The sequence below is a fragment of the Mustelus asterias genome, unplaced genomic scaffold, assembly GCF_964213995.1.
Source record: "Mustelus asterias unplaced genomic scaffold, sMusAst1.hap1.1 HAP1_SCAFFOLD_1958, whole genome shotgun sequence".
In the NCBI taxonomy this organism is placed as follows: domain Eukaryota; kingdom Metazoa; phylum Chordata; class Chondrichthyes; order Carcharhiniformes; family Triakidae; genus Mustelus; species Mustelus asterias.
In genome coordinates this window covers 1-69,718 of record NW_027591903.1, presented here as the reverse complement: position 1 = coordinate 69,718, position 69,718 = coordinate 1, and the positions used below count along the sequence as shown (strand labels likewise).

Below are 69,718 nucleotides of genomic sequence, written 5' to 3'. Positions count from 1 at the left end.
CCCTCTTTTCTCCCCTCACTCACTCTCCCCTCACTCACTCTCCCCTCACTCCCTCTCCCCTCACTCACTCTCTCCTTCTCTCCCTCACTCATTCCCTCTCCCCTCACTCAATCCCCCCTCACTCACTCTCCTCTCACTCACTCTCTCCTCACTCACTCTCCCCTCACTCACTCTCCCCTCACTCTCTCTTCCCTCACTCACTCTTCCCTCACTCACTCTCCCCTCACTCACACTCCACTCACTCACTATCCCCTCACTCACTCTCCCCTCACTCACTCTCCCCTCACTCACACTCCACTCACTCACTATCCCCTCACTCACTCTCCCCTCACTCACTCTCCCCTCACTCACCCTCACCTCACTCACTCTCCCCTCACTCACTCTCCCCTCACTCACACTCCACTCACTCACTATCCCCCTCACTCACTATCCCCTCACTCACTCTCCCCTCACTCACTCTCCCCTCACTCACACTCCACTCACTCACTATCCCCTCACTCACTATCCCCTCACTCAATCTCCCCTCACGCACTCTCCCCTCACTCACTCTTCCCTCACTCACTCACCCCTCACTCACACTCCACTCACTCACTATCCCCTCACTCACTCTCCCCTCACTCACTCTCCCCTCACTCACTCTCCCCTCACTCACTTTCCCCTCATTCACACTCCCCTCACTCACTCTCCCCTCACTCGCCCCCCCCTCACTCACTCTCCCCTCACTCACTCTTCCCTCACTCACTCTCCCCTCACTCTCCCCTCACTCACTCTCCCCCTCACTCACTCTCCCCTCACTCACTCTTCCCTCACTCACTCTCCCCTCACTCACCCTCCCCTCACTCACTCTCCCCTCACTCACTCTTCCCTCACTCACTCTCCTCACTCAGCCTCCCCTCACTCACTCTCCCCTCACTCACTCTCCCCTCACTCACTCTCCCTCACTCACTCTCCCCTCACTCACTCACCCCTCACTCACTCTCCCCCACTCACTCTCCTCTCACTCACTCTCCCCTCACTCACTCTTCCCTCACTCACTCTCCTCTCACTCACTCTCCCCTCACTCTCTCTCCCCTCACTCACCTCCCCCTCACTCTCCCCTCACTCACACTCCCCTCACTCACTCTCCCTCACTCCTTCTCCCCTCACTCCCTCTCCCCTCACTCACTCTCCCCTCACTCACTCTCCCCTCACTCACTCTCCCCCTCACTCTCCCCTCACTCACTCTCCACTCACTCTCCCCTCACTCACTCTCCCCTCACACTCTCCCCTCACTCTCTCTTCCCTCACTCACTCTCCCCTCACTCTCCCCTCACTCACTCTCCCCTCACTCACTCTCCCCTCACTCACTCTCCACTCACTCTCCCCTCACTCACTCTCCCCTCACTCACTCTCCCCTCACTCTCCCCTCACTCACTCTGCCCTCGCTCACTCTCCGCTCACTCACCCTCCACTCACTCTCCCCTCACTCACTCTCCCCTCACTCACTCTCCCCTCACTCACTCTCCCCTCACTCTCCCCTCACTCACTCTCCCCTCACTCACTCTCCCCTCACTCACTCTTCACTCACTCTCCCCTCACTCACTCTCCCCTCACACTCGCCCCTCACTCACTCTCCCCTCACTCACTCTCCCTTCCCTCATTTGCCTCTCATTCACTCTCCCCTCACTCACACTCCCCTCACTCACTCTCTCCTCACTCACTCTCCCCTCACTCACACTCCCCTCGCTCACTCTCCCCTCACTCCCTCTCCCCTCACTCACTCTCTCCTCACTCACTCTTCCCTCACTCACTCTCCCCCTCACTCTCCCCTCACTCACTCCCCTCACTCACTCTCCTCTCACTCACTCTCCCCTCACTCTCTCTCCCCTCACTCTCCCCTCACTCACTCTCCCCTCACTCACACTCCCATCACTCACTTTCCCCTCACTCTCTCTCCCCTCACTCACTCTCCCCTCACTCACTCTCCCCTCACTCACTCTCCCCTCACTCACTCTCCCCCTCACTCTCCCCTCACTCACTCTCCCCTCACTCACTCTCCTCTCACTCACTCTCCCCTCACTCACTCTCCTCTCACTCACTCTCCCCTCACTCGCTCTCCTCTCACTCACTCTCCCCTCACTCTCTCTCCCCTCACTCACTCTCCCCTCACTCACTTTCCCCTCACTCACACTCCCCTCACTCACTCTCCCCTCACTCACTCTCCCCTCACTCACTCTCCCCTCACTCACTCTTCCCTCACTCACTCTCCCCTCACTCCCCTCACTCACTCTCCCCTCACTCACTCTCCCCTCACTCACTCCTCCCTCACTCACTCTCCCCTCACTCACTCTCCCCTCACTCACTTTCCCCTCATTCACACTCCCCTCACTCACTCTCCCCTCACTCGCTCTCCCCTCACTCACTCTCCCCTCACTCACTCTTCCCTCACTGACTCTCCCCTCACTCTCCCCTCACTCACTCTCCCCTCACTCACTCTCCCCTCACTCACTCTTCCCTCACTCACTCTCCCCCACTCACTCGCCCCTCACTCACTCTCCCCTCACTCACTCTTCCCTCACTCACTCTCCTCACTCACTCTCCCCTCACTCACTCTCCCCTCACTCACTCTCCCTCAGTCACTCTCCCCTCACTCACTCACCCCTCACTCACTCTCCCCTCACTCACTCTCCCCTCACGTACTCTCCCCCTCACTCTCCCCTCACTCACTCTCCCCTCACTCTCTCTCCCCTCACTCTCTCTCCCCTCACTCACTCTCCCCTCACTCACTTTCCCCTCACTCACACTCCCCTCACTCACTCTCCCCTCACTCCCTCTCCCCTCACTCCCTCTCCCCTCACTCCCTCTCCCCTCACTCACTCTCCCCTCACTCTCCCCTCACTCACTCTCCCCTCACTCACTCTCCCCTCACTCACACTCCCCTCACTCACACTCCCCTCACTCACACTCCCCTCACTCACTCTCCCCTCACTCTCCCCTCACTCACACTCCCCTCACTCACTCTCCCCTCACTCCCTCTCCCCTCGCTCACTCTCCCCTCACTCACTCTCCCCCTCTCTCCCGCTCACCCTCACGAGGCGCCCCAGCCTCCAGCCCCTCTATCTGAGTCGGCCCCTCGAGGAGCGGGCGGTGAGGAGGGGCTCGAGGCGAGGACGGGGAGGCGGGACGGCTCGATGTGGCAGGAGGGGAGAGATTCCCGGAGACACCGACACTGTCCTGTAAACAATTGACAGAGTCCACACGGCGTCCCCGTGACAGACTGGCATTGAGAGAAAGTAATTATCCATCCCGGCTCCGGCAAAGCGTCCCGTCATTCAGGGCACGAGTCCCTGGAGTAATCATTGTGTATGTTACAAAGAGTTTACCATCTGTATCCTCCCCCTCCCTCCCTGCCCGGCCCTGCCCTCCCGCCTGTCCCCCCCCCCCCCCCCCCCCCCCCCCCCGGGAGTATTCCTGGCTGCTTGTGTACTGTTGTCCCAGCCACGCTGAGCCCCGTGCTGTTATTGATCACTTGCGTCTTCTGCCTTTTCGAGTGTAATAATGTTCCAGCGTCAACTCAATTATGTTCTTGGCCAGAGAGCCGGTGTCTGCAGCCAGTGAGCTCCTGCGCACGCGCGTGATCGCGGGCGGCCGCGTCGCTTCATCAGCAGATCCGGATAGGGGCCGTACATCAAACACTTCATCCGCGTCGCCTCATCGACAGTGTTGGGGTTTGCGGGCCTGCGCTGTAAAGATGGCAGCTTGTTGGCCGAACCTTCACCGTAACCATTCCCCCCCGTCCCGCGACCGGGGTGGCACAGTGGGTTAGCACTGTTGCCTCACAGCGCCAGGGACCCGGGTTCGATTCCCGGCTTGGGCCACTGTCTGTGCGGAGTTTGCACATTCTCCCCGTGTCTGCGTGAGTTTCCTCCGGGTGCTCCGGTTTCCTCCCACAGTCCAAAGCTGTGCAGGTTAGGTGGGTTGGCCACGCTAAATTGCCCCTTGTTGTAAGGAGGGCTAGCTTGGGTAAGTGCATGGGGTTATGGGGATAGGGCCTGGGTTGGATTGTGGTCGATACAGATTCGAAAGAATGAGAGAAAGAATTTTTTCCATGCTGCATCTGTACAAATTGGGTTTAATGTGCTGGGAAAGGGATTAATGTACTGGGAATGGGATTAAAGTGCTGGGAATGGGTTTGATGTACTGGGATTGGGATTAATGTGCTGGGAATGGGGTTAATGTACTGGGAATGGGGTTAATGTGCTGGGAATGGGATTAAAGTGCTGGGACTGGGATTGATGTACTTGGGTTGGGATAAATGTGCTGGGAATGGGGTTAGTGTACTGGGAATGGGCTAATGTGCTGGGAATGGGGTTAATGTACTGCAAATGGGGTTAATGTGCTGGAAATGCGATTAAAGTGCTGGGAAGGGGATTGATGTACTAGGATTGGGGTTATTGTGCTGGGAATGGGGTTAGTGTGTGGTAAATGGGGTTAATGTGCTGGGAATGGGATTAAAGTGCTGGGAATGAGGTTAATGTGCTGGGAATGGGGTTGATGTGATGGGAATGGGATTAATGTGCTGGGAATGGAGTTAATGTACTGGGAATGGGATTAATGTGCTGGGAATGGAGTTAATGTGCTGGGAATGGGATTGATGTGCTGTGAATGGGGTTAATGTGCTGGGAATGGGATTATATGCTGGGAATGGGATTAATGTGGTGGCAATGGGGTTAATGTACTGGGAATGGAGTTAATGTGCTGGGAATGGGGTTGATGTGCTGGGAATGGGGCTAATGTGCTGTGAATGGAGTTAATGTGCTGGGAATGGGGTTAATGTGCTGGGAATGGAGTTAATGTGCTGTAAATGGGGTTAATGTGCTGGGAATGGGATTATATGGTGGGAATGGGATTAATGTGCTGGCGATGGGAATAATGTGCTGGGAATGGGGTTAATGTACTGGGAATGGAGTTAATGTGCTGGGAATGGAGTTAATGTGCTGGGAATGGAGCTGATGTACTGGGAATGGGGTTAATGTGCTGGGAATGGGGTTAATGTGCTGGGAATGGGATTGATGTACTGGGAATTAGGTTAATGTGCTGGGAATGGGGTTAATGTGCTGGAAATGTAATTAATGTGCTGGTAATGGGGTTAGTGTACTGGGAATCAGGTTACTGTACTGGGAATAGGGCTAATGTGCTGGGAATCATGTTAATGTGCTGGGAATGGGGTTAATGTGCTGGGAATGTGGTTAATGTGCTGGAAATGTAATTAATGTGCTGGTAATGGGGTTAATGTACTGGGAATCAGGTTAATGTACTGGGAATGGGGCTAATGTGCTGGGAATCATGTTTATGTGATGGGAATGTGGTTAATGTGCTGGGAATGGGGTTAATCTGCTGGGAATGAGATTAATGTGCTGGGAATGGGGCTAATGTGCTGGGAATGGGGTTAATGTGCTGGGAATGTGGATAATATGCTGGGAATAGGATTAATGTGCTGGGAATGGGGTTAATGTGCTGGGAATGGGGTTAATGTACTGGAAATGGAGTTAATATACTGGAAATGGGGTTAATGTGCTGGGAATGGAGTTAATGTACTGGGAATGGGGTTAATGTGCTGGGAATGGAGTTGATGTACTGGGAATAGGATTAATGTACTGGGAATGAGGTTAATGTGCTGGGAATGGGATTAAAGTCCTGGGAATGGGATTAATGTTCTGGGAATGGGGTTAATGTGCTGGGAATGGGATTAATGTACTGGGAATCAGGTTAATGTACTGGGAATGGAGTTAATGTACTGGGAATGGGGTTAATGTGCTGGGAATGGGGTTATTATGCTGGGAATGGGGTTATTGTGCTGGGAATGGGATTAAAGTACTGGAGAGCAGGTGTTAAATTATTTTAAGCTGATCCCCTCGCCGTCCTACCCACCCTCACCCTCTGAGAATGCGTTCCCTCCTTCTCTGTGGCTGACGGAGCGATCCTGTCGGGGTGAATTGCCTGAAGCGCACGGTCTAGAAATGGCGAAGCGAGGTACATTTCACCATGTCGGATAGCTTTCCTTTTTAATTCTCTTCCAATGGCGCGTTAACCAGTGCCTCTAAATAATTAAGCAGCTTTCGCTCTGATATCTATTTTTCACTTATCGAGCGGGGGGCCCTTTCCACTTGATTCACTGCAACTAATTATAACGAGGGTGTTTCTCCGGCTGTTACTGCAATTAAGCGTCCACTCGCGAGGAAGTGTTTGATATCGACCGAGCTGTGGCTTCACTGCTCCAGCGACCAGCTCCCGACAGGATGAGGCTCGTTCCCATCCCAGCGTCGCTCGGGAATTCCCATTTCCGATGAGGGAAGCAGCAACCCGTTCCGCGCTCCTGGAGTTCGCTCGCCTTCCCCCCGCTGCGCTTCCAGTTCGCTGCAGCATCAGTTGCTCTCGGGTCGAAACCTCCCTGTGATAACGGCCGTGGACCCTCGTTAGCTTCACGGTTCGCCAAGCCCCCCCCGACCGCGGTTCAGTTCCCCCAGCGAGGAAACCTTAAATCACAACGCTGGTTTCCTGAACGATCGTAATAGCTCAATCCGGGGAGGCGGTGTGGCCTAGCGGTATTATCGCCAGACTATTAATCCAGAAACTCAGCTAATGTTCTGGGGGACCCGGGTTCGAATCCCACAGATGGTGGGATTTGAATTCAATAAAACATCTGGAATTAAGAATCTACTGATGACCCATTGTGGGAAAAACCCATCTGGTTCCCTTTAGGGAAGGAAATCTGCTGTCCTTACCCCGGTCTGGCCTACATGTGACTCCAGAGCCACAGCAATGTGGTTGACTCTCAACTGCCCTCCAAAGGCAACTAGGGATGGGCAATAAATGCTGGGCCCAGCCAGTGATCTTGTCCCATGGATGAATTTAAAAAATACACTCAAACTCAGGATAGGTACCGACCCCCGGGTTCACACTGCAAGTTCCACCTGCCCAGGACCCTTGATTTGATTTAATTTCTTATTTTGATTTGATTTGATTCATTATTGTCACATGTACACAGTGAAAAGTATTGTTTCTTGCGCGCTATACAGACAAAGCATAACGTTCATAGAGTACATAAGGGAGAAGGAAAGCAGAGGGTGCAGAATGTAGTGTTACAGTCACAGCTAGGGTGTAGAGAAAGATCAACTTAATGCGAGGTAGGTCCATTCAAAAGTCTGACAGCTGCAGGGAAGAAGCTGTTCTTGAGTCGGTCGGTACGTGACCTCAGACTTTTGTCTCTTTTTCCCCGACGGAAGAAGGTGGAAGAGAGAATGTCCGGGGTGCGTGGGATCCTTGATTATGCTGGCTGCTTTTCCCCGAGGCAGCGGGAAGTGTAGACAGAGTCAATGGATGGGAGGCTGGTTTGCGTGATGGATTGGGCTACATTCACGATCTTTTGTAGTTTCTTGTGGTTCTGGGCAGAGCAGGAGCCATACCAAGCTGTGATACAACCAGAAAGAATGCTTTCTATGGTGCATCTGTAAAAGTTGGTGAGAGTCGTAGCTGACATACCGAATTTTCTTAGCCTCCTGAGAAAGTAGAGGCGTTGGTGGGGCTTTCTTAACTATAGTGTCGGCGTGGGGGGACCAGGACAGGTTGTTGGTGATCTGGACACCAGAAACATGAAGCTCTCGACCCTTTCTACTCCATCCCCGTTGATGTAGACAGGGGCATGTTCTCCTTTACGCTTCCTGAAGTCGATGACTATCTCCTTCGTTTTGTTGCCATTGAGGGAGAGATTATTGTTGCCGCACCAGTTCACCAGATTCTCTATCTCATTCCTGTACTCTGTCCCGTCATTGTTTGAGATCCGAACCACTACGGTGGTGTCATCAGCAAACCTGAAAATCGAGTTGGAGGGGAATTTGGCCGCACTGTCATAGGTGTATAAGGAGTATAGTTGGGAGTTGAGAACACAGCCTTGTGGGGCGCCGGTGTTGAGGATGATCGTGGAGGAGGTGTTGTTGCCGATCCTTACTGATTGTGGCCTGTGGGTTAGGAAGTTCTGGATTCAGTCGCAGAGGGAGGAGCTGAGGCCCAGGCCACGGAGTTTGGAGATGAGCTTCGTGGGAATAATGGCATTGAAGGCTGAGCTGTCGTCAATAAGTAGGAGTCTGACCTAGGTGTCCTTGTTATCTCGGTGTTCCAGGGTTGAGTGCAGGGCCAGGGAGATGGCATCTGCTCTGGACCTGTTGCGGCAGTAGGCAAACTATAGTGGATCCAGGTAGTCCGTGTCACATGTATTGGGACACAGTGAAAAGTATTGGCTCTTGCGCGCTATACAGACAAAGCATACCGTTCATAGAGTACATAGGGGAGAAGGAAAGGAGAGAGTGCAGAATGTAGTGTTACAGTCATAGCCAGGGGGTAGAGAAAGATCAGCTTAATGCGAGGTAGGTCCATTCAAAAGTCTGATCACAGATCATAGAATCACTACAGGAGGCCATTCAGCCCAAAGAGTCTGTACCGACTACAATCTCACCCAGGCCCTATTCCCGTAACCCCACACATTTACCCTGCTAATCCCACGACACTGGGATAAATTTAGCGCGTCCAATCCACCTAACCCGCACATCTTTGGACGGTGGGAGGAAACCCACGCAGACACGGGGAGAACGTGCAGACTCCACACAGACAGTGTCCCAAGGAATTGAACCTCGGGACCTGGTGCTGTGAGGTAGCAGTGCTAAACACTGTGCCAACGTGCCATCCATAATGATGGCAGCAGGGAAGAAGCTGTTCTTGAGTCAGTTGGTACGGGATCTCAGACTTTTGTATTATAATCCTAACCGACGTAGTATCTCCTCATAATACAGACCTCCCATCCCAGGAATCAGCCTGGTAAACCTTCGCTGCGCTCCCTCTATAACAAGGACATCCTTCCTCAGATAAGGACAGCAAAACTGCACACAACACTCCAGGTGTGGCCTCACCAACAATTGCAGCAAAACATCCCTCTCCCTATACTCAATCCTCTCGCTATGAAGGCCAACATACCATTTGCCTTCTTTACTGCCTGCTGTACCTGTGCGCTTACTTTCAGCGACTGGTGCACGAGGAATCCAAGGCCTTGTTGAGAACTTCGCTCGATGCGCTGCGGGCATGAAGGCCTCTGCTCAGAGAAAGATACTCGCTAATATTTCCCCAGCTCGTCCCGCCAAGCCAACGTAGCAAATCTATCAATTGTACAAGGCGGTCAGTGGAGACTCGATGGGCCAAATGGCCTCCTTCTGCACTGTAGGATTTCAATGATTCTATTAAAAATCTTCTGAGATGACCAGGTCAGCTGTTTTTTAATTCTTCATTCCTGGGACATGGGCGTCGCTAGCTGGGCCCAGCATTTATTGCCCATCCCTAGTTGTCTTTGGAGGGCAGTTGAGAGTCAACCACATTGAACAAAGAACAGTGCAGCACAGGAAACAGGCCCTTCGGCCCTCCAAGCCTGTGCCGCTCCTTGGTCCAACTAGACCAATTGTTTGTATCCCTCCATTCTCAGACTGCTCATGTGACTATCCAGGTAAGTCTTAAACGATGCCAGCGTGCCTGCCTCCACCACCCTACTTGGCAGCGCATTCCAGGCCCCCACCACCCTCTGTGTAAAAAACGTCCCTCTAATATCTGAGTTATACTTCGCCCCTCTCACCTTGAGCCCATGACCCCTCGTGATCGTCACTTCTGATCTGGGAAAAAGCTTCCCACAGTTCACTCTATCTATACCCTTCATAATCTTGTACACCTCTATTAGGTCTCCCCTCATTCTCCGTCTTTCCAGGGAGAACAAGCCCAGTTTACCCAATCTCTCCTCATAGCTAAGACCCTCCATACCAGGCAACATCCTGGTAAACCTTCTCTGCACTCTCTCTAACGCCTCCACGTCCTTCTGGTACTGCGGCGACCAGAACTGGACGCAGTACTCCAAATGTGGCCTAACCAGCGTTCTATACAGCTGCATCATCAGACTCCAGCTTTTATACTCTATACCCCGTCCTATAAAGGCAAGCATACCATATGCCTTCTTCACCACCTTCTCCACCTGTGCTGCCACCTTTAGGGATTTGTGGACTTGCACACCTAGGTCCCTCTGTGTTTCTATACTCTTGATGGCTCTGCTATTTATTGTATAACTCCTCCCTACATTATTTCTTCCAAAATGCATCACTTCGCATTTATCCGGATTAAATTCCATCTGCCATTTCTCCGCCCAATTTTCCAGCCGATCTATATCCTGCTGTATTGCCCGACAATGCTCTTCGCTATCCGCAAGTCCAGCCATCTTCGTGTCATCCGCAAACTTGCTGATTACACCAGTTACACCTTCTTCCAAATCATTTATATATATCACAAACAGCAGAGGTCCCAGTACAGAGCCCTGCGGAGCACCACTGGTCACAGACCTCCAGCCGGAAAAAGACCCTTCGACCGCTACCCTCTGTCTCCTGTGGCCAAGCCAGTTCTCCACCCATCTAGTCACCTCCTTGTATCCCATGAGCCTTAACCTTCTTAACCAACCTGCCATGTGGGACTTTGTCAAATGCAAAAATTGCTGTGTCTCTGGAGTCATATGTTGGCCAGACCGGGTAAAGATGGCAGATTTCCTTCCCTAACGGAACCCTTGGGTTTTTCTGACAATCGACAACGGGTCATCAGTAGATTCTTAATTCCAGATTTTTAAAAATTGAATTGAAATTTCACCATCTGCCGTAGCGGGGATTCGAACCCGGGTCCCCCCAGAACATTAGCCGAGTGATAATACCACTAGGCCATTGCCTCACCAAGGTCAGCCTTTGTCTACCTTCCGCAGTGAAGTTCCTCATCGCTGGGACCATTCAGTCACAGACTCATAGAATCCCTGCCGTGCAGAATGAGGCCACTCGGCCCATCGAGTCTGCTCCGCCATTCAACCGTGGCTGATATTTTTCTCGTCCCCATCCTCTTGCCTTTTCCCCATAGCTGCTGGGAACCCGGGGCCCTCGAACATTTCCCTGGGTCTCTGGATGAATATTCCAGCGACAGGACCAGTCCGTTGCCGCTGCCGGGTGCCACGCTGTCAAAATTCACCCCACCCATGCCACGGGGCAGCTGGTACAGCCACAGGCGCGTGAGTCGCTGCGGAAGATGGCATCTTCTCCAGCCACTGTAAGCACCCTTATCCTCAGTAATATCAAACCCCGGGAGACATCGTTCGTGCCAAAGCTGCGAAGCACGACGGTTCCCTCCAAATTATTTAAATAGCCCGAGTGAGCAGAAATTAATACGGGTTTCCAAGGACTCTTGTTCCAGACAATTGTCCATTACCGTCGAACAGGCCTCATAAATTAGATGATACTTATTTACCTCGACATCATCAAACTGTCGCATGTGAAGAGCTCCCCTCACGGTTTGTAGAATCATAGAAACCAGAAGCAGGAGGAGGCCATTCAGCCCCTCCAGCCTGTTCCACCATTCATTACGGTCATGGCTGATCATCAAATTCAATATCCTGATCCCCCCCACCCTTCCCCTCCCATATCCCGCGATCCTGTTAGCCCCAAGAGCTATCACTAATTACTTCACAGACTCACAGAATCCCGACAGTGCGGAAGGAGGTTATTCGGCCCATCGAGTCTGCACCGACCACAATCCCACACCCAGGTCCTTGACCCTGCTAATCCCCCTGATAACAAGGGACAATTTAGCAAGGCCAATCCACCGAACCTGCACATCTTTGGACACTAAGGGGCAATTTAGCATGGCCAATCCACCTAACCTGCACATCTTTGGACACTGAGGGTGAATTTAGCATGGCCAATCCACCTAACCTGCACAGCTTTGGACACTAAGGGGCAATTTAGCATGGCCAATCCACCTAACCTGCACATCTTTGGACACTAAGGGGCAATTTAGCATGGCCAATCCCCCTAACCTGCACATCTTTGGACACTAAGGGGCAATTTAGCATGGCCAATCCACCGAACCTGCACATCTTTGGACACTGAGGTTGAATTTAGCATGGCCAATCCACCTAACCTGCACATCTTTGGACACTAAGGGGCAATTTAGCATGGCCAATCCACCGAACCTGCACATCTTTGGACACTGAGGGTGAATTTAGCATGGCCAATCCACCTAACCTGCACATCTTTGGACACTAAGGGGCAATTTAGCATGGCCAATCCACCGAACCTGCACATCTTTGGACACTGAGGGTGAATTTAGCATGGCCAATCCACCTAACCTGCACATCTTTGGACACTGAAGGACAATTTATCATGGCCAATCCACCTAGCCCCGTCTGGAGGTGGCCAGAGGGCGCTATGGAATGCTCCCCAGGCATCCCGGATCTGTCCTGGTCGTTTGAGGTGGTACGGGAGGCCCAGTAGTCGTTCCCTTGGTGGGGGGAGGACGGGTGGTGGTTGTGGGGGGGTGTGGGTACTGCCGAACCAGGGGGTCACAGTCTGAGGATTCGGGGTGGACCATTTAGGACGGAGGTGAGGAGACATTTCTTCACCCGGTGAGCCTGTGGAATTCATTCCCACAGGAAGTAGTTGATGACAAAACATTGAATGTATTCAAGAGGCGGCTGGATATAGCACTTGGGGCGAACGGGGTCAAAGGTTATGGGGAGAAAGCAGGATGAGGCTGTTGAGTTGGACGATCAGCCATGATGGTGATGACAGGCAGAGCAAGTTCGAGGGGCCGAATGGCCTCCTCCTGCTCCTATCTTCTATGTTTCGATGTTTCTGTTAGTGAACAGTGCCCAGGACGCGATCATTTAAACGGGGACTGACTGGAAACGTTACAGAGGTGGTGCTGAATAATACACAGTGTGATGGCTTTGGACACCAGGCCTGACAGAGTGACTGCACTGATCCCCGAAGCCATAGATCAGACGCATGCAAATACGGGGAGTTCATTATTACCGCATCACATGATCGGAGGGCTGGGGGAGTGTTGCCATGGTTACGGGCTGAATCTAACAAGTATGCGAGGCAGTCAGATCTTCAGCTTGGCTCCTGTGCCGGTTTGCCAAAGGGAAAGGTTTCATTCTTTCTATCCCCTTGTTCCCGTGCCTCTGCACAGTGGTTACCATGGCGGCCTCACAGTGCCAGGGACCCGGGTTCGATTCCCAGCCTCGGGTCACTGTCTGTGTGGAGTTTGCACGTTCTCCCCCCGTGTCTGCGTGGGTTTCCTCCGGGTGCTCCGGTTTCCTCCCGCACTCCAAAGATGTGCAGGTTAGGTGGATTGGCCATGCTAAATTGCCCCTCAGTGTCCAAAGATGTGGCCCTCCGACAGTGCGGCACTCCCTCAGCACCGGCCCTCCGACAGTGCGGCACTCCCTCAGTACTGACCCTCCGACAGTGCGGCACTCCCTCAGCACTGACCCTCCAACAGTGCGGCACTCCCTCAGCACTGACCCTCCGACAGTGCGGCACTCCCTCAGTACTGACCCTCCGACAGTGCGGCACTCCCTCAGCACTGACCCTCTGACAGTGCGGCACTCCCTCAGCACTGACCCTCTGACAGTGCGGCACTCCCTCAGCACTGACCCTCTGACAGTGCGGCACTCCCTCAGTACTGACCCTCCGACAGTGCAGCGCTCCCTCAGCACTGACCCTCCGACAGTGCGGCACTCCCTCAGCACTGACCCTCTGACAGTGCGGCACTCCCTCAGCACTGACCCTCCGACAGTGCGGCACTCCCTCAGCACTGACCCTCCGACAGTGCGGCACTCCCTCAGTACTGACCCTCCGACAGTGCGGCACTCCCTCAGTCCTGACCCTCCGACAGTGCGGCACTCCCTCAGTACTGACCCTCCGACAGTGCGGCACTCCCTCAGCACTGACCCTCCGACAGTGCAGCACTCCCTCAGTACTGACCCCCCGACAGTGCGGCACTCCCTCAGCACTGACCCTCCGACAGTGCGGCACTCCCTCAGACCTGACCCCCCGACAGTGCGGCACTCCCTCAGCACTGACCCTCCGACAGTGCGGCACTCCCTCAGTACTGACCCTCTGACAGTGCAGCACTCCCTCAGTACTGACCCTCTGACAGTGCGGCACTCCCTCAGTACTGACCCTCTGACAGTGCGGCACTCCCTCAGCACTGACCCTCTGACAGTGCGGCACTCCCTCAGCACTGACCCTCTGACAGTGCGGCACTCCCTCAGCACTGACCCTCCGACAGTGCGGCACTCCCTCAGCACTGACCCTCTGACAGTGCGGCACTCCCTCGCGATGCTGGGAATGTCAATGTGTCAAATATGGTCACGTCTCTGACACGGGACACAAGGACAAAACCTTCTCACTCAGAAAGAAAGAGAGAGAGAAAGAGATAGAATCATTGTGCGGGGGGGAGTTTTTCACGCAGAGAGTGGTGGGTGCCTGGAACGCGCTGCCAGAGGAGGTGGTGGAAGCGGGTACATTAGCAACATTTAAGAGGCATCTGGATGGGTCCATGAATAGGGAGGGAATCGAGGGATACGGACCGAGTAAGGACAGAAGGGTTTTTTTAGTTTAGTTAGAGCATGTTGCCGCTTTATAGAACCTCAGTGAGGCCGCACTTGGAATATAGTGTTCAATTCTGGTCGCCACACTATCAGAAGGATGTGGAGGCTTTGGAGAGGGTACAGAAAAGATTTACCAGGATGTTGCCTGGTATGGAGGGCATTAGCAATGAGGAGAGGTTGGAGAAACTTGGTTTGTTCTCACTGGAATGACCGAGGTTGAGGGGAGACCTGATAGAAATTTTTTTTTTGATTCGATTTATTATTGTCACATGTATTGGGATACAGTGAAAAGCATTGTTTCTTGCGCGCTATACAGACAAAGCATACCGTTCATAGAGAAGGAAAGGAGAGGGTGCAGAATGTAGTGTTACAGTCACAGCTAGAGTGTAGAGAAAGATCAACTTAGTGCAAGGTAAGTCCATTCAAAAGTCTGATGGCAGCAGGGAAGAAGCTGTTCTTGAGTTGGTTGGTACGTGACCTCAGACTTTTGTATCTTTTTCCCGACAGAAATTGCCCCTTTGTGCCAGGGGGAACTAGCTAGGGTAAATACATGGGGTTTGGGGATAGGGCCTGGGTGGGATTGTGGTCGGTGCACACTCGATGGGCCGAATGGCCTCCTTCTGCACGGTAGTATTCTGTGATTCTAAGAAGGTGGAAGAGAGAATGTCCAGGATGCATGGGGGTCCTTGATTATGCCGGCTGCTTTTCCCCGAGGCAGCGGGAAGTGTAGACAGAGTCAATGGATGGGAGGTTGGTTTGCGTGATGGAATTGGGCTACATTCACAACCCTTTGTAGTTCCTTGTGGTCTTGGGCAGAGCAGGAGCCCAGACCAAGCTGTGATACATCCGGAAATGATACTTTCTATGGTGCATCTGTAAAAGTTGGTGAGAGTCGTAGCCAAATTTCCTTAGTCTTCTGAGAAAGTAGAGGCGTTGGTGGGGCTTTCTTAACTATAGCGTCGGCGTGGAGGGACCAGGACAGCTTGTTGGGGATCGGTGAAGGGCCTCTTCCTGTGCTGTACTTACCTTTGCTTTTTGTTCATTCCAAGGCGCTTATTTTGTTTAATTTAGCAATAAAGATCTTGCGACGGGGGAGTACTATTTTCCCTTAATTTGATGAATAACCTTTTGTTATGGATGTGCAGTGCTCCGAATCGCGTGGAGTGCACTGTATTTCATTTCTTTGACAGGGGAAACTCCCCAGAGTCACAGAGAACCATTCATTTAATCAAACGGTAGTACTGTCATGCTTCTGCCTGCTCCCTCACTGTCTCCTCAAGCATTAATGAAATGGAACAGATTATTTAATTCCTGGCGGCTGCTAACTTGCCTTTTTACACAGTTCGACATGCCCCTGGCATACCAATTCAAAATGAAAACTGGTTAGCGTTTTTAGTTTGGTTGACATAATTCGCCGGCCGGGAGGTTGTCAAGGGATGCAACGGGATACAGATCAGTCGCAGGTAGGGGCGGAGAAACGGCGGGTGGAGTTTAATCCGGTGTGAGGTGTAGCATTTTGGGAGATCAGGGTGAGTTTCCAGTTAATAAGAACATAAGAACTCGGAGCAGGAGGAGGCCCTCTGGCCCCTCGAGCCTGCCCCGCCATTCAATAAGATCATGGCTGATCTTTTCGTGGACTCAGCTCCACTTACCCGCCCGCTCACCATAACCCTTAATTCCTTTACTGTTCAAAAATCTATCCATCCTTGTCTTAAAAACATTCAATGAGGTAGCCTCAACTGGGCAGGGAATTCCACAGATTCACAACCCTTTGTGTGAAGAAGTTCCTCCTCAACTCTGTCCTAAATCTGCTCCCCCTTATTTTGAGGCCATGCCCCCTAGTTCTAGTTTCACCCGCCAGTGGAAACAACTTCCCTGCTTCTATCTTATCTATTCCCTTCATAATCTTATATGTTTCTCAAAGATCTCCCCTTCATTCTTCTGAATGATGGGGCCCCAGACAGCGTTGATGTACAGAGGGACCTTGGGTTTCAAGTCCATTGGGCGGATTTCACCGTCCCCCCTCCCCGCCATGGGAATTGGGGCGAACCTTGGAAAGGTCTGTTAACCTCGGGTGGGACTTCCCAGTGTCCAGGCAGCATCCTGGTAAACAGTGGCCACAATTTTGCCAGCACGCCCATCCCGATTCCGGGTGCAGGCTTGGCTCGGAGAATGGCCTCGGGCGGGACCGTACAAACCTCTGGCGAACAAAATTCCGCCCAGAGAAACTAGAAGCAGGAGGAGGCCATTCAGCCCCTCCAGCCTGTTCCATCATTCACTTTGATCATGGCTGATCATCAAATTCAATATCCTGATTCCCCCCTTCTCCGCACCCCCCCCATATCCCTCGATCCCTTTAGCCCCAAGAGCGATATCTAATTTCTTCCCGAAATCACACAACGTTTTGGCCTCGACTACTTTCTGTGGGAGTGAATTCCACCGCTCTCTGGGTGAAGAAATTTCTCCTCACCTCAGTCCTAAAAGGTTTACCTCTTATCCTCAAACTGTGACCCCCTAGTTCTGGACTCCCCCCACCACCGGGAACATTCTTTCTGAATCTACCCTGTCTAACCCTGTTAGAATTTTATAAGTTTCTATGAGATCCCCTCTCACTCTTCTAAACTCCAGTGAATATAATCCTAACCCACTTAGTCTCTCCTCATATGACAGACCTCCCATCCCAGGAATCAGCCTGGTAAACCTTCGCTGTACTCCCTCTATAGCAAGGACATCCTTCCTCAGATAAGGAGACCAAAACTGCACACAATACTCCAGGTGTGGCCTCACCAACACCCTGTACAATTGCAGCAAAACATCCCTATCCCTACACTCCAATCCTCTCGCTATGAAGGCCAACATACCATATGCCTTCTTTGCTGCCTCTTCTTGCGGGGTGACACGGTGGCACAGTGGGTTAGCACTGCTGTCTCACAGCGCCAGGGACCCGGGTTCGATCCCCGGCTTGGGTCCCTGTTTGTGTGGAGTCTGCACGTTCTCCCCGTGTCTGCGTGGGTTTCCTCCGGGTGCTCCGGTTTCCTCCCACAGTCCAAAGATGTGCAGGTTCGATGGATTGGCCATGCTAAATTGCCTCTTAGTGTCAGGAGGACTAGCTGGGATAAACACATTGGGTTACGGGGAAAAGGTTTGGGTGGGATTGTGATCGGTGCAGACTCGATGGGCCGAATGGCCTCCTTCTGCACTGTAGGGATTCTATGATTCTTACTCTTCTGCAACCTCTCCATTCTCCCCGCGATCTCAGTGTCCCTGACCAGGCGCCAGAGTGTGGCGACTGGGGAATTTTCACAGTAACTTATGTAAGCCTACTTGTGACACTACTAAATAAACTTTACCCTGGTAAACCTCTCTTGCACCCTCTCCAAAGCCTCCACATCCTTCCTGTTAATGTGGCGACCAGAATTGAACGCAGTATTTTATAAGTGCGGCGAAACCCGCTTTATAAAGCTGCAACATGACATCCTAACTCTTGTCCTCAATGCTCTGAGCAATAAAGGCAATAAAGTACACGTTCTTCACCCCACCCTATCACCGGGGTGACACGGTGCACCTCGGGGTGAGTGAGGCCTGGGAAAATCCCACTCCACAATACTCTGAAAGAGGCCACACAAGTCGATAGTTTTTTTTAAAGTTTATTTATGAGTGTCGCAAGTCAGCTTACATTAACACTGCAATGAAGTTACTGTGAAAATCCCCCTAGTCGCCACACTCCGGCGCCTGTTCGGGTAACACTGAGGGAGAATTTAGCATCTAACCAGCACGTCTTTCAGACTGTGGGAGGAAGCCGGAGCACCCGGAGGAAACCCACGCAGACACGGGGAGAACGTGCAGACTCCACACAGACAGTGACCCAAGCCGGATGGCCTCCTTCCACTATATTTAAAAGTCATTTAATGTAAAGCCAGCCCCGCCCAGAAAAACTGGCCACGCCTCTTAACACTGAGCACAACCGTTTGCGGCCTACCTGGCAGGCTTTTCAACTTAGCCAGCCATTTTAGGCAGGAGGACACGATTTTTTAAAAAATTACATGTCAAAATATATTTAACTGATTAAGAAACTGACCAACCGGCATGAAGTAAACTAAAGTAGGTTCAATGTAATTTTAATTGCGGACACTCACAGGTGGTGGACTATACAATCCTTTTCAAGTTGCTTCACTGCTGTGAGGCCCCGGTGCTGGCGCTGTTAACAAAGCCTCACAAGAATTAGGAGTAGGAGTCGGCCATTCAGCCCCTTGAGCCTGTTCCGCCTCTCATGGTGTTTTAAGCTGGTGTGAGACAGTACTCTTGTACGCAATGCAAACTCCACACAGATAGAAGTTCTTAAAATTATGAGTGTGAATTATAAGGAGAAGAGTTGGAAGCTTTTTCCCAGGACAGAAATGATAATTACAAGGGGGCACAAGTTCAAGGTGAGGGGGGAAAGTTTCAGTGGAGATGTGCGGGGGAAGTATTTTTACACAGAGGGTGGTGGGGGCCCGGAATGCGCTGCCAAGTGAGGTGGTTGAGGCAGACACGTTAGTAACATTTAAGGCTTATCTGGATAGGCACATGAACAGACGGGGAATAGAGGGATACAGGCGGTTGGCCTGGATAGGACAACGTGATCGGCGCAGGCTTGGTGGGCCGAAGGGCCTGTTCCTGTGCTGTTCTTTGACAGTGACCCGAGGCCGGAATTGAACCTGGGTCCCTGGTGCGGTGAGGCAGCAGCGCTAACCACCGTGCCGCCCTAACTCTTGACAAAATGTCCCTGTTTCTAATTCTCCTTCCTTCTCCCTTTTCCTCCCCGCAGGCGATCCCCCGGCAGGTCTCCGCGAGATCCTCCTGCGGGAAGGGCCTGAAGGTTTCGCCAAGGCGGTGCGGAATCACAAGGGCCTCCTCTTGATGGACACCACCTTCCGGGACGCCCACCAGTCACTGCTCGCCACCCGGGTCCGCACGCACGACCTGAAGAACATCTCACCCTTCGTGGCTCACAACTTCAGCCAGCTGTTCAGCCTCGAGAACTGGGGAGGTAAGGCGCGCCCAGCGACCGTGGTAAGGTAGACCGAAAACGTGGGAGGCCTGTGACCAGCGGTGTGCCTCAGGGATCAGTGCTGGGTCCACTATCATTTGTCATTTATATTAATGATTGGGATGAGAATATAGGGGGCATGGTTAGTAAGCTTACAGATGACACCAAGATTGGTGGCATAGTGGACAGTGAGGAAGGTTATCTAGGATTGCAACAGGATCTTGATCAATTGGGCCAGTGGGCTGAAGAATGGCAGATGGGGTTTAATTTAGATAAATGCGAGGTGATGCATTTTGGTAGATTGAACCAGGGCAGGACTTACTCAGTTAATGGTAGGGCGTTGGGGAGAGTTACAGAACAAAGAGATCTAAGGGTACATGTTCATAGCTCCTTGAAAGTGGAGTCACAGGTGGACAGAGTGGTGAAGAAGGCATTCGGCATGCTTGGTTTCATCGGTCAGAACATTGAATACAGGAGTTGGGGCGTCTTGTTGAAGTTGTACAAGACATTGGTAAGGCCACACTTGGAATACTGTGTACAGTTCTGGTCACCCTATTATAGAAAGGATATTATTAAACCAGAAAGAGTGCAGAAAAGATTTACTAGGATGCTACCGGGACTTGATGGATTGAGTTATAAGGAGAGGCTGAATAGACTGGGACTTTTTTCTCTGGAGCGTAGGAGGCTGAGGAGTGATCTTATAGAGGTCTATAAAATAATGAGGGGCACAGACAAGGTAGATAGTCAATATCTTTTCCCAAAGGTAGGGGAGTCTAAAACTAGAGGGCATAGGTTTAAGGTGAGAGGGGAGAGATACAAAAGGGTCCAGAGGGGCAATTTTTTCACACAGAGGGTGGTGAGTGTCTGGAACGAGCTGCCAGAGGCAGTAGTAGAGGCGGGTACAATTTTGTCTTTTAAAAACCATTTAGACAGTTACATGGGTAAGATGGGTATAGAGGGATATGGGCCAAACATGGGCAATTGGGATTAGCTTAGTGGTTAAAAAAAAGGGCGGCATGGACAAGTTGGGCCGAAGGGCCTGTTTCCATGCTGTAAACCTCTATGACACTATAACCCCAGTCCCTATGGGAACCAAGAATTAGCACCAGGTTCTAGGGGAATCAGAGGTCCTCGACCAAGGGTCTGGATTGAATGTGTTTGAGGACTCTGGGTCTGTACTCGATGGAGTTTAGAAGGATGAGGGGGGATCTCATTGAAACTTACAGAATACTGAAAGACCCTGGATAGAGTGGATGTGGGGAAGATGTTTCCACTGTCCCCGCGGGGAACAGTGGGATTGTCCCAGTGGGAGTGGGAGTGCGGGGACAGTGGGATTGTCCGTATCGAGGGAGTGGGGGTGCGGGAACAGTGGGATTGTCCATACGGAGGAAGTGGGACTGCGGGAACAGTGGGGGGCACGGTGGCACAGTGGTTAGCACTGCTGTTTCACAGCTCCAGGGACCTGGGTTCGATTCCCGGCTCGGGTCACTGTCTGTGTGGAGTTTGCACGTTCTCCCCGTGTCTGCGTGGGTTTCCTCCGGGTGCCCCGGTTTCCTCCCACAGTCCAAAGATGTGCAGCTTAGGTGGATTGGCCATGCTAAATTGTCCCTAGTGTCTAAACATCTTCCCCACATCCACTCTATCCAGGGCCTTTCAGTATTCTGTAAGTTTCAATGAGATCCCCCCTCATCCTTCTAAACTCCATCGAGTACAGACCCAGATTGTCCATACGGAGAGAGTGGGAGTGCAAGGACAGTGGGATTGTCCGTACGGAGAGAGTGGGAGTGCGGGGACAGTGGGATTGTCCGTACGGAGGGAGTGGGAGTGCGGGGACAGTGGGATTGTCCGTACGGAGAGAGTGGGAGTGCGGGGACAGTGGGAATGTCCGTACGGAGAGAGTGGGAGTGCGGGGACAGTGGGATTGTCCGTACGGAGAGAGTGGGAGTGCGGGGACAGTGGGATTGTCCGTACGGAGAGAGTGGGAGTGCGGGGACAGTGGGATTGTCCGTACGGAGAGAGTGGGAGTGCGGGGACAGTGGGATTGTCCGTACGGAGAGAGTGGGAATGCGGGGACAGTGGGATTGTCTGTATCGAGGGAGTGGGGGTGCGGGAATAGTGGGATTTTCCGTATGAGGGGATGGGAGTGCTGGAACAGTACAGAGGGAGTGTGGATGTGGGGAACAGCGGGATTGTCCGTACGGAGGGAGTGGGAATGCGGGGACAGTGGGAATGTCCTTACGGAGAGAGTGGGAGTGCGGGGACAGTGGGATTGTCCGTACGGAGGGAGTGGGAGTGCGGGGACAGTGGGATTGTCCGTACGGAGAGAGTGGGAGTGCGGGGACAGTGGGAATGTCCGTACGGAGAGAGTGGGAGTGCGGGGACAGTGGGATTGTCCGTACGGAGAGAGTGGGAGTGCGGGGACAGTGGGATTGTCCGTACGGAGAGAGTGGGAGTGCGGGGACAGTGGGATTGTCCGTACGGAGAGAGTGGGAGTGCGGGGACAGTGGGATTGTCCGTATGGAGAGAGTGGGAATGCGGGGACAGTGGGATTGTCTGTATCGAGGGAGTGGGGGTGCGGGAATAGTGGGATTTTCCGTATGAGGGGATGGGAGTGCTGGAACAGTACAGAGGGAGTGTGGATGTGGGGAACAGCGGGATTGTCCGTACGGAGGGAGTGGGAATGCGGGGACAGTGGGAATGTCCGTACGGAGAGAGTGGGAGTGCGGGGACAGTGGGATTGTCCGTACGGAGAGAGTGGGAGTGCGGGGACAGTGGGATTGTTCGTACGGAGAGAGTGGGAGTGCGGGAACAGTGGGATTGTCCGTACGGAGAGAGTGGGAGTGTGGGGACAGTGGGATTGTCCGTACGGAGGGAGTGGGAATGCGGGGACAGTGGGACTGTCCTTACGGAGGGAGTGGGGGTGCGGGGACAGTGGGATTGTCCTTACGGAGGGAGTGGGAGTGCGGGGACAGTGGGATTGTCCTTACGGAGGGAGTGGGAGTGCGGGGACAGTGGGATTGTCCTTACGGAGGGAGTGGGAATGCGGGGACAGTGGGATTGTCCTTACGGAGGGAGTGGGAGTGCGGGGACAGTGGGATTGTCCTTACGGAGGAAGTGGGAGTGCGAGGACAGTTGGATTGTCCTTACGGAGGGAGTGGGAGTGCGAGGACAGTGGGATTGTCCGTACGGAGAGAGTGGGAGTGTGGGGAACAGTGGGATTGTCCGTACGGAGAGAGTGGGAGTGCGGGGACAGTGGGATTGTCTGTATCGAGGGAGTGGGGGTGCAGGAATAGTGGGATTTTCCGTATGAGGGGATGGGAGTGCTGGAACAGTACAGAGGGAGTGTGGATGTGGGGAACAGCGGGATTGTCCGTACGGAGAGAGTGGGAATGCGGGGACAGTGGGAATGTCCGTACGGAGAGAGTGGGAGTGCGGGGACAGTGGGATTGTCCGTACGGAGAGAGTGGGAGTGCGGGGACAGTGGGATTGTTCGTACGGAGAGAGTGGGAGTGCGGGGACAGTGGGATTGTCCTTACGGAGAGAGTGGGAGTGCGGGGACAGTGGGATTGTTCGTACGGAGGGAGTGGGAGTGCGGGGACAGTGGGATTGTCCGTACGGAGAGAGTGGGAGTGTGGGGACAGTGGGATTGTTCGTACGAGAGAGTGGGAGTGCGGGGACAGTGGGATTGTCCGTACGGAGAGAGTGGGAGTGTGGGGACAGTGGGATTGTTCGTACGGAGAGAGTGGGAGTGCGGGGACAGTGGGATTGTCCGTACGGAGAGAGTGGGAGTGTGGGGACAGTGGGATTGTCCGTACGGAGAGAGTGGGAATGCGGGGACAGTGGGATTGTCTGTATCGAGGGAGTGGGGGTGCGGGAATAGTGGGATTTTCCGTATGAGGGGATGGGAGTGCTGGAACAGTACAGAGGGAGTGTGGATGTGGGGAACAGCGGGATTGTCCGTACGGAGAGAGTGGGAATGCGGGGACAGTGGGATTGTCTGTATCGAGGGAGTGGGGGTGCGGGAACAGTGGGATTTTCCGTATGAGGGGATGGGAGTGCGGGAACAGTACAGAGGGAGTGTGGATGTGGGGAACAGCGGGATTGTCCGTACGGAGAGAGTGGGAATGCGGGGACAGTGGGATTGTCCGTACGGAGAGAGTGGGAGTGCGGGGACAGTGGGATTGTCCGTACGGAGAGAGTGGGAGTGCGGGGACAGTGGGATTGTCCGTACGGAGAGAGTGGGAGTGCGGGGACAGCGGGATTGTCCGTACGGAGGGAGTGGGAGTGCGGGGACAGTGGGATTGTCCTTACGGAGGGAGTGGGAATGCGGGGACAGTGGGATTGTCCGTACGGAGAGAGTGGGAGTGCGGGAACATGGGATTGTCCGTACGGAGAGAGTGGGAGTGCGGGGACAGTGGGATTGTCCTTACGGAGGGAGTGGGAATGCGGGGACAGTGGGATTGTTCTTACGGAGGGAGTGGGAGTGCGGGGACAGTGGGATTGTCCTTACGGAGGGAGTGGGAGTGCGAGGACAGTGGGATTGTCCTTACGGAGAGAGTGGGAATGCGGGTACAGTGGGATTGTCCTTACGGAGGGAGTGGGAATGCGGGGACAGTGGGATTGTCCTTACGGAGGGAGTGGGAGTGCGGGGACAGTGGGATTGTCCTTACGGAGTGCGAGTGCGGGGACAGTGGGATTGTCCGTACGGAGGGAGTGGGAGTGCGGGGACAGTGGGATTGTCCTTACGGAGGGAGTGGGAATGCGGGGACAGTGGGATTGTCCTTACGGAGGGAGTGGGAGTGTGGGGAACAGCGGGATTGTCCGTACGGAGAGAGTGGGAGTGCGGGGACAGTGGGATTGTCCTTACGGAGAGAGTGGGAGTGTGGGGACAGTGGGATTGTCTGTACGGAGAGAGTGGGAGTGCGGGGACAGTGGGATTGTCCGTACGGAGAGAGTGGGAGTGTGGGGACAGTGGGATTGTCTGTACGGAGAGAGTGGGAGTGCGGGGACAGTGGGATTGTTCGTACGGAGAGAGTGGGAGTGTGGGGACAGTGGGATTGTCCGTACGGAGAGAGTGGGAGTGCGAGGTCAGTGGGATTGTCCGTACGGAGAGAGTGGGAGTGCGGGGACAGTGGGATTGTCCGTACGGAGAGAGTGGGAGTGCGGGGACAGTGGGATTGTCCGTACGGAGAGACTGGGAGTGTGGGGAACAGCGGGATTGTCCGTACGGAGGGAGTGGGAGTGCGGGGACAGTGGGATTGTCCTTACGGAGGGAGTGGGAGTGCGGGGACAGTGGGAATGTCCGTACGGAGAGAGTGGGAGTGCGGGAACAGCGGGATTGTTCGTACGGAGAGAGTGGGAGTGCGGGGACAGTGGGATTGTCCGTACGGAGAGAGTGGGAGTGTGGGGACAGTGGGATTGTCCGTACGGAGAGAGTGGGAGTGTGGGGAACAGCGGGATTGTCCGTACGGAGGGAGTGGGAGTGCGGGGACAGTGGGATTGTCTGTATCGAGGGAGTGGGAGTGCGGGGACAGTGGGATTTTCCGTATGAGGGGATGGGAGTGCTGGAACAGTACAGAGGGAGTGTGGATGTGGGGAACAGCGGGATTGTCCGTACGGAGAGAGTGGGAATGCGGGGCAGTGGGATTGTCCTTATGGAGGGAGTGGGAGTGTGGGAACAGTGGGATTCTCCGTACGGAGGGAGTGGGAGTGCGGGAACAGTGGGAATGTCCGCGGGGAGGGAGTGGGAGTGCAGGAAAAGTGGGATTGTCCCGGCGGAGAGAGTGGGAGTGCGGGAACAGAGGGATTGTCCGTAAGGAGGGAGTGGGAGTGCGGGAATAGTGGGATTTTCCATATGGAGGGAGTGCGAGTGCGGGAACATGGGATTGTCCGTACGGAGGGAGTGGGAGTTGCGGCGACAGTGGGATTGTTCGTACGGGAAGAGTGGGAGTGCGGATAGAGCGGGATTGTCCGTACGGAGGGAGTGGGAGTGCGGATAGAGCGGGATTGTCCGTACGGAGAGAGTGGGAGTGCGAGGATAGCGGGATTGTCCTTATGGGGGAGTGGGAGTGCGGGAACAGAGGGATTGTGCATACGGAGAGAGTTGAAATGCGGGAAGAGTGGGATTGTCCGTACGGAGAGAGTGGGAGTCGGTTAGACAGTGGGATTGTCCGTACGGAGAGAGTGGGAGAGCCGGGACAGACGGATTGTCTCTTTCAGGGGGAGTGGAGTGTGGGGACAGAGGGATTGTCCATAGGGAGGCAGCGGGAGTGCGGGAACAGTGGGATTATCCGTACGGAGGGAATGGGAGTGCGGGACAGTGGGATTGTCCGTACGGAGGGAATGGGAGTGCGGGACAGTGGGATTGTCCGTATGGAGGGAATGGGAGTGTAGGAACTGTGGGATTATCCATACGGAGGGAGTGGGAGTGCGGGAACAGTGGGATTGTCCATAGGGAGGCAGCGGGAGTGCGGGAACAGTGGGATTATCCGTACGGAGGGAATGGGAGTGCGGGACAGTGGGATTATCCGTACGGAGGGAATGGGAGTGCGGGAACAGTGGGATTATCCGTACGGAGGGAATGGCAGTGCGGGAACAGTGGGATTGTCCGTACGGAGGGAGTGGGAGTGCGGGACAGTGGGATTATCCGTACGGAGGGAATGGGAGTGCGGGAACAGTGGGATTATCCGTACGGAGGGAATGGGAATGCGGGAACAGTCGGCGATCGGTTCCCAATAGCGGATGTGCTCTTTTGGAGAAACTTCACGTGAATGAGCGGGGAGAGAGCTGTGCACAAGCGGGTAGCGGGGACGTTGCTGAGATTTCCGCTGGTGTTATGGAGACGGGAGGTGTGCTGTTAAATTATTAATTCTGCCTTGAAGTTCCCGGGCTTTAATTTATGCAAATTACTCAACACAACGTCTAAAGGTTAGAGAATGTAAATACAGCTTTGATTATGATGTGTACGCCGTGTGATCATTCCACGATACAGTTGGTGTCGATCACACGAGGTTTGACAAAAGGATTGATCACTTAATGAGAAGAGCTTCAGTTCAGTTCAGTGATGGTGAATACAGCGTGTTTTCTGTAAATTGAGTCACATTAACTGAGTCTCATAAAACCCTGAGCCCAGGGCCATCATTCCTCATTCAAACATCATCAGACCCACCAACTCCGCCTCGCCACGTTCAGCCTGATTCCAGGTAGACCGAGATTGGTGGGTGGATTGGCCGTGCTAAATTGCCCCCTTACTGTCCAAAAATGGGCAATTTAGCATGGCCAATCCACCAAACCTACACATCTCTGGAATCTAAGGGGCAATTTAGCATGGCCAATCCCCCTAACCTGCACATCTTTGGACACTAAGGGGCAATTTAGCATGGCCAATCCACCTAATCTACACATCTTTGGACTGTGGGAGGAACCCGGAGGAAACCCACGCAGACACGAGGGGAGAACGTGCAGACTCCGCACAGACAGTGACCCGAGGCCGGGAATCGAACCTGGGTCCCTGGCGCTGTGAGGCAGCCGTGCTAACCCACCGTGCCACCGTGCCGCCCTTCAATGAATGGGGCAGAGCGGGATCAAAGGGCCGAATGGCCGACTCCTGCTTCTAGTTTCTGTGCCCACTCACTCAGCCTGTCCAAATCACGGTGAGGGGCTGCGGGGTTCAGTTCTGCCAACCGGGGTCTCGAACCCACGACCTTCGGACCCAGAGTGCCACTGACACAGCGCTAACATTGCACTGCCCGGTGTAACTGTCACCCGGGGTCTTGTGTACCCGGTGGAGTGACAGAACCATGTGGGTCACACTGGAAGCTTGCAGCTTACCACATAAATAATATATCTAAGCCTCTTCACGTGAAATAAGACAGATTACCTCCATGAAATCCCTTGCATTTACAGTTTTTCCGACAGAGATAATCCATTAATCCATCAAAATTCAATAAGGTTTCCCACTTTTTCTGCTTGTAATCCGTGGGGCGTTTGTTGAAATTGATACATTGGATTTGCAGGCGTTTGGACTGAGAGCTTTAGCTCCCTTTCTGTCCCCGATAGATTACACCCCACTTCTGTTTTGTGCCAAGTCAGTCTTGGACGGACAGCACCCCTACCTCTGAGCCAGAAGCTACGGATTCCAGTCCATGCGTCCAGAAGATATAGGAACAGGAGTCGGCCATCCAGCCTGCTCCTGTTCCATTGGATCATGGCTGATCCCGACATTCCCCACATCCCCCGTCCTGCCCTTGTCCCGGAACCCTTACTCCTCAAAAGCCTGTCTATCTCAGCGGCACAGCGGATTAGCACTGCTGCCTCACAGCGCCAGGGGTCCGGGTTCGATTTCAGACTTGGGTCACCGTCTGTGTGGAAGTTGTACGTTCTCCCCGTGTCTGCGTGGGTTTCCTCCGGGTGCACCAGTTTCCTCCCACAGTCCGAAAGATGTGCAGGTGAGGGGGATTGGCCATGCTAAATTGCCCCTAAGTATCCAATGATGTGTAGGTTCGGTGGATTGGCCATGCTAAATTGCCCCTTAGTGTCCAAAGATGTGTAGGTTAGGGGGATTGGCCATGCTAAATTGCCCCTTAGTGTCCAAAGATGTGCAGGTTCGGTGGATTGGCCATGCTAAATTGCCCCTAAGTATCCAATGATGTGTAGGTTAGGGGGATTGGCCATGCTAAATTGCCCCTTAGTGTCCAAAGATGTGCAGGTTAGGTGGATTGGCCATGCTAAATTGCCCCTTAGTGTCCAAAGATGTGTAGGTTAGGTGGATTGGCCATGCTGAATTGCCCCTAAGTATCCAATGATGTGTAGTTAGGGGGATTGGCCATGCTAAATTGCCCCTAAGTATCCAATGATGTTTAGGGGGATTGGATATACTAAATTGCCTCTTCGTGTCCGATGATGTGCAGGTTAGGTGGATTGGCCATGCTAAATTGCCCCTTCGTGTCCAGTGATGTGCAGGTTAGGTGGATTGGCCATGCGAAATCTGTGGAATTTGTTGCCACAGAGGAGGCCAGGTCATTGAGTGTATTGAAGAGAGATAGATAGGTTGTTTTTTTTATTCATTTGTGGGACTCGGGTGTCGCTGGCTGGCCAGCATTTATTGCCCATCCCTCGTTGCCCCTTGAGAAGGTGGTGGGGAGCTGCCATCTTGAATCGCTGCAGTCCATGTGCTGTGGGTTCACCCACAATGCCGTTAGGGAGGGAATTGCAGGATTTTGACCCAGCGACTGCAAAGGAACGGCCGATATATTTCCAAGTCAGGATGGTGAGTGGCTTGGAGTGGAACTTGCAGGTGATGGTGTTCCCATTTATCTGCTGGCCGGGCCCAATGTTTATTGCCCCTTCCCTAGTTGCCCCTTCAGAAGGTGGTGGGTGAGCCGCCATCTTGAAACCATTGCAGTCCCCGTGTGGTGTAGGTACACCCACAGTGCTGTTAGAGAGGGAGTTCCAGGATTGTGATTGGACATCAGTCTGTCCCCGTGTGTGGTGTAGGTACACCCACAGTGCTGTTAGGGAGGGAGTTCCAGGATTGCGATTGGACATCAGTCAGTACCCGTGTGGTGTAGGTACACCCACAGTGCTGTTAGGGAGGGAGTTCCAGGATTGTGATTGGACATCAGTCAGTACCCGTGTGGTGTAGGTACACCCACAGTGCTGTTAGGGAGGGAGTTCCGGGATTTTGACCCCAGCCACAGTGAAGGAACGGCCGATATATTTCCAAGTCGGGATGGTGAGTGGTTCGGAGGGGGAACTTGCAGGTGGGGGTGTTCCCCATGTGTCTGCTGCCCACCCCTTGTCCTTCTAGGTGGTAGAGGTGGTGGGTTTAGAAGGTGCTGTTGAAGGAGCCTTGGCGAGTCGCTGCGGTGCATCTTGTAGATGGTACACACTGCTGCCACTGTGCGTCGGTGGTGGAGGGGGTGAGTGTTTGTGGTTAGCGTGTCGATCGAGCGGGGCTGCTTTGTCCTGGATGGTGTTGAGCTTCTCGAGTGTTGTTGGGAGCCGCACTCATCCAGGCAAGTGGAGAGTATTCCATCACACTCCTGACTTGTGTCCTTGTAGATGGTGGACAGGCTTTGGGGGGAGTCAGGAGGTGAGTTACTCTCCGCAGGATTCCCAGCCTCCAATCTGCTCTTGTAGCCACTGTTTATGTGGCTGGGTCCAGTTGAGTTTCAAGTCAATGGTAACCCCCAGGATGTTGACAGTGGGGGGATTCAGTGACGGTTACACCATTGAATGTCAAGGGGCAGTGGTCAAAGTTTTTTTTTATTCATTCGTGGGACACGGGCGTCGCTGGCGGGCCAGCATTTATTGCCCATCCCTAGTTGCCCTTGGGAAAGTGGTGGTGAGCTGCCTTCTTGAACAACTTGAGTAGCTTCCTGGGCCATTTCAGAGGGCAGTTGAGAGTCAACCACATTGCTGTATCCAACCCCGTGCTGTATCTGTCCTGGGAGTGTTTGATGGGGACAGTGTAGAGGGAGCTTTACTCTGTATCTAACCCCATGCTGTACCTGTCCTGGGAGTGTTTGATGGGGACAGTGTGGAGGGAGCTTTACTCTGTATCTAACCCCGTGCTGTACCTGTCCTGGGAGTGTTTGATGGGGACAGTGTAGAGGGAGCTTTACTCTGTATCTAACCCCGTGCTGTACCTGTCCTGGGAGTGTTTGATGGCGGACAGTATAGAGGGAGCTTTACTCTGTATCCAACCCCGTGCTGTACCTGTCCTGGGAGTGTTTGATGGGGGACAGTGAAGAGGGAGCTTTACTCTGTATCTAACCCCGTGCTGTACCTGTCCTGGGAGTGTTTGATGGGGGACAGTGTAGAGGGAGCTTTACTCTGTATCTAACCCCGTGCTGTACCTGTACTGGGAGTGTTTGATGGGGGACAGTGTAGCGGGAGCTTTACTCTGTATCTAACCCCGTGCTGTACCTGTCCTGGGAGTGTTTGATGGGGACAGTGTAGAGGGAGCTTTACTCTGTATCTAACCCCGTGCTGTACCTGTCCTGGGAGTGTTTGATGGGGGACAGTGCAGAGGGAGCTTTATTCTGTATCTAACCCCATGCTGTACCTGTCCTGGGAGTGTTTGATGGGGGACAGTGAAGAGGGAGCTTTACTCTGTACCTAACCCCGTGCTGTACCTGTTCTGGGAGTGTTTGATGGGGGACAGTGTAGAGGGAGCTTTACTCTGTATCTAACCCCGTGCTGTACCTGTCCTGAGAGTGTTTGATGGCGCAGTGTGTCGCGGGAGCTTTACTCTGTATCTAATCCTGTGCTGTACCTGTTCTGGGAGTGTTTGATGGGGACAGTGTAGAGGGAGCTTTACTCTGTATCTAACCCTGTGCTGTACCTGTTCTGGGAGTGTTTGATGGGGACAGTGTAGAGGGAGCTTTACTCTGTACCTAACCCCACGCTGTATCTGTCCTGGGAGAGTTTGATGGGGGACAGTATAGAGGGAGCTTTACTCTGTATCCAACCCCGTGCTGTACCTGTCCTGGGAGTGTTTGATGGGGGACAGTATAGAGGGAGCTTTACTCTGTATCCAACCCCGTGCTGTACCTGTCCTGGGAGTGTTTGATGGGGACAGTGTAGAGGGAGCTTTACTCTGTATCCAACCCCGTGCTGTACCTGTCCTGGGAGTGTTTGATGGGGGACAGTGAAGAGGGAGCTTTACTCTGTATCTAACCCCGTGCTGTACCTGTCCTGGGAGTGTTTGATGGGGGACAGTGTAGAGGGAGCTTTACTCTGTATCTAACCCCTGCTGTACCTGTCCTGGGAGTGTTTGATGGGGGACAGTGTAGAGGGAGCTTTACTCTGTATCTCACCCCGTGCTGTACCTGTACTGGGAGTGTTTGATGGGGGACAGTGTAGCGGGAGCTTTACTCTGTATCTAACCCCGTGCTGTACCTGTCCTGGGAGTGTTTGATGGGGACAGTGTAGAGGGAGCTTTACTCTGTATCTAACCCCGTGCTGTACCTGTCCTGGGAGTGTTTGATGGGGGACAGTGCAGAGGGAGCTTTATTCTGTATCTAACCCCATGCTGTACCTGTCCTGGGAGTGTTTGATGGGGGACAGTGAAGAGGAAGCTTTACTCTGTACCTAACCCCGTGCTGTACCTGTTCTGGGAGTGTTTGATGGGGGACAGTGTAGAGGGAGCTTTACTCTGTATCTAACCCCGTGCTTTACCTGTCCTGAGAGTGTTTGATGGCGCAGTGTGTCGAGGGAGCTTTACTCTGTATCTAATCCTGTGCTGTACCTGTCCTGGGAGTGTTTGATGGGGACAGTGTAGAGGGAGCTTTACTCTGTATCTAACCCTGTGCTGTACCTGTTCTGGGAGTGTTTGATGGGGACAGTGTAGAGGGAGCTTTACTCTGTACCTAACCCCACGCTGTATCTGTCCTGGGAGAGTTTGATGGGGGGCAGTGGAGAGGGGAGCTTTACTCTGTATCTAACCCCGTGCTGTACCTGTCCTGGGAGTGTTCGATGGGGACAGTGTAGATAGAGCGAGCTTTACTCTGTATCTAACCCCGTGCTGTACCTGTCCTGCGAGTGATTGATGTGGGGGCAGTGTAGAGGGGAGCTTTACTCTGTATCTAACCCCGTGCTGTACCTGTCCTGAGAGTGTTTGATGGCGCACTGTGTCGAGGGAGCTTTACTCTGTATCTAATCCTGTGCTGTACCTGTTCTGGGAGTGTTTGATGGGGACAGTGTAGAGGGAGCATTGCTCTGTATCTAACCCTGTGCTGTACCTGTTCTGGGAGTGTTTGATGGGGACAGTGTAGAGGGAGCTTTACTCTGTACCTAACCCCACGCTGTACCTGTCCTGGGAATGTTCGATAGAGACAGTGTAGAGGGAATTATACTCTGTATCTAACCCCGTGCTGTACCTGTCCTGGGAGTGTTTGATGGGCATGATGTGGAGATGCCGGTGTTGGACTGGGATAAGCACAGTAAGAAGTCTCACAACACCAGGTTAAAGTCCAACAGGTTTATTTGGTAGCAAATACCATAAGCTTTCGGAGCAATGCTCCTTCGAAGGAGCATTGCTCCGAAAGCTTATGGTATTTGCTACCAAATAAACCTGTTGGACTTTAACCTGGTGTTGTGAGACTTCTTACAGTGTTTGATGGGGACAGTGTAGAGGGAGCTTTACTCTGTATCTAACCCCGTGCTGTACCGGTCCTGGGAGTGTTTGATGGGGACAGTGTAGAGCGAGCTTTTCTCTGTATCTAACCCCGTGTACCTGTCCTGGGAGTGTTCGATAGAGACAGTGTGGGACTTTATGGAGAGATATTAGAGATTAAATGATGCAGTAAATATGAATCTGTTAAACCACCTGTCAGACAGGAAGTCCAAACTGTAAGGAGGTAACTTCATTACTAATCTGGTATCAACAGTAACGGATCAAGCTCTTTTCATTACGAGTGAAGGGTAGGAGTTTGGTATCAGTTCTTCTTTACATTCATTCCTGGGACACGGGCGTCGCTGGCTGGGCCCAGCATTTATTGCCCATCCCTAGTTGCCCCTTGGAGGGCAGTTGAGAGTCAACCACATTGCTGTGGCTCTGGAGTCTCGTGGGCCAGACCGGGGTAAGGACGGCAGATTTCCTTCCCTAAAGGGAACCAGGTGGGTTTTTCCGACAATCGACAATGGTTTCCCGGTCATCAGTAGATTCTTAATTCCAGTGCCTCTTATTAGTGATGGTCATTGCCTGGCATTTGTGTGGCTCAAATATTACCTTTCTCGATTGGTGAGGGGGTCAAAGGTCACGGGGGGAAAGGCGGGAGAATGGGGTTGAGAAACGTAACAGCCATGGCGGAGCAGGCTCGATGGGCCGAATGGCCTCTTTCCGCTCCGATATCTTATGGTCTTGTGGGCTTCTGAGGTTGGAGACGACTGCTTTAGGGTCCGGTGGAGTCAGTACCGTACGCAGGGCACGCTGAAGAACAAAAAAACGTTATGTTCGGGCATTCAGAAGCAAGAAGCCCCCAATAACAAATGTATGTTTTAGATGGCATCTCGACTGTTTGATATCCGCACTGCAGTTTGAATAATTTATGCGAAGCTCTCAGGATTTCTTTCTCAAATGTTGCATCGGAATTTTTAGTTTCATCAGCTAGCGGTTTGCCAGTTTTTGCGTCACGGTTTAGTTTTCATTAACGGGATGTGGGTAACTGTGCAGGGTGTTGGTGAGGCCACACTTGCAGTTTTGGTGTCCTTATCTGAGGAAGGATGTCCTTGCTATAGAGGGAGCGCAGCGAAGGTTTACCAGGCTGATTCCTGGGATGGCAGGTCTGTCATATGAGGAGAGACTAAGTGGGTGAGGATTATATTCACTGGAGTTTAGAAGAGTGGGAGGGGATCTCATAGAAACTTATAAAATTCTAACAGGGTTAGACAGGGTAGATTCAGAAAGAATGTTCCCGATGGTGGGGGGAGTCCAGAACTAGGGGGTCATAGTTTGAGGATAAGGGGGGAAACCTTTTAGGACTGAGGTGAGGAGAAATTTCTTCACCCAGAGAGTGGTGGAATTTTGATTTGATTTATTATTGTCACATGTATCGGGATGCAGTGAAAAGTATTGTTTCTTGCGAACAAAGCATACCGTTCATAGAGAAGGAAAGGAGAGGGTGCAGAATGTAGTGTTACAGTCACAGCTAGGGTGTAGAGAAAGATCAGCTGGATATAAGGTAACTCCATTCAAAAGTCTGACAGCAGCAGGGAAGAAGCTGTTCTTGAGTCGGTCGGTCCGTGACCTCAGACTTTTGTATCCTTTTCCCAACGGAAGAAGGTGGAAGAGAGAATGTCCGGGGTGTGTGAGTGATTATGCCTTGATTATGCCGGCTGCTTTTCCCCCGAGGGCAGCGGGAAGTGTAGACGGAGTCAATGGATGGGAGGCTGGTTTGCGTGATGGATTGGGCTACATTCACCAGGCTTTGTAGTTTCTTGCGGTCTTGGGCAGAGCAGGAGCCAGACCAAGCTGTGATACATCCAGAAAGGATGCTTTCTATGGTGCATCTGTAAAAGTTGGTGAGAGTCGTAGCTGACATGCCAAATTTTCTTAGCCTCCTGAGAAAGTAGAGGCGTTGGTGGGGCTTTCTTAACTATAGTGTCGGCATGGGGGGGACCAGGACAGGTTGTTGATGATCTGGACACCTAAAAACTTGAAGCTGTCGACCATTTCTACTTCGTCCCCGTTGATGTAGACAGGGGCATGTTCTCCTTTACGCTTCCTGAAGTCGATGACAATCTCCTTCGTTTCGTTGACGTTGAGGGAGAGATTATTGTCGCTGCACCAGTTCACCAGATTCTCTGTCTCATTCCTGTACGACCTTCACTACCACAGAAAGTAGCTGAGGCCAAAACTAAATCACGAGGGGGGTTCGGACGGAGCAGAGAGGGAGAAACTGTTCCCACCGGTAGAAAGACGGAGAGCGAGAGGGACACAGGTTGAAAGTAATTTGCAAAAGGAGCAAACACGATGTCAGAAAAATCTTTCTCACCCAGCGACCGGTTGTGGGACGGGGAAGCGCTGCCTGGAAGTGAGGTGCAGACAGGTTCAACTGAGGCATTCCAGAGGGAATTGGATGATTATTTGAGTAGAAACTGTGTGCAGGAGGTACGGGGGGTGGAAAGTAAACTTTATTTATTAGTCACAGGTAGGCTTACATTCAAACTGCAATGAAGTTACTGTGAAATTCCCCGAGTCGCCACACTCCGGTGCCTGTTCAGGTACACTAAGGGGCAATTTAGCATGGCTAATCCACCTAACCTGCATATCTTTGGACACTAAGGGGCAATTTAGCATGGCTAATCCACCTAACCTGCACATCTTTGGACACTAAGGGGCAATTTAGCATGGCTAATCCACCTAACCTGCACATCTTTGGACACTAAGGGGCAATTTAGCACGGCTAATCCACCTAACCTGCACATCTTTGGACACTAAGGGGCAATTTAGCATGGCTAACCCACCTAACCTGCACATCTTTGGACACTAAGGGGCAATTTAGCATGGCTAATCCACCTAACCTGCACATCTTTGGACACTAAGGGGCAATTTAGCATGGCTAATCCACCTAACCTGCACATCTTTGGACACTAAGGGGCAATTTAGCACGGCTAATCCACCTAACCTGCACATCTTTGGACACTAAGGGGCAATTTAGCATGGCTAATCCACCTAACCTGCACATCTTTGGACACTAAGGGGCAATTTAGCATGGCTAATCCACCTAACCTGCACATCTTTGGACACTAATGGGCAATTTAGCATGGCTAATCCACCTAACCTGCACATCTTTGGACACTAAGGGGCAATTTAGCATGGCTAATCCACCTAACCTGCACATCTTTGGACACTAAGGGGCAATTTAGCACGGCTAATCCACCTAACCTGCACATCTTTGGACACTAATGGGGCAATTTAGCATGGCTAATCCACCTAACCTGCACATCTTTGGACACTAAGGGGCAATTTAGCATGGCCAATCCACCTAACCTGCACATCTTTGGACACTAAGGGGCAACTTAGCATGGCCAATCCACCTAACCTGCACATCTTTGGACACTAAGGGGCAATTTAGCATGGCCAATCCACCTAACCTGCACATCTTTGGACACTAAGGGGCAACTTAGCATGGCCAATCCACCTAACCCGCACATCTTTGGACACTAAGGGGCAATTTAGCATGGCCAATCCACCTAACCTGCACATCTTTGGACACTAAGGGGCAACTTAGCATGGCCAATCCACCTAACCTGCACATCTTTGGACACTAAGGGACAATTTAGCATGGCCAATCCACCTAACCTGCACATCTTTGGACACTAAGGGGCAACTTAGCATGGCCAATCCACCTAACCTGCACATCTTTGGACACTAAGGGGCAATTTAGCATGGCCAATCCACCTAACCCGCACATCTTTGGACACTAAGGGGCAATTTAGCATGGCCAATCCACCTAACCTGCACATCTTTGGACACTAAGGGGCAATTTAGCATGGCCAATCCACCTAACCTGCACATCTTTGGACACTAAGGGGCAATTTAGCATGGCCAGTCCACCTAACCTGCACATCTTTGGACTGTGGGAGGAAACCGGAGCACCCGGAGGAAACCCTCGCAGATACGGGGAGAACGTGCAGACTCTGCACAGACAGTGACCCAAGCCCGGAATTGAACCCGGGTCCCTGGCGCTGTGAGGCAGCAGCGCTAACCCACTGTGCCATCGGGCTGAAAGGCAGGGGAGTAGCGCTTCAGTCATGATGCTCGTTTGGAGAGCCAGCACAGACACAATGGGCCAAATGGCCTCCTTCTGCGGGCCGACCAACCCCGTGATGCTGTACGAATATTTGATCAGCTTTAGCAAGCACAGTAAGAACTCTGATAGTTTCCTCAACCCGTGTCCCGATATTTAATTCCATGTCAGGCAACATTTTGCTGAAGGCTGCTGTTTCTGCTTTCATGAATAACAAATCCACGTCTTCCTGTCTCGTTACGACTAGCTTTCATTGAACATAAACCAGTTTGCGCAGTGCTGACAGGAAACAGACCTTGTTACCATGGCAACAAGGCTGTGCGACAGATTCATATATTCCAAACTTTGGGATTGGTCAGCTTGCTCCTTTAGTATCCCAAAAATGTGTAGGTTAGGTGGATTGGCCATGCTAAATTGCCCCTTAGTGTCCAAAGATGTGTAGGTTAGGGGGATTGGCCATGCTAAATTGCCCTTTAGTGCCCAAAGATGTGTAGGTTAGGGGGATTGGCCATGCTAAATTGCCCCTTAGTGTCCAAAGATGTGTAGGTTAGGGGGATTGGCCATGCTAAATTGCCCCTTAGTATCCAAAGATGTGCAGGTTAGGTAGATTGGCCATGCTAAATTGCCCCTTAGTGTCCAAAGATGTGTAGGTTAGGGGGATTGGCCATGCTAAATTGCCCCTTAGTATCCAAAGATGTGCAGGTTAGGTAGATTGGCCATGCTAAATTGCCCCTTAGTGTTCAAAGATGTGTAGGTTAGGTAGATTGGCCATGCTAAATTGCCCCTTAGTGTCCAAAGATGTGCTGGTTAGGTGGATTGGCCATGTTAAATTGCCCCCTAGTGCCCAAAGATGTGTAGGTTAGGTGGATTGGCCATGCTAAATTGCCCCTTAGTGTTCAAAGATGTGTAGGTTAGAGTGATTAGTAGGGTAAACATGTGGGATTACGGGGAGAGGGCCTGGGTGGGATTGTGGTCGGTGCAGGCTCGATGGGCTGAATGGCCTCCTTCTGCAGTGTAGGGATTCTATGATCATCCCAAAGAGTGGATTGGATGAACGAAATGTATTGCTGCGTGCGTGTTTGTGCATATCTGAATGTACCTGTGTGTGGAGGATGTTGCTCAGAATTGCCTTTGACCATTGTGAGAGAGTGTTCGCCTGCTCATAACGGGAACAAAAGCAGAATAGTGTCAAAAAAACATGCTGTCAAATCATTTACAGATTAAAAGCAGCCATATCTTGCATGAACTCTCCAGACAAAACGGGAAATCAATTTTACAACATGCCATTCCCCTCAGCATGAATTCACACGTCGCTCCCGATCGCAAAACATACACAGAATCATAGAATCCCCACAGTGCAGCAGAGGCCATTCGGCCCGTCAGGTCGACACCCGCTCTCCAATAAAGTATTGTAGCCAGGCCCCCCCCGCTTCCCAATTCCCGCAAACTGGAGACACGTACCGACCGACTCAAGAACAGCTTCTTCCCTGCTGCTGTCAGACTTTTGAATGGACCTACCTCGCGTTAAGTTACTCTTTCTCTACACCCTAGCTGTGACTGTAACACTACATTCTGCACCCTCTGCTTTCCTTCTCCCTTATGTACTCTATGAACGGTATGCTTTGCCTGTATAGTGTACACAAAACAATACTTTTCACTGTTTCCCAATACGTGTGACAATAATAAATCAAATCAAATCAAATTAAACCCGTTGATGGTGGGTCAGTGCTGAGGGAGGGCCGCACTGTCGGAGGGTCAGTACTGAGGGAGTGCTGCACTGCCGGAGGGTCAGTACTGAGGGAGTGCCGCACTATCAGAGGGTCAGTACGGAGGGAGTGCTGCACTGTCGGAGGGTCAGTACTGAGGGAGTGCCGCACTGTCAGAGGGTCAGTGCTGAGGGAGTGCCGCACTGTCGGAGAGTCAATGCTGAGGGAGTGCCGCACTGTCAGAGGGTCAGTACTGAGGGAGTGCCGCACTGTGGGAGGGTCAGTGCTGAGGGAGTGCCGCACTGTCAGAGGGTCAGTACTGAGGGAGTGCTGCACTGTGGGAGGGTCAGTACTGAGGGAGTGCCGCACTGTCGGAGGGTCAGTACTGAGGGAGTGCCGCACTGTCGGAGTGTCAGTACTGAGGGAGTGCCGCACTGTGGGAGGGTCAGTACTGAGGGACTGCCGCACTGTCAGAGCGTCAGTACTGAGGGAGTGCCGCACTGTCGGAGGGTCAGTGCTGAGGGAGTGCCGCACTGTCAGAGGGTCAGTACTGAGGGAGTGCCGCACTGTCAGAGGGTCAGTGCTGAGGGAGTGCCGCACTGTCAGAGGGTCAGTACTGAGGGAGTGCCGCACTGTCGGAGGGTCAGTGCTGAGGGAGTGCCGCACTGTCGGAGGGTCAGTACTGAGGGAGTGCCGCACTGTCGGAGGGCCGGTGCTGAGGGAGTGCTGCACTGTTGGAGGGTCAGTGCTGAGGGAGTGCCGCACTGTCAGAGGGTCAGTACGGAGGGAGTGCTGCACTGTCGTAGGGTCAGTACTGAGGGAGTGCTGCACTGTCTGAGGGTCAGTACTGAGGGAGTGCCGCACTGTCAGAGGGTCAGTGCTGAGGGGGTGCCACACTGTCGGAGAGTCAATGCTGAGGGAGTGCCGCACTGTCGGAGGGTCAGTGCTGAGGGAGTGCCGCACTGTCAGAGGGTCAGTACTGAGGGAGTGCTGCACTGTGGGAGGGTCAGTACTGAGGGAGTGCCGCACTGTCGGAGGGTCAGTACTGAGGGAGTGCCGCACTGTCGGAGTGTCAGTACTGAGGGAGTGCCGCACTGTGGGAGGGTCAGTACTGAGGGACTGCCGCACTGTCAGAGCGTCAGTACTGAGGGAGTGCCGCACTGTCGGAGGGACAGTGCTGAGGGAGTGCCGCACTGTCAGAGGGTCAGTACTGAGGCACTGACGCACTGTCAGAGGGTCAGTGCTGAGGGAGTGCCGCACTGTCAGAGGGTCAGTACTGAGGGAGTGCCGCACTGTCGGAGGGTCAGTGCTGAGGCAGTGCCGCACTGTCGGAGGGTCAGTACTGAGGGAGTGCCGCACTGTCGGAGGGCCGGTGCTGAGGGAGTGCTGCACTGTTGGAGGGTCAGTGCTGAGGGAGTGCCGCACTGTCAGAGGGTCAGTGCTGAGGGAGTGCCACACTGTCGGAGAGTCAATGCTGAGGGACTGCTGCACTGTCGGAGAGTCAGTGCTGAGGGAGTGCCGCACTGTCAGAGGGTCAGTACTGAGGGAGTGCTGCACTGTGGGAGGGTCAGTACTGAGGGAGTGCCGCACTGTCAGAGGGTCAGTACTGAGGGAGTGCCGCACTGTCGGAGTGTCAGTACTGAGGGAGTGCCGCACTGTGGGAGGGTCAGTACTGAGGGACTGCCGCACTGTCAGAGCGTCAGTACTGAGGGAGTGCCGCACTGTCGGAGGGTCAGTGCTGAGGGAGTGCCGCACTGTCAGAGGGTCAGTACTGAGGGAGTGCCGCACTGTCAGAGGGTCAGTGCTGAGGGAGTGCCGCACTGTCAGAGGGTCAGTACTGAGGGAGTGCCGCACTGTCGGAGGGTCAGTGCTGAAGGAGTGCCGCACTGTCGGAGGGTCAGTACTGAGGGAGTGCCGCACTGTCGGAGGGTCAGTGCTGAGGGAGTGCCGCACTGTCGGAGGGTCAGTACTGAGGGAGTGCCGCACTGTCGGAGGGCCGGTGCTGAGGGAGTGCTGCACTGTTGGAGGGTCAGTGCTGAGGGAGTGCCGCACTGTCGGAGGGTCAGTACTGAGGGAGTGCCGCACTGTCGGAGGGCCGGTGCTGAGGGAGTGCCGCACTGTCAGAGGGTCAGTGCTGAGGGAGTGCTGCACTGTCAGAGGGTCAGTGCTGAGGGAGTGCCGCACTGTCGGAGGGTCAGTACTGAGGGAGTGCCGCACTGTCAGAGGGTCAGTACTGAGGGAGTGCCGCACTGTCGGAGGGTCAGTACTGAGGGAGTGCCGCACTGTCAGAGGGTCAGTACTGAGGGAGTGCCGCACTGTGGGAGATTGAGAGTGAAGCCTGAGGCCTTGTCAGCCATGTGAAGTGGACATTACAGATGAATAGTGTCCCCCCCGACTCTCTGGGACGTGATAATCTTGTTGCGGACGGGACCGTGCTGTCTGTACAGAAGCGTTTTGTGTTCTGTCTTCGGAGCGGGGACTAATCACTGCTGGAGCTGTCAGGCGCTTTGGGGAGTCCAGAGATCGCGGCTCTGCGCAGGAAAAATGCAAATTCCGCTCGAATGTGCAAAGCCAGTCACTTCACAGTGTTTTATTTGCTCTTTTCCCTCCTTCCTGTTGACTCTGGGTTTCAGACACCTCAGTTAAATAAGAGAGAAAGGGAAAAGAAGCACGGTTACCCTGGCAACGGGCTGACGGCGAATATATTACAGTCAGGACTGATTGTGCATCAAACGTTCTGTATGACCCTTCTGAGTGGTGCATGGCTAACTCAGTCTTATTCTGCAGCGACAGCTCCTGCAGCTGCTTGCCAGCCTACCCACCGCTGGCTTCTGTCTCTGTCCAGCGCCTCCCTACGAGGGCACTGCCCAACATTTTACAGTTCACTTCGTCGTGTCGCAAATCGGCTCATGTTAACACTGCAATGAAAGAACAAAGAACAACACAGCACAGGAACAGGCCCTTCAGCCCTCCAAGCCCGCGCCACTCCCTGGTCCAAACTAGACCATTCTTTTGTATCCCTCCATTCCCACAATGTTCATGTGGCTATCCAGATAAGTCTTAAACGTTCCCAGTGTGTCCGCCTCCACCACCTTGCCCGGCAGCGCATTCCAGGCCCCCACCACCCTCTGTGTAAAATATGTCCTTCTGCTATCCGTGTTAAACCTCCCCCCCCCCTCGTGAACGTCACCACCGACCTGGGAAAAATCTTCCCACCCTATCTATGCCTTTCATAATTTTATACACCTCTATTAGGTCACCCCTCATCCTCCGTCTTTCCAGTGAGACCAACCCCAGTTTACCCGATCTCTCCTCATAACTAAGCCCCTCCATACCAGGCAACATCCTGGTAAATCTCCTCTGTACTCTTTCCAAGTTCTGTGAAAATCCCCCAGTCGCCACACTCCGTTCGGGTAACACTGAGGGAGAATTTAGCACGGCCAATCCCCCTAACCTGCACATCTTTAAAGTTCATTTATTGGTATCAGAAGTTGGTGGCACAGTGGGTTAGCGCTGCTGCCTCACAGCGCCAGGGACCCGGGTTCGATTCCCGGCTTCGGTCACTGTCTGTGTGGAGTCCGCACGTTCTCCCCGTGTCTGCGTGGGTTTCCTCCGGGTGCTCCGGTTTCCTCCCACAGTCTGAAAGGTGTGCTGGTTAGGTGTGCATTCACCCGAACAGGTGCGGACTGTGGTGACTCGGGGAATTTCACAGTAACTTCATTGCAGTGTTAATGTAAGCCAACTTCTGACGAAGAAATAAACTTTATTAGTCAGAGTGAGAAGAGGAAAGAGAGGGGGGGAGAGAGAGGGAGAGTGAGAAGGAGAGAGAGAGAAGGAGAGAGGGAGAGAGAGCTTACATTAATACTGCAATGAAGTTAGTGTGAAAATACCCGAGTCGCCACACTCCGGCACCTGTTCGGGTAACACTGAGGGAGAATTTAGCCCCTAACCAACACGTCTTTCGGACTGTGGGAGGAAACCGGAGCACCCGGAGGAAACCCACGCAGACATGGGGAGAACATGCAGACTCCACACAGACAGTGACCCAAGCCGAGAATCGATTCAGTTCTGGTCACCACATTACAGGAAGGATGTGGAGGCTTTGGAGAGGGTGCGGAAGAGGTTTACCAGGATAAAAAGTTTAAAGTAAAGTTTATTTATTAGTCACATGTAAGGCTTACATTAACACTGCAATGAAGTTACTGTATAATTCCCCAAGTCACCTGTTCGCGTCAATCCACCCTAACCAACACATCTTCCAGACTGTGGGAGGAAACCGGAGCACCCGGGGGAAACCCACGCAGACACGGGGAGAATGTGCAGACTCCGCACAGACAGTGACCCAAGCTGGGAATCGAACCCGGGTCCCTGGCGCTGTGAGGCAGCGACGCTAACCCACTGTGCCACCCGATTCTGATTTCAGTTCCTATTAAGCCAAGAGAAATTAAGCCAAGATTCAATCTAAAATTAACATGAGAGTTGTGGCTTCTCGGAGTGCAATGTCTTGAAGCAACGATGGGGCGGCGGGGGTGCTGGTAATGTACAGACTCGATGGGCTGAATGGCCTCATTCTGCACTGTATGATTCTATGGTTCTAACACTCCAATTTGCTTTACGACTTATTAAAAAGCTGCGGTCACGTTTGCCTGACCATCTCCTGTGGGCAAGCCAGCAGCGAGAAGCGGTTTGCATCGCTAGCCGAGTAATCCAGGGGCCCCGTTCGACTGATCCAGAGATTGTCAGTTCAAATCCCACTTTAGGAGTTGAGAGAATTTGAATTCAATTTAAGAGAGAGAAAAAAATAAATCTGAGAATAAGAGAGAATGCGGTTAAAAACTCGACTGATTCGCTAATCTCCTCAGGGAATTCTGCTCATGATCCAGTCAGACCCTCTGGTGCAGTGGTGAAGGAAAGTTGCGCTGTCTGAGGGGCTGAAAGATCAGAACCAGAGCCTTGAACGCGCTCTGACAGGTTAAAGTTCATTTATCAGTGTCAGAAGTAGAATCATGGAATCCCTACAGTGCAGAAGGAGGCCATTCGGCCCATCGAGTCTGCACCGACCACAATCCCACACAGGCCCCACTCCCGTAACCCCACGCATTTACTCTGCTAGTCCCCCAGACACTAAGGGGCAATTTAGCACGGCCAATCCACCTAACCCACACATCTTTGGACACTAAGGGGCAATTTAGCATGGCCCATCCACCTAACCCACACATCTTTGGACACTAAGGGGCAATTTAGCATGGCCAATCCACCTAACCCACACATCTTTGGACACTAAGGGGCAATTTAGCATGGCCCATCCACCTAACCCACACATCTTTGGACACTAAGGGGCAATTTAGCATGGCCCATCCACCTAACCCACACATCTTTGGACACTAAGGGGCAATTTAGCACGGCCCATCCACCTCACCCACACATCTTTGGACACTAAGGAGCAATTTAGCATGGCCAATCCACCTAACCCGCACATCTTTGGACACTAAGGGGCAATTTAGTGTGGCCAATCCACCGAACCTGCATATCTTTGGACTGTGGGAGGAAACCGGAGCACCCGGAGGAAACCCACACAGACACGGGGAGAACGTGCAGACTCCACACAGACAGTGACCCAAGACCGGGAATCGAACTCGGGGCCCTGGAGCTGTGAGGCAGCAGTGCTAACCACTGTGCTACCGTGCCACCCTCATTCACCCTAGCTAGTCCCCCTGACACTAAGGGGCAATTTAGCACGGCCAATCCACCTAACCCGCACATCTTTGGACTGTGGGAGGAAACCGGAGCACCCGGAGGAAACCCACACAGACACAGGGAGAACGTGCAAACTCCACACAGACAGTGACCCAAGCCGGGAATCGAACCCAGGTCCCTGGCGCTATGAGACAGCGACGCTAACCGCTGTCACAAGTAGGTTTACATTCACACTGCAATGAAGTTACTGTGAAAATCCCCTCATCGCAACACTCCGGCACCTGTTCGGGTAACACTGAGGGAGAATTTAGCACCTAACCAGCGCGTCTTTGGGACTGTGGGAGGAAACCGGAGCACCCGGAGGAAACCCACGCAGACACGGGGAGAATGTGCAAACTCCACACAGACAGTGACCCAAGGCAGGAATCGAACCCGGGTCCCTGGAGCTGTGAGGCAGCAGTGCTAACCCACTGTGCCACTGCGTCGCCCCGGAGATCACCACACAGTGAGAGTATTTCAGACGGGAATCTATCCAATGAGGGGCGCTCGCAGTTCCCCTAATGGATGATCAAGGCGGGTCGACTTACACGTCTGATTGTTTCACTGTCTGAGGGTGGCAGGATGTCCCCCAAACCTACCAGGCACTCAGCAAGCCCCGGACTCGGAGGCACTTGCCCCTCCTGCCATCCATCGCCAATGACCGCTGACTTCCGACCTTCCACTCTTACCTCTCGCCTGCACCGTTACAATGCTCGCATGAAGGCATTGGCCTGTCCTGGGAGCGTTTGATGGGGGACAGTGTAGAGGGAGCTTTACTCTGTATCTAACGCCGTGCTGTACCTGTCCTGGGAGTGTTTGATGGGGGACAGTGTAGAGGGAGCTTTACTCTGTATCGAACCCCGTGCTGTCTCTGTCCTGGGAGTGTTTGATGGGGGGCAGTGTAGAGGGAGCTTTACTCTGTATCTAACCCCGTGCTGTACCTGTCCTGGGAGTGTTTGATGGGGGACAGTGTAGAGGGAGCTTTACTCTGTATCTAACGCCGTGCTGTCTCTGTCCTGGGAGTATTTGATGGGGGGCAGTGTAGAGGGAGCTTTACTCTGTATCTAACCCCGTGCTGTACCTGTCCTGGGTGTGTTTGATAGGGACAGTGTAGAGGGAGCTTTACTCTGTATCAACCCCGTGCTGTACCTGTCCTGGGAGTGTTTGATAGGGACAGTGTAGAGGGAGCTTTACTCTGTATCTAACCCCGTGCTGTATCTGTCCTGGGAGTGTTTGATGGGGGACAGTGTAGAGGGAGCTTTACTCTATATCTAACCCCGTGCTGTACCTGTCCTGGGAGTGTTTGATGGGAACAGTGTAGAGGGAGCCTTACTCTGTATCTAACCGCGTGCTGTACCTGTCCTGGGAGTGTTTGATGGGGACAGTGTAGAGGGAGCTTTACTCTGTATCGAACCCCGTGCTGTACCTATCCTGGGCGTGTTTGATGGGGGACAGTGTCGAAGGAGCTTTACTCTGTATCTAACCCCGTGCTGCCCCTGTCCTGGGAGTGTTTGATGGGGGACAGTGTAGAGGAAGCTTTACTCTGTATCTAACCCCGTGCTATACCTGTCCTGGGAGTGTTCGACAGAGACAGTGTGGGACTTTATGGAGAGATATTAGAGATTAAATGATGCAGTAAATATGAATCTGTTAAACCACCTGTCAGACAGGTAGGTCCAAACTGTAAGGAGGTAACTTCATTACTAATCTGATATCAACAGTCACGGATCAAGCTCTTTTCGTTACGAGTGAAGGGTAGGAGTTTGGTATCAGATCTTCTTTACATTCATTCCTGGGACATGGGCGTCGCTGGCTGGGCCCAGCATTTATTGCCCATCCCTAGTTGCCCCTTGGAGGGCAGTTGAGAGTCAACCACATTGCTGTGGCTCTGGAGTCACATGTAGGCCAGACCGGGGTAAGGACGGCAGATTTCCTTCCCTAAAGGGAACCAGATGGGTTTTTCCGACAATGGGTCATCAGTCGATTCTTAATTCCAGATTATTTTTTAACTGAATTCAAATTCCACCATCTGCCGTGGCGGGATTCGAACCGGGTTCCCCCGTAACATTAGCTGAGTTTCTGGATTAATAACCGAGCGATAACACCACAAAGCAATAGGCCGGCACGGTGGCACAGCGGTTAGCACTGCTGCCTCACAGCGCCAGGGACCTGAGTTCGATTCCGGCCTCGGGTCACTGTCTGTGTGGAGTTTGCACGTTCTCCCCGTGTCTGCGTGGGTTTCCTCCGGGTGCTCCGGTTTCCTCCCACACTCCAGAGATGTGCAGGTTAGGTGGATTGGCCATGCTAAATTAGAACATAGAACATAGAACAGTACAGCACAGAACAGGCCCTTCGGCCCACGATGTTGTGCCGAGCTTTACCTGAAACCAAGATCAAGCTATCCCACTCCCTATCATCCTGGTGTGCTCCATGTGCCTATCCAATAACAGCTTAAATGTTCCTAAAGTGTCTGACTCCACTATCACTGCAGGCAGTCCATTCCACACCCCAACCACTCTCTGCGTAAAGAACCTACCTCTGATATCCTTCCTATATCTCCCACCATGAACCCTATAGTTATGCCCCCTTGTAATAGCTCCATCCACCCGAGGAAATAGTCTTTGAACGTTCACTCTATCTATCCCCTTCATCATTTTATGATCCTCTATTAAGTCTCCCCTCAACCTCCTCTGCTCCAGAGAGAACAGCCCTCGCTCCCTCAACCTTTCCTCATAAGACCTACCCTCCAAACCAGGCAGCATCCTGGTAAATCTCCTCTGCACTCTTTCCAGCGCTTCCACATCCTTCTTATAGTGAGGTGACCAGAACTGCACACAATATTCCAAATGTGGTCTCACCAAGGTCCTGTACAGTTGCAGCATAACCCCACGGCTCTTAAACTCCAACCCCCTGTTAATAAAATTGCCCCTTAGTGTCCAAAGATGTGCGGGTTGAGTGGATTGGCCATGCTAAATTGCCCCTTGGTGTCCAAAGTTGTGTGGGTTGAGTGGATTGGCCATGCTAAATTGCCCCTTAGTTTTAGGAGGCTCGGTAGGGTAGAAGCGTGGGGTCATGGGGATCGGGCCTGAGTGGGATTGTGGTCGGTGCAGGCTCAATGGGCCAAATGGCCTCCTTCCGCACTGTCGGGATTCTATTCGATGAATCGCCTCCGCTTCAATTCCATCATCTGCGGTGGCGGGTTTCGAACCCGGGTCCCCCAGGAGTTTCTGATGGAATAGTCTGGAGATAATACCACTCGGCCATGGCCTCCCCTCAGGACTGTGCGTTACGATTTGGAGCCACCCTGCTTCCCGGGTGTTTGGTGATGTGTCTTAGTGCTGTTTTTGTTTCGATGTGTGCCAGCTATTTGCCAGCGAATGTCGATTAACGCCAGTGCCCTCTTTGCCCGCAGGTGCCACCTTCGACGTGGCGATGCGCTTCCTCTACGAGTGCCCCTGGAAACGCCTGCAGGAGATGCGAGCCCTCATCCCCAACATCCCCTTCCAGATGCTGCTACGAGGAGCGAATGCTGTGGGCTACACCAACTACCCCGACAACACCGTCTACAAGTAAGGCTCCTCCTGGCCTCCCCTCGGCCGAGTCTCCCTCCTCCAGCCCACCATCGACCCTCCTCCCCCTGCCTCGCTCCAATCGAGCGCAGTTTGACCAAGCGACCAAAACACAAAATAGTCCCTCCCTCGCTTTGTCCCACTTGAGCGGGGTGCAAAAGAAGCAAGGAACCTCTAATCACGAACTCGAAAGCATCTCACAACCTTTCAAATGGTGCGGACAGGTTTTACCGAGCGGCACGGTGCTTCGTGCTGCCGCCGCACAGCGCCAGGGACCCGGGTTCGATTCCCAGCCTCAGGTCACTCTCTGTGTGGAATCTGCACGTTCTCCCCGTGTCTGCGTGGGTTTCCTCCGGGTGCTCCGGTTTCCTCCCACAATCCAGAGATTTGCAGGTTGATTGGCCATGCTAGATTGCCCTTAGTGTCCAAAGATGTGTAGGTTAGGTGGATTGGCCATGCTAAATTGCCCCTTAGTGTCCAAAGATGTGCAGGTTAGGTGGATTGGCCATGCTAAATTGCCCCTTAGTGTCCAAAGATCATAGAATCATAGAATCCCTACAATGCAGAAAGAGGCCATTCGGCCCATCGAGTCTGCACCGACCACAATTCCACCCAGGCCCTACTCCCATATCCCTACACATTTATCCGCTAATCCCTCTAACCTACACATCTCAGGACACTAAGGGGCAATTTTAGCATGGCCAATCAACCTAACCTGCACATCTTTGGACTGTGGGAGGAAAGCGGAGCACCCGGAGGAAACCCACGCAGACACGAGGAGAATGTGCAAACTCCACACAGACAGTGACCCAAGCCGGGAATCGAACCCAGGTCCCTGGAGCTATGAAGCAACAGTGCTAACCACTGTGCTACCGTGCCGCCCACCTACCCGGATGTCCAGGTTAGGTGGATTGGCCATGCTAAATTGCCCCTTAGTGTCCAACGATGTGCTGGTTAGGTGGATTGGCCATGCTAAATTGCCTCTTAGTGTCCAAAGATGTGCAGGCTAGTTGGATTGGCCATGGTAAATTGCCCCTTAGTGTCCAACGGTGTGCTGGGTAGGTGGATTGGCCATGCTGAATTGCCCCTTAGTGTCCAACGATGTGCAGGTTCGGTGGATTGGCCAATGCAAATTGCCTCTTAGTGTCCAAAGATGTGCAGGTTAGGTGGATTGGCCATGCTAAACTGCGCCTTAGTGTCCAAAGATGTGCAAGTTAGGTGGATTGGCCATGCTAAATTGCCCCTTAGTGTCCAAAGATGTGCAGGTTAGGTGGATTGGCCATGCTAAATTGCCCCTTAGTGTCCAAAGATGTGCAGGTTAGGTGGATTGGCCATGCTAAATTGCCCCTTAGTGTCCAAAGATGTGCAGGTTAGGTGGATTGGCCATGCTAAATTGCCCCTTAGTGTCCAAAGATGTGCAGGTTAGGTGGATTGGCCGTGCTAAATTGTTCCATTCGTGTCAGGGGGACTAGCTGAGTAAACATGTGGCGTATTGGCCTGGGTGGGACTGTTGTCGGTGCAGGTTCGATGGGCCGAATGGCCTCCTTCCGCACTGTAGGGATTCTATGAGGGCTGCATTCAAGGGGAATCCCCGTTGACGATGAGCAGCGCGTCACCACGGCTCGCAGGAAAATCCCTCCCAATATGTTTCCTTCACGTGCCACCACCATCTTGTTTGTCATGTTGGGTAAACACTGAGGTAACATAATCTTCCTGCCATTTCTTCTCGGTGGAGTCTTTCACTGGCCCTTTCCCTAATCCCTCTTTGTTATTCATGTCGGTAGAAGACCTGATTTCTTTTCATAATCCCTTGATAAATTCATTTCGAATTTTCTCAATTCTCTCCCATTCTTTGTGTGGTGTCTTTCCGTAACCTTTTCTGATTCCCTTTTGACAATCTAACTATTGTCTGCCGAGTGTCTGCCTTTCTGTATCATTTCAATTCACTCCTTATCTTTTTTTCTCACTCACGGAGTGTCGTTATTGGCACATCGCTACTGGTTCCTCACATGGACATAGATCTGTGAGATGGTATCCTTTAAAAATCTTTCCCACTGCTATTCTCGCTCTCTTTCTGTGGATAATATCCAATTTATCCTCTCACACTCCATTCTCGCTCCTGTAAAAACCCAGTGCAAAAATCAGTGTGTTCCATTGATCTGTCTCCCACTTATGTTCTCCATCTTTTCCTCAGAACCTTATTGCCGTTGCCTCGGTGTTCCCTCCATGGTTAAACTGCTCCGGTTCGACGCACATTCCCAAATCTAACAGCGTTGGCCCTCTTGTTGGGCCTCTTCGAATCCATAGGGTGCCCACAAACCAGAAGAAGGCCATTCGGCCCGTTGCCTTTGCACTGACTCTCCGAAAGAGCATCTCACTCAGGCCATCCGCACCCCCACTCCGCCCAATCCCCCCATAACCCTGCACATTCCCCATGGCCAATTCACCGAACTACACAACTTTGGACATGATTTGGGGCCATTCTCCCATGATGCTGCACTGATTTCGGAGATTTAAGCGGCGCTGGGTTAGCACACAATCTGCTGTGGGCGTCCGGGCCCGAGTGAGGTGGGGGTGCAATCAGGCCCCCCGAGGGAGGAGAGGCGGGGTGTTGGGGGAGGGGGGGGGGGGTGTCCTGGGCACTGCCACTGCCAGGGGGCCCAGGCCAGCACTGCCCAAGGGTCAAAGTGGCAAGTGCCCAGGGGGCACCTTGGCACTGCCCTCCGGGCGTGAGGCCTGGTGGGGCGATCGGTGGAAGGGGGGTCCCGCTGCCACTCGGCAGTCGGGATCGGCGGGGGAGAGAGGTAGGCCAGCAACCGGGGGCGGGCTGGTGGGGTGTCGGGACAACGGGAGGTGCTGGGGGTCGGGGGAGGTCGGGTCTGCGAAGAGTGGGGGGAGGTCGGGTCTGCGAAGAGTGGGGGGAGGTCGGGTCTGCGAAGAGTGGGGGGAGGTCGGGTCTGCGAAGAGTGGGGTGAGGTCGGGTCTGCGAAGAGTGGGGGGGGGGGGTCGGGTCTGCGAAGAGTGGGGGGAGGTCGGGTCTGCGAAGAGTGGGGTGAGGTCGGGTCTGCGAAGAGTGGGGGGGGGGGTCGGGTCTGCGAAGAGTGGGGGGAGGTCGGGTCTGCGAAGAGTGGGGGGAGGTCGGGTCTGCGGGGAGAGGGGGGAGATCGGGGCTGGCACTGGGTGAGGTGTCAAGGCTGGGCCCAGTCATTTTCGGGGGGCAAGCCATCGGGCCCTGGGGGGGCGTGGGGGGGCTCGAAGGGCCAGCGATCAGGAGGTCGGCAGCGCGGGGCCACTGCGTGTGCGCCGATCTCCGCGCTGACAGATCGGCGCACGGGCAGTGGCCCCGCTCAGCGCTACCCTGCCGGCCTCTCCAGCAGGAATACTGATCTTTAACCATGTTCACGCTGAGGCAGTCTGCAGTGCGCAGAGTGTGGGAGATTCATTCTTAACCACCAGCGCTCCGCTTTTCGAACCAGAAGCTGGTAAGCTTACAATGCCGGGGAAACCTTGGACCATATCACCACGAGAGGAACTTTTTCATGTTCAGACTTCAAGGCATAAGATATAGGAGCAGAATGGGACCATTCGGCCCATCGAGTCTGCTCTGCCATGGCCTATAAGTTTCTCAACCCCATTCTCCCGCCTTTTCCCGTGACCTTTGACCCCCCTCACCAATCGGGAACCTATCTATCTCTGTCTCCAATACACTCGATGACCCGGCCTCCTCTGTGGCAATGAATTCCACAGATTCACCCCCACCCTCCGGCTGAAGAAATTTAAAGTTAAAAAGTTTATTTTTAGTGTCACAAGTAAGGCTTACATTAACACTGCAATGAAGTTACTGTGAAATTCCCCTCCGGCTCCTGTTTGGGTCAATGCATCGAACCAGCACGTCTTTCAGAATGTGGGAGGAAACCAGAGCACCCGGAGGAAACCCACGCAGACACGGGGAGAACGTGCAGACTCCACACAGACAGTGACCCAAACCGGGATTCGAACCCGGGTCCCTGGCGCTGTGAGGCAGTAGTGCTAACCACTGTGCCACCGTGCTGCACTCCTCATCTCGGTTCTAAAGGGTCTGTCCCTTTACTCTGAGGCCGAGCCCTCGGATCCCAGTCTCTCCGACTAATGGGAACATCTCCCTCACGTCCACTCTATCCAGGGCCTTTCCGTATTCTGTAAGTTTCAATGAGATTTCCACCATCATCCTTCTAAACCCCATCGAGTACAGACCCAGAGACCTCAAACGCTCCTCATATGTCAAGCCTTTCATTCCCGGGATCGTTCTGGTGAACCTCCTCTGGACCATTTCCAAGGTCAACACATCCTTCCTTAGATACGGGGCCCAAAACTGCTGACAATATTCCAAATGACCAGAGACTGATAAAGCCTCAGCAGCACATCCCTGCTTTTGTATTCTAGTCCCCTCGAAATGAATGTTAACATTGCAGTTGCCTTCCTAGTAACCAACTCAACCTGCAAGTTAACCTCAAGAGAATCCTGAACTTGTCCCCGGCTGAGAGCTTCTTAAGTATCTGTAATTCCTGCTACGTGTAACTTAGACGTGAATTAAATCGCTCATAATGTCTTTATTCTGAATGCAGACTGTACACGATCGCCTCAACTGCAGGAGCCAGTTCCATCTGACAGTGGGATCAATTAGAAATCAGAGAGGGACCTTGAGGAAAGTCTGTTTAAGCATCCAACATCCCTCTCCGAGGGAATTCCTTCCCACCCCCGCTCCGAGCTCCTTCCTCCAGAACTCCACTGCCTGTATCCTGATGGGCAGTTCACTCCCAAATTCCCTGTGCCCGCTGCCCCGCGTTGAATTCCGCTCCGGCAGGCCGAAGTCTGGAACTTCCAATCCTTGTGGCACAGTGGTTAGCACTGCTGCCTCTCAGCACCAGGGACCCGGGTTCGATTCCCGGTTTGGGTCACTGTCTGTGTGAAGTCTGTACGTTCTCCCCGTGTCTGCGTGGGTTTCCTCCGGGTGCTCCGGTTTCCTCCCACAGTCCGGAAAGACGTGCTGGTTAGGGTGCTAAATTCTCCCACAGTGTAACCCGAACAGGCGCCGGAGTGTGGCAACTAGGGGATTTTCACAGTAACTTCATTGCAGTGTTAATGTAAGCCGACTTGTGACTCTAATAAATAAACTTTAAACTTAACGACTTGTTTCCAAAGCATTCCCTGCTCTCACTCCACTCCCACCCCCAACTCCGCATCAATTGCCCCTCCTCCCCACATCTCTCTGTGACCTCCTCCAGCCCTCCACCTCCAGGCCCTCCTCACCCCATGACCAATCCACCTAACCTACACATCTTTGAACACTAAGGGGCAATTTAGCATGGCTAATGCACCTAACCCGCACATCTTTGGACACTAAGGGGCAATTTAGCATGGCCAATCCACCTAACCCGCACATCTTTGGACACTAAGGGGCAATTTAGCATGGCCAATCCGCCTAACGCGCACATCTTTGGACACTAAGGGGCAATTTAGCATGGCCAATCCACCTAACCCACACATCTTTGGACACTAAGGGGCAATTTAGCATGGCCAATCCACCTAGCCTGCACATCTTTGGACACTAAGGGGCAATTTAGCATGGCCAATCCACCTAACCCGCACATCTTTGGACACTAAAGGGCAATTTAGCATGGCCAATCCCCCTAACCTGCACATCTTTGTACACTGAGGGGCAATTTAGCATGGCCAATTTTTTTTTCAATAAGGGACAGAGATGAGGAGAAAATCTTGTTCTCTTGGAGGGTTACGGGAGGAGGCTCGTGTGGACACCATCACCGAACAGATGGGCCGAATGGCCCACCCTTGCGCTGTAGCCTCAACGTGGATTCTGTGTAAATTTGAACAGACAGAGGCGGGCGGAGGAATAGAGATGTAGACTATTTTCTAAATGGGGTAATGCTTTGGAAATCTGAAGCACATCGGGATTTGGGAGTCCTGGGTCAAGATTCTCTTAAGGTTAACATGCAGGTTCAGTCGGCAGTTAGGAAGGCAAATGCAATGTTAGCATTCATGTCGAGAGGGCTAGAATACAAGAGCAGGGATGTACTTCTGAGGCTGTATAAGGCTCTGGTCAGACCCCATTTGGAGTATTGTGAGCAGTTTTGGGCCCCGTATCGAAGGAAGGATGTGATGGCCTTGGAAAGGGTCCTGAGGAGGTTCACAAGAATGATCCCTAGAATGAAGAGCTTGTCGTATGAGGAACAGTTGAGGATTGAGGTCTGTACTCGTTGGAGTTTAGAAGGATGAGGTGGGATCTTATTGAATACTGAGAGGCCCAGATAGAGTGGACTTGGAGAGGATGTTTTCACGAGTGGGGAAGACTAGAACTTGAGGGCACAACCTCAAAGTGAAGGGACGCTCCTTTAGAACAGAGATGAGGAGGAATTTCTTCAGCCAGAGAGTGGTGAATCTGTGGAACTTTTTGCCGCAGAAGGCTGTGGAGGCCGGGTCATTGAGTGTCTTTAAGACAGAGATAGATAGGTTCTTGATTAATAAGGGGTCAAGGGTTACGGGGAGGATGCAGGAGAATGGGGATGAGAATCATATCAACTATGATAGGATATATATATATATAGATAAGATGCAAGACTGGGCGGAGAAGTGGCAGATGGACTTCAACCCAGATAAATGCGTAGTGGTCCATTTTGGCAGGTCAAATGGGATGAAGGAGTACAATATAAAGGGAAAGACTCTTAGTACTGTAGAGGATCAGAAGGACCTTGGGGTCCGGGTCCATAGGACTCTAAAATTGGCCCCGCAGGTGGAGGAGGTGGTTAAGAAGGCGTATGGTGTGCTGGCCTTTATCAATCGAGGGATTGAGTTTAGGAGTCCGGGGATAATGATGCAGCTATATAAGACCCTCATCAGACCCCACTTGGAGTACTGTGCTCAGTTCTGGTCGCCTCATTACAGGAAGGATGTGGAAAAGATTGAAAGGGTGCAGAGGAGATTTACAAGGGTGTTGCCTGGATTGAGTGGCATGCCTTATGAGGATAGGCTGAGGGAGCTCGGTCTTTTCTCCTTGGAGAGACGTAGGATGAGAGGAGACCTAATAGAGGTATATAAGATGTTGAGAGGCATAGATCGGGTGGACTCTCAGAGGCTTTTTCCCAGGGTGGAAATGGCTGCTACGAGAGGACACAGGTTTAAGGTGCTGGGGGGGTAGGTACAGGGGAGTTGTTCGGGGGAAGTTTTTCACACAGAGGGTGGTGGGCGAGTGGAATCGGCTGCCGTCAGTGGTGGTGGAGGCGAACTCAATAGGGTCTTTTAAGAGACTCCTGGATGAGTACATGGGACTTAATAGGATGGAGGGTTATAGGTAGACCTAAAAGGTAGGGATATGTTCGGCACAACTTGTGGGGCCGAAGGGCCTGTTTTGTGCTGTAGTTTTTCTATGTTTCTATGATTGAATGGCGGAGCAGACTCGATGGGCCGAGTGGCCTAATTCTGTTCCTATGTCTTATGGGCTGATGGGAGGGATGGAGGGAAGTACTGAGGGAAGATTGCGGGAGAGAGGGAATCTTAACCTCTCGCTGGTTGTGTTCCTCAGGTTCTGCGAAGTGGCGAAGGAGAACGGGATGGATATCTTCCGGGTGTTCGACTCCCTGAACTACCTCCCCAACATGATCCTGGGCATGGAGGCAGCGGGCAGCGCCGGCGGGGTGGTGGAGGCGGCCATCTCCTACACCGGCGACGTCAGTGACCCGGACAGGACCAAGTACTCCCTGGATTACTACCTGAAGCTTGCGGATGAGCTGGTGAAGGCTGGGACCCACATCCTCAGCATCAAGGTAAGGGCCGGCCCACAGCGCAGCTCGGAACCGGAGGAGGCCCTTCGAGCCCCTCCGCCATTCCATACGACCCTGGCTGATTCCCATCTCATCCTAACTCCCCTTCCCTCTTCAACCTGATCATAGCTGACCCTCTCACTCAGTGACATACTCCCGCTCTCTCCCCGGAACCACTTCATTGCATTTCAATCGACAAAGGTATCCAAAGCTTTCTTTATTTGATTTTTTGATTTAATTATTACTGACACATGTATTGGGATACGGTGAAAAGTATTGTTTCTTGCGCGCTATACAGACAAAGCATACCGTTCATAGAGAAGGAAAGGAGAGGGTGCAGAATGCAGTGTTACAGTCACAGCTAGGGTGCAGAGAAAGATCAACTTAATATTTGATTTGATTTATTATTGTCACTTGGGATACAGTGAAAAATATTATTTCTTGCGCGCTATACAGACAAAGCATACCGTTCATAGAGTACATAGTGGAGAAGGAAAGGGGAGAGTGCAGAATGTAGTGTTACAGTCACAGCTAGGGTGTAGAGAAAGATCAACTTAACGCGAGGTTGGTCCATTCAAAAGATCAAAGAGAAGTATACAGCACAGGAACAGGCCCTTCGGCCCTCCAAGCCCGTGCCGATCATGTCCTAACTAAACTAAACCCTTCTGTCCTTACTCGGTCCGTATCCCTCTATTCCCTCCCTATTCATGAACCCATCCAGATGCCTCTTAAATGTTGCTAATGTTCCCGCTTCCACCACCTCCTCTGGCAGCGCGTTCCAGGCACCCACCACTCTCTGTGTGAAAAACTCCCCCCCGCACATCTCCCTTAAACTTTCCCCCCTCCCACCTTGAACCTGTGCCCCCCCCCCACTTGTTATTGATGCTTCCACCCTGGGGGAAAAGCCTCTGACTATCCACCCTGTCTGTGCCTCTCATCATTTTGTAGACCAGGTCTCCCCTCAGCCTCCGTCTCTCCAGTGAAAACAATCCCAGTTTATCCAACCTCTCCTCATAGCCGACACCCTCGAGACCCGGTCAACATCCTGGTGAACCTTCTCTGCACTCTCTCCAAAGCTTCCACATCCTTCTGGCAGTGTGGTGACCAGAACTGCACGCAATACTCCAAATGCGGCCTAACCAAGGTGTTATATAGCTGCAACATGACTTCCCAGTGACAACCTCCGCATCCATGGTGCTTTGATTTGATTTATTATTGTCACATGTACTGGGATACAGTGAAAAGTATTGTTTCTTGCGCGCTATACAGACAAAGCATACCGTTCATAGAGAAGGAAAGGAGAAGGAAAGGAAAGGGTGCAGAATGTAGTGTTACAGTCAGAGCGAGGGTGTCTTGAGTCGGTTGGTGCATGATCTCGGACTTTTGTATCTTTTTCCCGACGGAAGAAGGTGGAAGAGAAAATGTCCGGGGTGCGTGGGGTTCCTTGATTATGCTGGCTGCTTTTCCCCGAGGCAGCGGGAAGTGTAGACAGAGTCAATGGATGGGAGGCTGGTTTGCGTGATGGACTGGGCTACATTCACGACCCTTTGTAGTTTCTTGCGGTCTTGGGCAGAGCAGGAGCCCATACCAAGCTGTGATACAACCAGAAAGAATGCTTTCTATGGTGCATCTGTAAAAGCTGGTGAGAATCTTTGAAGATATGCCAAATTTCCCGAGCCTTCTGAGAAAGTAGAGGTGTTGGTGGGTTTTCTCATCTAAAGCGTCGGTGTGGAGGGGCCAGGACAGGTTGTTGGTGATCTGGACACCTAAAAACGTGAAGCTCTCAACCATTTCCGCTGCATCGCCATTGATGGGGGCATGTCCTCCACAACACTTCCTGAAGTCACTGAATATCTCCTTCGTTTTACTAACATTGAAGGAGAGATTATTGCTCTGCGGACCTGGGATTCGAACCCAGGACCCCAAAGCATTATCCTGCGTCTCTAGAGGTCGCTAGTCCAGTGATATTAGACCACATCTTCAAAAGGAGAAAAGGAGGGAGAAAGAAGAAAATGAGAAAGAAAGAACGAAAAGAGGTGTGATATTACCACGGCGGCACAGTGGTTAGCACCGCTGTCTCACAGCGCCAGGGACCTGGGTTCAATTCCCGGCCTTGGGTGACTGTACGGAGTCTGCACGTTCTCCCCATGTCTGCGTGGGTTTCCTCCGAGTGCTCCGGTTTCCTCCCACAGTCCGAAAGACGTGCTGGTTAGATGGATTGGCCATGGTAAATTGCTCCTTAGTGTCCATTAATGTGTAGGTAAGGTGGATTGACCATGCAAAATTCACCCTTAATGTCCATTAATGTGTCGATTAGGTGGATTGGCCATGTTAAATTGCCTCTTCGTGTCCAAAGATGTGTCGATTAGGTGGATTTGCTAAATTGCCCCTTAGTGTCAAAAGATGTGCAGGTTAAATAGATTGGCAATGCTAAATTGCCCCTTAGTGTCCAAAGATGTGCAGGTTAGGTGGATTGGCCATGCTAAATTGCCCCTTAGTGCCAAAGATGTGCAGGTTAGGTGGACTGGCCATGCTAAATTGCCCCTTAGTGCCAAAGATGTGCAGGTTAGGTGGATTGGCCATGCTAAATTGCCCCTTAGTGCCAAAGATGTGCAGGTTAGGTGGATTGGCCATGCTAAATTGTCCCTTAGTATCCAAAGATGTGCAGGTTAGGTGGATTGGCCATGCTAAATTACCCCTTAGTGTCCACAGATCTGTCCTTCTAAACTCCGGAACCCAGAGTCCTCAAACGCTCCTCATACATCAAGCTTTTCAAATCCCCGCAGCCGCACCGGCCAGCTCCCACACCCCTCGCTGCCAGCACTCACCATTTAAGATGTTTGAACGTTGGTGCATTGGGGAAGGGAGGGTTGATTGATAGCACTGTTGTATTATTTAAACTGTGTTTTCTCAAGGAGCCACATACATCAAAATGGCATTAGGCTAGTTAGGATCAAAAATTCATCACTATGCAAGTAACCCCGTGAAGAATGCCAATATTTTCAAACAAATCAGACACATTTGTGTCCCCGTACTCCAAGAAGACATTTCTGCATTTTTCCTTTGCACCGTCATCCAGATAATAAAATTAGGGGTGCCTATGTTCAAGCCTTGTGCCTTTTTTTGAATAACCCGGGGAACCTGGGGAACACACAGTTCCCCGTCGCTTTCTCCAATGCAAGCAGCATCCTTACAGGGCAGAAGGAGGCCATTCGGCCCATCGAGTCTGCCCCAACCACAATCTAAGTCAGGCCCTCTCCCCGTAAGCCCACATATTTACTCTGTTAATCCCCCTGACACTAAGGGACAATTTAACATGGCCAATCCACCTAACCTGCACATCTTTGGACACTAAGGGGCAATTTAGCATGGCCAATCCACCTAACCAGCACATCTTTGGACACTAAGGGGCAATTTAGCATGGCCAATCCACCTAACCTGCACATCTTTGAACACTCAAGGGCAATTTAGCATGGCCAATCCACCTAACCAGCGCATCTTTGGACACTAAGGGACAATTTAGCATGGCCAATCCACCTAACCCACACATCTTTGGACACTAAGGGACAATTTAGCATGGCCAATCCACCTAACCCACACATCTTTGGACACTAAGGGACAATTTAGCATGGCCAATCCACCTAACCTGCACATCTTTGGACACTAAGGGACAATTTAGCATGGCCAATCCACCTAACCAGCACATCTTTGGACACTAAGGGGCAATTTAGCATAGCCAATCCACCTAACCAGCACATCTTTGGACACTAAGGGACAATTTAGCATGGCCAATCCACCTAACCTGCACATCTTTGAACACTCAAGGGCAATTTAGCATGGCCAATCCACCTAACCCGCACATCTTTGGACACTAAGGGCAATTTAGCATGGCCAATTCACCTAACCAGCGTATCTTTCAGACTGTGGGAGGAAACCGGAGCACCCGGAGGAAACCCACGCAGACACGGGGAGAATGTGCAAACTCCACACAGACAGTGACCCACGCCGGGAATCGAACCCGGGTCCCTGGCGCCGTGAGGCAGCTGTGCTAACCACTGTGCCGCCGTGCCACCCTAATTTCAGAGATAGGGTGGGGGGGTGAGTCATTGGAGAGTTTTTTAAAGGCATGGCCGAGATCCGGGAATAGAGCCAGGGTGGGATTGTGGTCAGTGCAGGCTCGATGGGCCGAATGGCCTCTTTCTGCACTGTAGGGATTCTATGATTCTATAGAGAGAAGCCAGGTGTCTCCAGGTGTGGCTGGGTGCCAGTAATTCCGGTTTTATTTTGTGTGTCGGCCATCTCTCCGGGGAAGTGCGTCCGGACGAGTTACCGTGTTGCGGGCACTGCATCGTGAAGCAGTTTGATCAGATAAATAAGGCGAAACTGTTTGGTGTGGCAGAGTGGGTTAGGCTGTAGACAGCAAGAGATTTATGGTAATTCACAGAGAAACCGAGAGGGAAGATTCTCACACACAGAGAGGCTGTTGTGATCTGGAAGGCGCTGCTTGAAAGGGCGACGGAAGCAGATTCAATGCAGCTTTCAAAAGAGAAAGGCTTGGAAAGGAGAAAGGGGGAGAGCGGCGCAGGGTGGGCGAGGGAGTGAGGTTGGGGGGGAGGAATTAATTGAAGCACTCCTGTAAATCTCCACCTGGAGTATACTTTGTCCAACAGAAGCGAAGTGGATGCTTAAAACGGAAAAGAGGTGGTGGGGGAGAGGGGGAGATATTCCTGGGGGTGGGGAGTTGATATTCCTGGGGGTGGGGGAGAGGGGGAGATATTCCTGGGGGTGGGGGAGATATTCCTGGGGGGAGGGTGTTGATATTCCTGGGGGTGGGGGAGATATTCCTGGGGGGAGGGTGTTGATATTCCCGGGGGAAGGGGGAGATATTCCCGGGGGAGGGGAAGATATCCCTGGGGGGAGCGGGAGATATCCCTGGGGGAAGGGGGAGTTATCCCTGGGGGTGAGCGGGAGATATCCCTGGGGGAAGGGGGAGATATCCCTGGGGGTGGGGGAGATATCCCTGGGGGTGAGCGGGAGATATCCCTGGGGGTGGGGGAGATATTCCGGGGGGTGGGGGAGATATCCCTGGGGGAAGGGGGAGTTATCCCTGGGGGTGAGCGGGAGATATCCCTGGGGGAAGGGGGAGATATCCCTGGGGGTGGGGGAGATATCCCCGGGGGTGAGGGGGAGATATCCCTGGGGGTGAGGGGGAGATATCCCTGGGGGGAGGGGAGATATTCCCGGGGGAAGGGGGAGATATTCCCGGGGGAGGGGAAAATATCCCTGGGGGTGAGCGGGAGATATCCCTGGGGGAAGGGGGAGATATCCCTGGGGGTGGGGGAGATATCCCTGGGGGTGGGGGAGATATCCCTGGGGGTGGGGGAGATATCCCTGGGGGTGAGCGGGAGATATCCCTGGGGGAAGGGGGAGATATCCCTGGGGGTGGGGGAGATATTCCGGGGGGTGGGAGATATCCCTGGGGGTGGGGGAGAGGGGGGCGTTCTGGGGGGATTGGGAATTCTATTGAACAGACGAAGCAGCAGTGTGCAGCAGTGTTTGGGCTGCATTGGGCTGTTATAGTTAATGAGCTTGTGGTGCTGGGTGCAGCATTGTTACTGGCTCTGCTCTGTGCTGTCTAACAGGGGGATGTGTCAGTGATTGGAGCAGCAAGGTGATACGCAGCGACAGCACGACTGATGAATATTTCAGTCGCGGTGATCTCTGAATATGTTGCAACTTTTTGTCACGTCCACAGCTCACTTGCATTTTTTCACACACAGATTCAGAGGCCGGTAATCTAAAACTAGTCCCACTGCCCGCTCTCTCCCCATAGCCCTGTATTAATCCCCAAACTAATCCCACTGCCCCAAGAGTGGGGCAGTGGGATTAGTTTGGGGATTGATACAGGGCTATGGGGAGAGAGCGGGCAGTGGGATTAGTTTGGGGATTGATACAGGGCTATGGGGAGAGAGCGGGGCAGTGGGATTAGTTTTGGGATTGATACAGGGCGATGGGGAGAGAGCGGGCAGTGGGATTAGTTTGGGGATTGATGCAGGGCTATGGGGAGAGAGTGGGGCAGTGGGATTAGTTTTGGGATTGATACAGGGCTATGGGGAGAGAGCGGGCAGTGGGATTAGTTTGGGGATTGATGCAGGGCTATGGGGAGAGAGTGGGGCAGTGGGATTAGTTTTGGGATTGATACAGGGCTATGGGGAGAGGGCGAGGCAGTGGGATTAGTTTGGGGATTGATACAGGGCTATGGGGAGAGAGCGGGGTAGTGGGATTAGTTTGGGATTGATACAGGGCTATGGGGAGAGAGTGGGGTAGTGGGATTAGTTTGGGATTGATACAGGGCTATGGGGAGAGAGTGGGGCAGTGGGGTTAGTTTGGGGATTGATACAGGGCTATAGGGAGAGAGCGGGGCAGTGGGGTTAGTTTGGGGATTGATACAGGGCTATGGGGAGAGAGTGGGGCAGTGGGATTAGTTTGGGATTGATACAGGGCTATGGGGAGAGAGTGGGGCAGTGGGGTTAGTTTGGGGATTGATACAGGGCTATGGGGAGAGAGTGGGGCAGTGGGACTAGTTTGGGATTGATACAGGGCTATGCGGAGAGAGCGGGGCAGTGGGATTAGTTTGGGGATTGATACAGGGCTATGGGGAGAGAGTGGGGCAGTGGGATTAGTTTGGGGATTGATACAGGGCTATGGGGAGAGAGTAGGGAGTGGGATTAGTTTGGGTATTGATACAGGGCTATGGGGAGAGAGTGGGGCAGTGGGATTAGTTTGGGGATTGATACAGGGCGATGGGGAGAGAGTGGGGCAGTGGGATTAGTTTGGGGATTGATACAGGACTATGGGGAGAGAGCGGGGCAGTGGGATTAGTTTGGGGATTGATACAGGGCTATGGGGAGAGAGTGGGACAGTGGGATTAGTTTGGGGATTGATACAGGGCTATGGGGGGAGAGCGGGACAGTGGGATTAGTTTGGGGATTGATACAGGGCTATGGGGGGAGAGCGGGACAGTGGGATTAGTTTGGGGATTGATACAGGGCTATGGGGAGGGATTTTGTTGACCCTTTAAATGCCTCTGTGAATGAGGGGCAATTGGGTTTGGGCAATAAATGGTGGCCCAGCCAGCGACATGCGCACCCCCATGAACAAAGAAAATAAATGGTACCCTGATGCCAATAATCACATCGTAATGATTCTTTCTCTCTTTCTTTCTCTCTCTCTCTCTCTTTCTCCCTCTCTTGCTTTCTCTCTCTCCCTGCCCCACTCCCTCTCTCTCCTCCTCCCTCTCTTGCTTTCTCTCTCTCTCTTTCCCTTTCTCCCCCTCTCTCTTCCTCTCTCTCTCTCCACCTCTCTCTTGCTTTCTCTGCCTCTTCCCCTCTTTCTTCCTTTCTGTCTTTTTCTCTCTCCCTCTCTCTTCCTCTCTCTCTCTCTCTCCTTGTGTCTCTCTCTGTCTTTCTTTCTCTCCCTCAGTCTCTCTCTCTCTGCCTCTCTTTCTCTCTCTCCGTCTCTCTCTCTCTTCCCCCCTCTCTCCCTCTCTCTCTCCTCCTGTCCCTCTCTCTCCCCTCCCTCTCTCTCTTCCCCTCTCTCTCTCCTTCTTTCTCTCTCCCTTCCCCTCTCTCTCTCTTCCCCTCTCTCTCCCCTCTCTCTCCCCTCCCTCTCTCTCTCTTCCCCTCTCTCTCCCTGTCTCTCTCTCTCTTCCCCTCTCCCCTCCCTCTCTCTTTTCCCCTCTCTCTCTCCTTCTTTCTCTCTCCCTTCCCTCTCTTCCCCTCTCTCTCCCTGTCTCTCTCTCTCTCTCTCTCCCCCCTCCCTCTCTCTCTCTCTCTCTCTCCCTGTCTCTCTCTCTCTTCCCCCCTCTCTCTCTCTCCCTCTCTCCTCCTCTCTCTCCCCTCCCTCTCTCTCTCTTCCCCTCTCTCTCCCTGTCTCTCTCTCTCTTCCCCTCTCTCTCTCTCCCGCTCTCTCTCTCTCCCTCTCTCTCCTCCTCTCTCTCCCCTCCCTCCCTCTCTTCCCCTCTCTCTCCCTGTCTCTCTCTCTCTTCCCCTCTCTCTCTCTCCTCTCCCTCCTCCTCTCTCTCTCCCCTCCCTCTCTCTCTCTTCCCCTCTTTCTCCCTGTCTCTCTCTCTCTTCCCCCCTCTCTCTCCTTCTTTCTCTCTCTCTTCCCCTCTCTCTCTCTTTCTTTCTCTCTCTCTTCCCCTCTCTCTCTCTCTTCCCCCCTCTCTCTCTTCCCCTCTCTCTCCTTCTTCCTCTCTCTCTCTTTATTCCCAATTGAGATGAGAGTCCCTCGCTATAATTAGAAGTCACTGCTCCTTTTACGGGGGCTGCTCTTTCAGAATGTTAGTTTTCAGCCACGATTCTTTGAAGAGGGGGAGAATTTGCTGGAAATGTCACACCATTAGCGGGCTTGGAGCTTCCTCCTCTGGTATTTTCTCGCTCTTAATGTGTGTGAAAATGTTAAAGTATGCAGGAGGCTCGGAGGGAAGTGTGTCCAGAAAACCACAACAAACACAAATGAATGAAATCCTGAGGGGAGGTAGCAGTGACTCAAAGCATTTATCTTTGGAAATATATTCCCTGCTCTCCAGTCAAGAGGCTCTTGGAGATCCGCATAACGCCTTAATAATTCTAATTCATCTCCTTGTCAACTGTCATCGTTCGCCGGTTCCCATCTTCACACGCTTACAGATAAGTGTGAGGTGTTGCATTTTGGAAAGTCAAATCAAAGTAGGACTTCCACGCTGGATCATAGAATCCCTGCAGTGCAGAAGGAGGCCATTCGGCCCATCGAGTCTGCACCGGCCACAATCCCATCCCGGCCCCTATCTCTGTAACCCTGCTCATCCCCCTGACACTAAGGGACAATTTAGCATGGCCAATCCACCTAACCTGCACATCTTTGGACACTAAGGGGCAATTTCGCATGGCCAATCCACCTAACCTGCACATCTTTGGACACTAAGGGGCAATTTACCATGGCCAATCAACCTAACCCACACATCTTTCGGCCTGTGGGAGGAAACCGGAGCACCCGGAGGAAACCCACACAAACACGGGGGGAGAACGTGCAAACTCCATACAGACAGTGACCCAAGCCGGGAATCAAACCCAGGTCCCAGTGGTAGTCATGATATGGAGATGCTGGTGTTGGACTGGGGTAAGCACAGTAAGAAGTCTCACAACACCAGGCTAAAGTCCAACAGGCTTATTTGGTATCACGAGCTTTCGGAGCACTGCTCCTTCATCAGGTGGGTTGGGTTCACAAACGGGGCGTATTTTGACAAAGACTCAATTGCAAGATAATGGTTGGAATGCGAGTCTTTACAGGTAATCAAGTCTTTACAGGTTGGTATTGAGTCCGTGTCTATATATGCCCTGTTTGTGAACCCAACTCTCCACTCACCTGATGAAGGAGCAGTGCTCCGAAAGCTCGTGATACCAAATAAACCTGTTGGTCTTTAACCTGGTGTTGTGAGACTTCTTACCATACGGTGGCACAGTGGGTTTGCACTGCTGCCTCGCAGCTCCAGGGACCCGGATTCAATTCCAGGCTTGGGTCACTGTCTGTGCGGAGTTTGCACATTCCCCCCGTGTCTGCGTGGGTTTCCTCCGGGTGCTCCGGTTTCCTCCCACAGTCCAAAAGATGTGCAGGTTAGATGATTGGCCATGTTAGATTGCCCCTTAGTGTCCAAAGATGTGCAGGCTAGATGCATTGGCCATGCTAAATTGTCCCTTAGTGTCCAAAGATGTGCAGGTTAGGTGGATTGGTCATGCTAAATTGTCCCTTAGTGTCCAAAGATGTGTGGGTTAGTGGATTGGCCATGCTAAATTCTCCCTCAATGTATCCGAACAGGCATTGGAGTGTGGCGACCATGGGGATTTTCACAGTAACTTCATTGCAGTGTTAATGTAAGCCTACTTGTGACGAATAAATAAACATTACTATAGTTAAGAAAGCCCCACCAACGCCTCTACTTTCTCAGGAGGCTAAGGAAATTTGGCATGTCAGCTACGACTCTCACCAACTTTTACAGATGCACCATAGAAAGCATCCTTTCCGGATGTATCACAGCTTGGTCTGGGCTCCTGCTCTGCCCAAGACCGCAAAGGTCGCCAATGTTGCCCAATCCATCACACAAACCAACCTCCCATCCATTGACTCCGTCTACACTTCCTGCTGCCTCGGGGAAAAGCAGCCGGCATAATTAAGGACCCCCACGCACCCCGGATATTCTCTCTTCCACCTTCTTCCGTCGGGAAAAAGAGACAAAAGTCTGAGGCCACGTACCGACTGACTCAAGAACAGCTTCTTCCCTGCTGCTGTCAGACTTTTGAATGGACCTACCTCGCATTAAGTTGATCTTTCTCTACACCCCTAGTTGTGACTGTAACACTACATTCTGCACTCTCTCCTTTCCTTCTCCACTATGTACTCTATGAACGGTATGCTTTGTCTGGATAGCACGCAGGAAACAATACTTTTCACTGTATTCCAATGTAACAATAATAAATCAAATCAAATAATGTCCATTCAGAAAGAAAATCTGTTGTCTGTACCCTGCGGAGCCTGTATGTGACTTCGGAATCCACAGCGGGGTTGGCGAATCCCAACTACCCTCTGAATCAGCCGAGCAAAGTAAAACGTTTATTTATTAGTGTCACAAATAAGCTTATATTAACACTGCCGTGAAGTTACTGTGAAAATCCCCTGGTTGCCACACTCCTGTTCGGGTTACACTGAGGGAGAATTTAGCACCCTAACCAGCACGTCTTTCGGACTGTGGGAGGAAACCGGAGCACCCGGAGGAAACACACGCAGACACGGGGGGGAGAACGTGCAGACTCCGCAGTGACCCGAGGCTGGGAATCGAACCCGGGTTCCTGGCGGCGTGAGACAGCAGTGCTAAGCCACTGTGCCACCGTGCCGCAGGATGTAATACGATGGAGTTGTCGACATTTCCAGCACGGAACGAGGCCATTCGGCCCATCGAGTCTGCACCGACCACAATCCCACCCAGGCCCTACCCCCATATCCCTACACATTTACCCGCTAATCCCTCTAACCTACGCATCCCGGGACACTAAGGGGCAATTTTAGCACGGCCAATCAACCTAACCCGCACATCTTTCAGACTGTGGGAGGAAACCGGAGCACCCGGAGGAAACCCACGCAGACACGGGGAGAATGTGCAAACTGCACACAGACAGTGACCCGAGCCGGGATTTGAACCCAGGTCCCTGGCGCTGTGAGGCAGCAGTGCTAACCACTGTGCTACCGTGCCGCCAAACAGTCGGCCAATCAGATTGGTGGAGCCCTCATCCTGAAAGATGTCAAGCCGTGCTATTTTTCTGGGGCCTAAGAATTGCGGTCGACTTAAAAACCGGGTCGACAGATACGCTGCAAATTACAGTACTCCCTCTGATTGGCGATGGCGGGGGTGGGTACAGAATGAGAGGGCGTGAGGTGAAAATGAGAGCCAGGTCGCTCAGGGTTGGTGCCAGGAGTGGAATTCTGGAACCTTTCACAAAGCTGGTGAATCTTGTGTGGGGACTTTTTTTTCAGTGATTTACAAAATGGGGGCACCACTGGCAAAGCCCAGCTTTTATCCCCTCATCCCTAATCGCCCCCTTGAGAAGGTGGAGGGTGAGCCGCCATCTTGAACCCACCGCAATCCCCGTGTGGTGTAGGTACACCCACAGTGCTGTTAGGGAGGCAGTTCCAGGATTGTGATTGGACTTCAGACAGTCCCCATGTGGTGTAGGTACACCCACAGTGCTGTTAGGGAGAGAGTTCCAGGATTGTGATTGGACATCAGTCAGTCCCCGTGTGGTGTAGGTACACCCACAGTGCTGTTAGGGAGGGAGTTCCAGGATTGTGATTGGACATCAGTCAGTCCCCGTGTGGTGTAGGTACACCCACAGTGCTGTTCGGGAGGGAGTTCCAGGATTGTGATTGGACATCAGTCAGTCCCCAGTGTGGTGTAGGTACACCCACAGCGCTGTTAGGGAGGGAGTTCCAGGATTGTGATTGGACATCAGTCAGTCCCCGTGTGGTGTAGGTACACCCACAGAGCTGTTAGGGAGGGAGTTCCAGGATTGTGATTGGACATCAGTCAGTCCCTGTGTGTGGTGTAGGTACACCCACAGTGCTGTTAGGGAGGGAGTTCCAGGATTGCGATTGGACATCAGTCAGTCCCTGTGTGGTGTAGGTACACCCACAGTGCTGTTAGGGAGGGAGTTCCAGGATTTTGACCCCAGCCACAGTGAAGGAACGGCCGATATATTTCCAAGTCGGGATGGTGAGTGGCTCGGAGGGGGAACTTGCAGGTGGGGGTGTTCCCCATGTGTCTGCTGCCTCCCCCCTTGTCCTTCTAGGTGGTAGAGGTGGCGGGTTTGGAAGGTGCTGTTGAAGGAGCCTTGGCGAGTCGCTGCAGTGCATCTTGTAGATGGTACACACTGCTGCCACTGTGCGTCGGTGGTGGAGGGAGTGAATGTTTGTGGTTAGCGTGTCGATCGAGCGGGGCTGCTTTGTCCTGGATGGTGTCGGGCTTAGAAACTAGAAGCAGGAGGAGGCCATTCAGCCCTTCCGACCTGCTCCCCCATTCATTTTGATCATGGCTGATCATCAAATTCAAGATCCTGATTTCCCCTTCCCCCCATATCCCTCGATCCCTTTTGCCCCAAGAGTTAGATCTAATTTCTTCTTGAAATCACGTGATTTCCAAAGCACAGGAACAGGCCCTTCGGCCCTCCAGGTCTGTGCCGATACATGGTTTCTATCTCGCTGTTGGCCTCCCGTTCATGTGTCAATCAAGATCCAGCTTGAACGTTTCTAATGGGCTTAGCAAGTGTGGGGCCTCGGCCTTCTCTGCATCAGAACACAACAATAGAACAAAGAGAAGTACAGCACAGGAACGGGCCCTTCGGCCCTCCAGGCCCGTGCCGATCATGGTGCCCTAACTAAACTAAACCCTTCTGCCCTCACTCGGTCCGTATCCCTCTATTCCCTCCCTATTCATGGACCCATCCAGATGCCTCTTAAATGTTGCTAATGTACCCGCTTCCACCACCTCCTCTGGCAGCGCGTTCCAGGCACCCACCACTCTCTGCGAGAAAACCTTCGCCCCGCACACCTCCCTCAAACTTTCCCCCCCTCTCACCTTGAACCTGTGCCCCCCCCCCTTGTAATTGATGCTTCCACCCTGGGGGAAAAGCCTCTGACTATCCACCCTGTCTGTGCCTCTCATCATTTTGTAGACCAGGTCTCCCCTCAGCCTCCGTCTTTCCAGTGAAAACAATCCCAGTTTATCCAACCTCTCCTCATAGCCGACACCCTCGAGACCCGGCAACATCCTGGTGAACCTCCTCTGCACTCTCTCCAAAGCTTCCACATCCTTCTGCTAGTGTGGCGACCAGAACTGCCCGCAATGCTCCAAATGCGGCCTAACCAAGGTTTTATACACCTCAGCCCATCATTATTCTGCTCACTGCCTCTGTCCTTCCATTACCTTCACAATTCATACAGATGGCAGACTGATGGACATCTGTCCTGCTGTCTGCGTGTTAGACAGTGACAGTCCGGTAAATCACTGAGCAACGTCCCCCCTACACACTCACAAATCATCGAATTAGAGAGACGCCCCTCACAACCTTTCCCCTCATCGCCCCCTCCCCATCTTTCACCAATGCTGCAAAATCTCCAAACTCGGGTTAATCATTCAATCCCCAGAGGAAATGTTCTCTCTCTGTCTCTCTATCTCTCTATGTCTCTCTGTCTCTCTCTCTCTTCATCTCTCTCTCTCTCTGTCTCTTTCTGTCTCTCTCTCTCTCTCTGTCTCTTTCTGTCTCTCTCTCTCTCTCTGTCTCTTTCTCTGTCTCTCTATCTCTCGCTCTCTGACTCTCTCTCTCTCTCTCTCTGTCTCTCTCTGACTCTCTCTGTCTCTCGATCTCTCTGTCTTCATCTCCCTATCTCTCTCTGTCTCTCTGTCTCTTTCTCTGTCTCTCTATCTCTCGCTCTCTGACTCTCTCTCTCTCTCTCTCTCTCTGACTCTCTCTGACTCTCTCTGTCTCTCGATCTCTCTGTCTTCATCTCCCTATCTCTCTCTGTCTC

General features: G+C 52.6%; 1 protein-coding gene across 1 annotated transcript; it reads left to right on the top strand.

Moving 5' to 3' along the window:
- Positions 1 to 11,328: 11,328 nt before the first annotated feature.
- On the top strand, positions 11,329 to 55,729 carry LOC144489045 (pyruvate carboxylase, mitochondrial-like). The gene is made up of 4 exons (XM_078206993.1): positions 11,329 to 11,386; positions 19,302 to 19,523; positions 47,636 to 47,792; positions 55,369 to 55,729. Exons 1-4 carry the CDS (start codon positions 11,329 to 11,331, stop codon positions 55,727 to 55,729), a joined length of 798 nt encoding a protein of 265 aa, XP_078063119.1.
- Positions 55,730 to 69,718: the final 13,989 nt, after the last annotated feature.

Bases quoted from the DNA above. Each gene is read 5' to 3' on its own strand.
- LOC144489045 (XM_078206993.1), top strand. From the start codon at position 11,329: ATGATACTTATTTACCTCGACATCATCAAACTGTCGCATGTGAAGAGC. The intron at 11,387-19,301 runs GTTTGTAGAATC...TCCTCCCCGCAG, and splicing joins TGTGAAGAGCTCCCCTCACG to GCGATCCCCCGGCAGGTCTC. The intron at 47,793-55,368 runs GTAAGGCTCCTC...TGTGTTCCTCAG, and splicing joins CCCGACAACACCGTCTACAA to GTTCTGCGAAGTGGCGAAGG.